Here is a 72,089-nt window from a genome sequence, read left to right as displayed (position 1 = left end):
TTGTGCTTCACCATCCATGGAAAACCCAAGATCACTCGGGAGGTAGATGGTGTTACATGGAACACTATCTCCTCCCTGTGATTCCCAGACACAACCAAGGTCACTGGTTGTGTCTGATGTGTGATTAATGGAAGCAGGGTGCCATCTAGCGCTCGCACCTGCACTGGTGCCGGCAGAGCCACCAGAGGGAGCCCTACTTCCTTTGCCCATCTGCTGTCCAGCAGATTCCCTTCTGACCCCGTGTCTATCAGTGCTGGGGCGTGAAGGGTTAACTCCTCACAAAGGATTGTTACTTGGATTCGTGCCGATCTGCGGGGTCTTTCCGCGTGTGTGTTATGGCCCACCCTTAGCCCAGTTTCTAAGGACGGGCGTTGTAGTTTGACCGTTCAGGGCAGTCCCTCTGCATGTGCTCACAAGAGCCGCAGACAAAACACTCCCCGCGGGCCAGTCTCCTTTGTCTGACATTTAATCTTACTTTGGCCCTGCTCGTGTCCATAGCCTCCTCAGCAGGGGGAGCTGTAGCCACACGGGGCTCTCTGGCAGTGAAGCGTGGGGACGACGTCACCTTGTCGGACCCGGAAGGGGGAGGGACGGCTCGTGCCCGGTCACGCCCCCCGACCTGCTCCCGACGATGCTCATTCAAACGGTTGTCTAAGCGTATAACCAAATCGACAAGCCCGTCAAAATCCCGCGGTTCCTCCTTAGCAAGTAGGTGCTCCTTGAGGACCGGTGACAGTCCATTTACAAAGGCGGCACGGAGCGCAACGTTATTCCAGCCGGACCTCGCTGCCGCGATGCGGAAGTCGACTGCATACTCGGCTGCGCTACGGCGCCCCTGTCTCATCGACAGCAGCACGTTTGAAGCGGTCTCGCCTCTGTTGGGATGATCAAACACTTGTTTGAACTCCCGTACAAACCCAGTATAAGACGTTAGGAGCCGTGAGTTCTGCTCCCAAAGCGCCGTAGCCCATGCGCGTGCCTCTCCTCGAAGCAGATTAATAACATAAGCTACCCGGCTAGCGTCTGATGCGTACATGACAGGGCGCTGTGAAAAGACGAGCGAACACTGCATGAGGAAGTCCGCGCACGTCTCGACACAGCCCCCGTACGGTTCCGGAGGGCTTATGTATGCTTCAGGGGATGGTGGGGGGGTTCGTTGAACGACCAGTGGTACCAGCCCTCTCGTGCTTGGAGCCCGCACTCCAAGCAGGGCGCTCTCTGGTGGTGGTGGGCCAGCAGTACCTCCTCTTCAACGGCCCACACAACACCTTCTGAACTGAAACCAAGCGCATTAACCACTTGGCCACCACCCCTGTATTCATCAGAAACATAACTCCCCTATAACTCACTGACGAATGTGAAGGATCCATCTGGACTGATTCCAACGAGGCGTCTGTCTGTTGTGGCTTTTGGAGGAGGATCACATTTAACCACAGGGTACAAATGTCTTCAATTAACTAGAAGCACTCAGAGAGTGCAAACCTCCGCCAAGGCCATGGGGTCACTGATGCCATAACATGTACATGCCGTGGAATCATTGAACCTAAAAAAGTCTAACAATGATGTTTGCTCAGTAGTAAAAAATTTAATTTATTTAGATTCAAGGTGGAAAAAGCGTTTAATTTCTGCTTCTGGAGCCAGTGAGCCGGTGTCACGGACTGAATGGTCCCCCCTAAAAATCGCTCTGCCCTGCCATCACTGCGCATGCGTCATTTTGGAGCGTCAGCAGCGATTCATCGATTATCACCTTGTTTCTGCTTCAAACATGCACTCCAGTTATCATCTATGTCAGTAACAGATATCTGAAGCTTTTGTACAACAATCATTTCCACATAAATTCAGCATTATTTCATAATAAAAGACGGGGGAAGCGATCAGAACACGACAGCAGCATGTCAGAGTCTCTGCCTACGTCATTTCAGAATGTCAGTAGCGAGTCACCAATTATCGCCTCGTTTTACTTTAACAGCATCTGATGGTTAATAATCACATTATTCCCTTTGATCGCTTTTGGTGAAGAGACTCAGTTTCAGAGTCAGACTCAGAGAGTCAGTCTCAGATGTGCTGCTGTGGTCCAAAATGACCCATGCACAGTGAAGGCAGGGCAGAACAATTTTTAGGGTGGAAGCTGAGCAGTTACCAAAAAACAGTACTGATAATTATATAAAAAGTAAACTGGAAGTATACTTGAAACATACTTGCATGTACTACTTTTTGGTAAGGGCGGGTCCAGGGCCGGCCCAAGCCTTTATGGGGCCTTAAGCAGAATTTCATTTGGGTGCCCCCCTACCATCACCTCAGCACCAGATGCCTCATTATTCCGTAGGCTACACTGTTATGTGTGTAACGTACCCACAATCATTAGCATTATTTGTAATTATCTTACATCATACAGGTGTCATTCTTGTTTTTAACCTTAAAGGGGTAGCAAACTCATAAATATGTTTTAATTAACTTCTACATACAGAGTGATGTATAAGTATGGCTCATTAATTTAACTATTTGAAAGTAACATCAGCAGGCAGGAGACTGCATTTATAGTAAACACGTTAAATAGTTTAATTTCTTTCAGATGTGCAATGGTGTGCAAAATGTTCAATATCCAAATACAAAATAGAATCAAATGACATTCACATTATCTTACAGAAAAATAAAGTTGTAATCAAAATTAAATACTTAAATAATAAATACAATACTTAAATAATCTCCAAAATGAACATAGAAATCCACAATGTAACAGCAATGTGTGTGCATAGCAATACACAAACATTGCACTGGGGGCTATTGCTTTAACTTTCGGCAAACCATTGAGAGCTGAGCTACTTTTCCCCACCTTTTGTACCAAATTAATCTGAGGAGTTGATCTGCCCTGCTGTTTAACTCTGTTTTTCTTCGTAAGGAAGACTGTCAAATGGCTTCGCCAAAATCCGGTCCACAACATTCAAATTGTCTGCCATTAAGTGCAGCTTGCTACCTAGCTAGCTTGCTAGCTGGGACTGGCGCGAGGCTAGTGTGAAGTGTGTCCGCCTGTGAGTGCTTTGTGACGGTGGAGGAGCTCAGCAGCACCCGCAGCAGAAACTGCGATAGAAGTCAGAAAGAGTGATAGAAGTCAGTCTCCAAACATAAGCAGCTACAAAAAAACAACCAGAAATAGAAGCTTGATTTGTCGCTAATCGTTTTAACAAAGAAAATGCCGCTAATGTTGTGTGGGCCGCTGAAGAGGAGGTACTGCTTGCCCACCACCACCAGATGGCGCCCTGCTTGGAGTGCGGGCTCCATGCACGAGAGGGCGTCGGAGCCGCTGGAGGTGACAGCTGTCATCCATCAACACCAGCTGTCACCCATCACCCACACTATAAAGACCAGACTGCAACTCCACCTCCTCGCTGAGAAATCTTCTACCATACAGGTACTTTTCTCTGCTGACTAAAATTCGAGTATTAGTCTGATCTCTTCTTGCAGCCGTTTTCCTGGGACGGATACCTGTCTGCGGAGTTGGCGTTTGGGTGTGACTTGCGACGGCTTCGCCTCACACCCCACCTAGATAAGTGGTTATCTCAGGAGCTGCACGAGTGTGGTGATTGGAGGTGGAGGTTCTCCCTCCTTACTGAAGCACAGACTGTGGGATTTCTGAGTGTGCGGACTCACACTCATCCAGAACGGTTTCTGTTTTCTGCCAGCAGTACCGGGTCTGACTGCTGAAGACAGTGGCCACCTGGGGGCCAGGGCTTGGCGGCTCCGGTGTTCTTCAGGTCCGTGGTGGTGAGGCTTGTATGGGTTCCGGCGTTTTCTCTCACCGGACGTCTCCTATCTTCGAGCCTGCCACACGTCACCTTTTGTCGGATTGAGTATAACACATATTTGTAATCTGTCTGTATTACGTTGTGCACCTTCACAACATTAAATTGTTACCTTTTGGCTATTCCATTGTCCCTTCATAACGCCCCCTGTTGTGGGTCCGTGTCACGACACTTCCCCAACAGGATTTCTCGGCAGCGTCATGGATCCCGAGGGTCGTCAACCACGCTTGAACAGCCAATGGAAGAGCGAGGTGCACAGGCGCCAGCAGGAGGCGTGTTGGGTGAGCTTGCAGCAACATCTTAACCGCCTTTACCGCTCGGTTGGACTTAGTTACCAAGCAGAGCAGTATTCTCAATCGCAGTGATGGAGCTCTCACCGCCCAGGTGGAAGCTGCGGTGCTCAGGGGCGCTTGCGCAGCACCTCCTGCTTGACCTGTGTGCCAGAAACAGACATTCCGCTGGTCGTTTAACGAACCCCCCACCTTCCCCCTGAAGCATACATAAGCCCTCCGGAGCCGTACGGAGACTGTGTGGAGACGTGCGCGGATTCTTGATGCGAGTGCTCGCTCGTCTTTTCACAGCGTCCCGTCATGTAAGCGCAGCAGACGCCAGCCAGGTGGCTTATGTGATCAATTTGCTTCGAGGATGAGGCACGCACCGCTTTGGGAGCAGAATTCACGGCTCCTAACGGTTTATACTGAGTTTGTGAGGGAGTTCCGACAGGTGTTTCGACCACCCTCATAGAGGCGAGACCGCTTCAAGTGTGCTGCTGTCGATACGGCAGGGGCGTCGGAGCGCAGCAAGTATGCAGTCGACTTCCGCATCGCGGCAGCGCGAGCTGGCTGGAATGCTGTTGCGCTCCGCGCCGCCTTGTAAACGGACTGTCTCTGGTCCTTAACTCACTCGCTGCCAAAGACGTATATATACGTCAATTGGCCGCCAACCGCTCGCTGCCAAGACGTATATATACGTCAATTACATGTTTTCGTGGTAACCGCCGGCGAACATCCTGGCGCAGCTTGTCTGTGGAGATCAAGCTTATACGTGATGTAATTGTGAAGTTAATCCAGTATGAGGCGGTAGTGTGCTCTGAAGGATCGTCAGTGAGGAGAAGAGAGGGAGGGCCAGGAGGGTGAGTAGAGGCAAGATGCGGAAAATGAATGGCAAAGGAAAACTAATGCAGCTCACGCTTCAGCAAGCTCTTTCCCTGAGTATGGGAGCGAGAGAGTGTCGGGATTGCCGGTGGTTTGGGTGGGGATCGCGGAGAGGAGGTGTCCCGAGAAACGGACGGACAGTTCAACCCGGCCAAGCCGCGTGCGGCGCACACAAACGGGTGGCCAGCTCAGAGGATGAATCCGATGGTTTTAGCGAACCTGTTGGAGTTATTCGGTAGATACACTGTTTTATTTTATCATGCATGTTTTGTGTTCTCTCTGCTCTGATAAAGTGTATTGTACTGATGTGATGGGTGAAGGTTACTTAAGATATGTGACATGACGTGTTTCTGCAAGTTGTCGTATTTCTGTGTGCACGCTAAGCTCTTTTTTAGGACATGTGAAGATGACTATGCAGGATGCAGCCGAAGCTGAGCAGTGAATAAAGAATAGAGAATTGAATGTTCCAACCGCAGTGTGATTGTGATACATCAGTCCTTTTGTCAGAAGAAGTGTGATTAATCGTCAGATGTCTTAAACACATCTTAACCGGGCCCAAGATTAAAAAGGTTCTGAACATCCTGAATGTATTGTGCAATCAGCAGTTCTGCGGCAACAGCTCACGCGCTATCACTCTTCCCCTCAGGAGCTGTACCGCCCATGTATGTAGGGAAGTCCTAAATAAAAAGAGCGGGAGCGCAGGCCAGACTTTAGTGTAGATTTGCTGTACAGCCTGACTGCACTCCTCGCGAGCTTAAATTGAATTCTATCTCTCACTTGTTTTATTGCCTGGTTGTCTCTTCCTCTTATCAAAGATACAGTATTCTAAACCCGACAAAGACTGGGGGCACGTCCGGGATCCCAACAGACCTGACGGTTCCAGCGAGTGTGATCGACACCAGAGAAATCCTTGGCCAAGGTAACTCAGACCCTTTGACGGGACTGGCTCAATCCGTTGGCTGGGATCTGAAAGGTTGACGGGATCACCGAGAGGGAAAGAGACCGACGGAGTGTGAGTATAGAATTTGATTCTGATAAAATTGTTGTTGTGAATGGTGGCAGTAGGCTGCGTAAAATAGAAATGTTGAAATAGTGACAGAAAGTCACGGTTCAACAGGGAAATAAGTGCACAGTGAAAAGGCAGTTAAACCTCGCAGGGATGGTGGAGTCCCCTAATGCAGGACATTAGTTAAATTCCACGGGAGGGCGAGCTCCCCTGGCCTAAGAATACGCGTACGGTTATTAAAAGTGTTTCTATGTATTTGTGTAAATAAAATAACTGTGTGTGAGTGTAATAAAGGTGACTGAGTGAGAGTGTGGAGTCACTTCGACTCCCCTCTATGAAAATCTCACAGGAAAGTAAGTAGTAAGTTTTGAGGAAGAAGCAAAGGCAAGGCCTTCCCGTGCCCTCCGGGGTGGCGAAAGGGAACGCACTTCTCAGAATAGTTGATTACTACCATGTGATTGTAACAACACCAGTGGATTAGGGACCCTGTAGGGGCAAAAACCATCACTGGTCTAAAACGTTCTGAAAACACAAAATGGGAAAATCTAACAGTAAAAATGAGAGACCTAAGTCCCGGGACGATCTAAAAACAAAAGATTGGATATACATGGATAAAATTGATCCAAATGCAACAAAACCCTTAGATAAGTGGATAAAAGATCATGGATTTGATGGACCGCCTGCAGAAAGAGTCATTAACTAAACTAAAGCAACAGTATTGAGAAGAAGTGTGGAACAAGTGAAAAAAAAAAAGAAAAAGAAGGTCAGGAATTGGAAGATCGATTGGCCGCACTACTGCTGAGAATTAAGCAGAAATACCAGCAGAAGTCAAATTACACAGAAATAAATCGCACAAAACAGAAAGATGATGAACCATTCGAAGACTATCGACATCGAATGGAAAAAGTTTTTAAAGTGCACAGTGGTCTTCTACCACTGAAAAATGATAGCGTGTATGAACAACAATTGAAAAATGCACTCCATGCCAACTCCAGATCAGATATCCGAGCATGGGTAGACAAACACATGATAACACTCCCAACAGCTGGGTTACAAGAGTATGTAGACCACGCCATACACGCAGAAAGAAATCTGAAAACAAAAAAGGCAGCCCCAAAAAGGAAACAGGTGACTACCTTCTATACTGATGAGTCTGAATGGCAGGAAGGAAGTCTTTTTTCAAGGCAGAAAATTCAGACCACCTCGTGGGCGGGGCCATTTTAGAGGCCCACCCCGAGGACGTTTTCAATCAAACCCACAGAGGCAATGGAAGCAGGACAGGCAAGGAAATTGGCAGGGCCAAGGCCAGTCAGTTCCTCCAAAGCCCTGGGCTGGAAGGTCAAATGAGTGTTGGGTTTGTGGCAAATTAGGACATTTCGCCAAGGACTGCCCACAAAGAACACAGAATCCGCAATGACTAACCGCCCGACAAGCAACATCAACGGGACCTTTAGTCCCTGAGGCAGATCTAAACCTTCAAGATTCTGCTGAGTGATGTACCTAAACCGGTAGTGACTTTAATGATGAATGGGACAGCCTCAGCAACACAGCCACTCAGTCCCAAATGCACGCCACCTGGGAGGACACAAAAGGCAAACAAACCAGCAGCCAGGCCCCCCCAGCCATACAACAATATGTCCTTGTCGACTGTGTGTGTTTCCTTGTTCTTTTAAACATGCTGTGGAACCACGGCTAAGAAAGCAGGATTGGACTCTATGGAACTGAAGAACTTTAGGCCAATATCAAAGACCCCCTTTTTGGCTAAAGTCTTGGAAAAGGTGGTCTGTGTCCAACTTAAATCATTTTTGCAGACTAACAGCATCTATGACACATTTCAGTCCGGGTACCGTGAGTTTCATTCCACTGAAACTGCCCTGTTGAAGGTGGCTAGTGACATTATGATGGCCGCTGATAGTGGTAAATGTTCTGTGCTGGTTTTATTGGATCTGTCATCTGCATTCGATACCGTTGACCATGGCATTTTGATTAATAGGTTGCGGGATACGGTTGGCATGTCAGGTCCTGTATTGGAGTGGTTTAGCTCTTACTTGGTTGGTAGAACTTTTAGTGTTTCTGTGAACAATGTGATGTCTGAATCTGCTGATCTTTTGTGGGGTGTCCCGCAGGGCTCAGTCCTGGGTCCGATTTTGTTCCTGCTGTATATCCTTCCTCTTGGTAAGCTGATCCAGCAGTTCTGCGATGTGTCCTACCATTTGTATGCCGATGACTTGCAGCTGTACTGTTCTTTTAAGACAACTGAAGCACAGAAAATTTGTTCTCTCATTAGTTGTCTCACTAAAATTACAGAATGGCTTACTGAAAACAGCCTGCAGTTGAATTCTAATAAGACTGAGACATTGTTGTAGCTCCAGATAGTGCTATGTCGTTATTAAGAATCACCTTGGTAATCTGAGCAGCTCTGTTAAAGGCAGCCTGCGTAACCTGGGTGTCATTTGGATGGAGGGATGTCTTTGGAACATCACACCAGGCAGCTCGTTAAGAACTGTTTTTTCCAAATTCGAAACATTTCCAAATTACGCAAAATGGTGGCTTTTAATGAGCTAGAGATGATTGTGCATGCATTTGTTTCTTCACGACTTGATTATTGTAACAGTCTCTTTACATGCCTCAATAAGAAAGAGCTGGCCCGCCTGCAGGTAGTGCAAATTCTGCTGCACGACTTCTTACCCGCACCCACAGGAGAATGCATATTACTCCTGTCCTCAAGTCCTTACATTGGCTCCCTGTTTTTTACAGGATAAATTACAAAATCCTCGTGCTGACCTTTAGAGCTCTACATGGGCAGGCACCAATACATTAAGGACCTGATCCAGCCTTATGTTTCCAGCAGGAGTTTGAGGTCTTCCAATCAGAACCTGCTGATGGTTCCCTGAACTTGTTTTAAAACTCGAGGGGACAGATCTTTTAAAGCTGTGGCACCTCGCCTCTGGAATGAGCTTCCCTGTTCTCTTCGCTCTCTAGATTCTGTGGGTTTTTAGACAGCAACTAAAGACACATTTTTTTAAAGTGGCATTTTAGTGTCAATTTATTTTATTGTTCTATATTTATATGTGTTGTTTTTATTGTCTATTATATCGTGTGAAGCACTTTGTGACCTTGGTCTGTGAAAAGTGCTATATAATAAAGCTTACTTACTTACTTACTTACAAACCACAAACAGCTGTCAAATATCACTCCCAAATTCTTGACAGCTGGTTTTACATAGTTAGCCAAAGCACCAATTTTAGTGTTACCACATTTGGTATGCCAGAGCGCTCAAACACCATGATCTCAGTTTTACCATCATTCAGGTAAAGGACGTTTTGGGACAGCCACTGCTTTACATCACGAATACAATTAAATAATGATGACAAAGCATCACTCCCATTAGTCCTCACAGGCAGATAGATTTGCAGATCATTTGCATAACAATGAAAGGACAGGTTGTTGCGGGGTTATAATTGACCCCAATGGCAGAATGTAAAAGAAAATAGAATCGGCCCAAGGACAGAACCCTGCGGCACTCCACAAGACAGATGAGCAGTTGATGAGGAGAGGTCCCCAATCATGACAGAAAAGCTCCTTTCAGCCAATATGATCTAAACCACTTAAGTGCAGTACCCTGAATGCCATAAAATGTTCTAACCGGGAGACAAGTACTGCGTGATCCACAGTATCAAAGGCTGCTGTGAGGTCCAACAGAACCACACAGCGGGATTCCCTGCATCCACCGACAGAGTAATGTCATTATGAACTTTTAAAAGTGCTGACTCAGTACTGTGTCGTGATCTAAACCAGATTTGAATTTTTCAAGGATGAGATTGTCTTCTAAAAATGATTGTAACTGTAAAAAAGACAACCTTTTCTAAAACCTTAGACAGAAATGGCAGATGAGACACAGGTCTAAAATTAGATAAAACTGACGAGTCCAGGTGAGGTTTTTTAAGAAGAGGTGGAACCACAGCATGTTTAAAAGCAGCTGGAACAGACCCTGATCTAAGACAAGCATTGATAAAAGTTAGGAGACCCGCCCCAACAGTATTAAAGACCTCCTTCATTCAGCACAGGGGTGGCAATCATGTGCCATGAAGGGCCGAAGCAATGCAGGTTTTCCTTGCTACCAATACCTCAGCAGGTGATTTCATTAATGTTCAGTGTTTCAGCAGGTGATTTCATTGACAACAAGGTGGTTTATGTTCAAGGGAGAAGCTCATCAGCAACCCACCTGCTGAGGTGATTGGTTGTAAGGAAAACCTGTAGTGACTCAGCCCACGTTGCCCACCCCTGATTCAGCACCTTAGATGGAACAACATCTGAAGGACAACTTGTAGATTATCACCTCGTTTCGGCTTAAAGCGCTTCGTTTCTGCTAAAAAACTGGACTTTTCGAGTGAGAGGTTTTACTTGGTCATCTAAATGGTTAATAATCACATTATTCCCTTTGATCACTTTAGGTGAAGAGACTCAGTTTCAGAGTCAGACTCAGAGAGTCAGTCCTCAGACGTGCTGCTGTGGTTCAAATGACCCATGGCACAGTGAAGGCAGGGTGGGACAATTTTTAGGGTGGACCAGTCGCTCGGTAACACCGCACTCACCATGTTGTTTATGCGCTGCTAGGATGTGAAAGCTGAGCAGTGATTGGGTCAGACAGATCGTGGGGTTCGGCTTCTCAGTCAAAATCCATTCAAATCCAATCCAATCCAAATCTTGCATTTATATCTCGCTGCTGTGCAGACTTTTTGAGTTGAACTATTGAAATGTACATTTGTATATTTTTAACTAAATTACTGCAGAAAGATTATTTAGGACCGATTTTTCCTGTAACAGAATATAAGAAGGATTTTTAATTCGATCAACTAGCAAGCAGACCAGACTCAAGGGGTGACCCACCGCTTAGGGCCATTCTACATGGGGGAAACTCTGAAAAGTCTCTCAGCATCCTGACTTTGTGGTGTATTCAATTTTATATAGGTTGAAGAGGATTTCCAAATCATTATATTCTGTTTTTATTTTACATTTACACAACGTCCCAACTTCATTGGAATTGGGGTTGAAAACATTTCTATTAAATAAAGTGTATTTGTGAAAAGGTAATCTCTGTGGGGCTGTGGCTCTCAAACCGTGGAAGTAAAATACACCTGAATTCAAGTCAAGTTTTTTTTGGGGGGGGGGGGGGGGGGGGGGGGGTTTGAAATGTCTGGTTATTCAAACTCTTTAAAATTTAAATCAGTGATTTCTTCCAATAACATTGTATTTAATGAAGGAAGAAAAAATACAGATATGTACAGCACAACATGAACAATGTGAAATAAAGAATTTAATGCATTGTTTGTTTGAAGACATTTGTTGATCTGTTATTTTACCACTTTTAGTCTTTGGGCAGCCCTAATCATGGCTGCAACATCAGTGATGTCACAAAGGAGTTTGTTTCTCCAAAGGTCATAAAATAATTGGTAAACATAACTCGACTTTGCGTTCGCCAGGTGATGGACTGGCTTCACGTCCAGGGTGAACCGCGCCTCTCGTCAGTGACCGCTGGGACTGGCTCCAGCCCCCGTGACCTTTAACAGGTGTAAAGACAACAACTCATCTGATTAGTACCAGATTTGCTTCAGAAGATGATTCACTGTTACAACACACTGGAAACACGGCCTGAAACATTTGTTTCAGAAAATGTTTAATTGCTTGCTGCATAGCACTGGAAAACCCCAAACTATTGAAAACACCACATGAAACATTTCCTTCGATAGAACTGCTACAAACTGCTGGACAGGAAGAAACTTTCCTCTCAAATAATAATTTTAAAAAGTATGATAGTGTTTCAAAACAACTGCATTCATTTCACTTGACTGCCCCTGCTGGGCCATGATTGTCAAACTGTGGTGGGAAATAACACCTGAATTCAAGATAAGAAGTTTAAAAAAAAATAAAAAATAATGATAATAATGTTATATGGTGGTGCAAACTTGTTAAATTCAAATGATTTCGTCCAGGAAGATGGTATTTAAAAAATCAATAAAAATGGACATATTAATGTATTAATGGTGATTAAGTGCACAGTGTCAGTGTCTCCCAGTGAAAAGACCTATTAATTTTTGTGCAGGGCTAAATCAAAAAATGTATTAAGTCTTTGTGTTTGCCCAAATCATGGCTGTACCCATCACTGACATCCTCAGGGAGTCATCTGGGGGTTTCCCCCTGTAAAGATCCTAAAATAATTTGCAAAAATGAACTTTGTCAGCCCTGGGGATTGACTAGTGACCTGTCCAGGATAAACCCTGCCTCTCACCCAGGGGTTACTGGGATAGGCTCCAGCCCTGTGACCCTGAACAGGACAAAGACGTTTCATCAATCAATCAATCAATCAATCAGTTTTATTTATATAGCGCCAAATCACAACAAACAGTTGCCCCAAGGTGCTTTATATGGTAAGGCAAGGCCATACAATAATTACGTAAAAACCCAACTGTCAAAACGACGCCCTGTGAGCAAGCACTTGGCGACAGTGGGAAGGAAAACTCCCTTTTAAACAGGAAGAAACCTCCAGCAGAACCAGGCTCAGGGAGGGGCAGTCTCTGCTGGGACTGGTTGGGCTGAGGGAGAGAACCAGGAAAAAGACATGCTGTGGAGGGGAGCAGAGATCAATCACTAATGATTAAATGCAGAGTGTGCATACAGAGCAAAAAGAGAAAGAAACAGTGCATCATGGGAACCCCCCAGCAGTCTACGTCTATAGCAGCATAACTAAGGGATGGTTCAGGTCACCTGATCCAGCCCTAGGAACTACAAGTAAGCCTGCAGTCTGAGAGCGAAGTGCTCTATTGGGGTGATATGGTACTATGAGGTCCCTAAGATAAGATGGGACCTGATTATTCAAAACCTTATAAGTAAGAAGAAGAATTTTAAATTATATTCTAGAATTAACAGGAAGCCAATGAAGAGAGGCCAATATGGGTGAGATATGCGCTCTCCTTCTAGTCCCCGTTAGTACTCTACCTGCAGCATTTGAATTAACTGAGGCTTTTCAGGAAACTTTTAGGACAACCTGATAATAATGAATTACAATAGTCCAGCCTAGAGGAAATAAAGGCTGAATTAGTTTTTTCAGCATCACTCTGAGACAAGACCTTTCTAATTTTAGAGATATTGCGCAATAATGCAAAAATCAGTCCTACATATTTGGTTAATATGCGCATTGAATGACATATCCGATCACAAATGAACTCCAAGATTTCTCACAGTATTACTAGAGGTCAGGTAATGCCATCCAGAGTAAGGATCTGGTTAGACCACCATGTTTCTAGGGAAATAGAGGTCATCCTGTCTTTACATCTGTAAAGACAATCCTGCAGTTTAGCTAATTGGTGTGTTTCTCTGGCTCAGGGATGGATAAAGCTGGGTATCATCTGCGTAACAATGAAAATTTAAGCAATGCTGTCTAATAATACTGCCTAAGGGAAGCATGTATAAAGTGAATAAATTGGTCCTAGCACAGAACCTTGTGGAACTCCATAAATAACCTTAGTCGTGAAGAAGATTCCCCATTTACATGAACAAATTGTAATCTATTAGATAAATATGATTCAAACCACCGCAGCACAGTGCCTTTAATACCTATGGCTGCTCTAATCTCTGTATAAAATTTTATGGTCAACAGTGTCAAAAGCAGCACTGAGGTCTAACAGAACAAGCACAGAGATGAGCCCACTGCATGAGGCCATAAGAAGATTAAAGCATTAAATAATGGTAGATGCTTCCTTGAGCAACCTGGTAGGAATGGGGTCTAATAGACATGTTGTTGGTTTGGATGAAGTAACTAATGAAATAACTCAGACAGAACAATCGGAGAGAAAGAGTCTAACCAAATACCGGCATCACTGAAAGCAGCCAAAGATAACGATACGTCTTGGGATGGTTATGAGTAATTTTTTCTCTAATAGTTAAAATTTTATTAGCAAAGAAAGTCATGAAGTCATTACTAGTTAAAGTTAAGAAATACTCGACTCAATAGAGCTCTGACTCTTTGTCAGCCTGGCTACAGTGCTGAAAAGAAACCTGGGGTTGTTCTTATTTTCTTCAATTAGTGATGAGTAGTAAGATGTCCTAGCTTACGGAGGGCTTTTTTATAGAGCATCAGACTCTTTTTCCAGGCTAAGTGAAGATCTTCTAAATTAGTGAGACGCCATTTCCTCTCCAACTTACGGGTTATCTGCTTTAAGCTGCGAGTTTGTGAGTTATACACGGAGTCAGGCACTTCTGATTTAAAGCTCTCTTTTTCAGAGGAGCTACAGCATCCAAAGTTGTCTTCAATGAGGATGTAAAACTATTGACGAGATACTCTATCTCACTTACAGAGTTTAGGTAGCTACTCTGCACTGTGTTGGTATATGGCATTAGAGAACATAAAGAAGGAATCATATCCTTAAACCTAGTTACAAGCGCTTTCTGAAAGACTTCTAGTGTAATGAAACTTATTCCCCACTGCTGGGTAGTCCATCAGAGTAAATGTAAATGTATTAGAAATGATCAGACAGAAGGGAGTTTTGCCAGGGAATACTGTTAAGTCGTCAATTTCCATACCATAAGTCAGAACAAGATTTAAGATATGATTAAAGTGGTGGGTGGACTCATTTACATTTTGAGCAAAGCCAATAGAGTCTAATAATAGATTAAATGCAGTGTTGAGGCTGTCATTCTCAGCATCTGTGTGGATGTTAAAATCGCCCACTATAATTATCTTATCTGAGCTAAGCACTAAGGTCAGACAAAAGGTCTGAAAATTCACAGAGAAACTCACAGTAACGACCAGGTGGACGATAGATAATAACAAATAAAACTGGTTTTTGGGACTTCCAATTTGGATGGACAAGACTAAGAGTCAAGCTTTCAAATTATTAAAGCTCTGTCTGGGTTTTTGATTAATTAATAAGCTGGAATGGAAGATTGCTGCTAATCCTCCGCCTCGGCCCGTGCTACGAGCATTCTGGCAGTTAGTGTGACTCGGGGTGTTGACTCATTTAAACTAACATATTCATCCTGCTGTAACCAGGTTTCTGTAAGGCAGAATAAATCAATATGTTGATCAATTATTATATCATTTACTAACAGGGACTTAGAAGAGAGAGACCTAATGTTTAATAGACCACATTTAACTGTTTTAGTCTGTGGTGCAGTTGAAGGTGCTATATTATTTTTTCTTTTTGAATTTTTATGCTTAATATGATATGACCGAATGAATGAATTACTGTTCTTTGGAAGTGTAAAGACGACATCAAATATCAAGACAGACCCATCTTTTCATCATCACATTTGTTTCAGAAAATGATGCACTGCTACAAACCACTGGAAAAAGACATGAAACACTGGCTTCAGAAATTGATTCATTGCTACATAACGCTGACAACGTGAAGTTTTGTCTCAGAAATGATTCACTCCTTCAAACCTCTGGAAACATTCACTTCAGAATGTCAAATTGCTACACACTGCTAGAAACAAATCACTTCAGAAAATTAGTCAGTGTTACAACCCATTGGAAACAAAACATTTGGATAACAATATGACACACTGCTACAATGTTCTTGTAACATGACATGAATCGCTTGCTTCAGGAAATGCTGATACGATGCTACAAACTGCTGGAAAAACTTCTTTAAAACATTTGTATCACAATATGAGACACTGCTAAAAACTCCTGGTAACATGATGATCAAATCTGAACAGACGGGTCCGTTCCCACAGACTCGTATGTCATTTAATTCAAACATTGTGTGCAGAGATCATTGTGTGCATAAAGTTACCCTGACAGGTTCTTTTTGTTTGGTGGGTCAATAAAGAGCAGGTAATTGGTAAAAATGAACCTCCACCCAGCCTCAGCTTCTTCTTTGAGGCCAGACAATACCAAGATCAAGATTGAGATATTATATAACGAGACAGAGACCAAGGCATCAAAAATGTGTGTTGAAGCCATGAGACCTCCAACACTGCTAACCATTAAGGCCCATGTTGAAAAATATGCCACATTATTGGTCTGATCATAACAATTCCAAAAAGGTATAGTTTGGACTATCTATGACTGAATGTTATTGAGTTATGGGGTAAAAACAGCAAAAAAATTGTGTCAAAGGTCAGTTTCAGTTTGTAAAGGGGTCAAAAGTTAAAGTTACTCCAATTTCAGTCAACATTTATGCAAATTATTGATTGAAATAAAATGATTAATATTTGGAATAGTTTTGTCCATGTCAAATGTTTGGTTTCCAGAGTAAAGGTCAAATAAGGTCAAGGTCCATTGGATTCTATGACATATGTTACCCTGGAACGTGATAACTAAGCATGACAAATAGTTTTTCCATTCATTTTTAAAACTCCATTAATTAAACCAATGATTTGCATCACTTGTTACACCAAACCCAAGCAAAAAACCATCAGACAAAACCACATTGATAAAAAGAGAACAAAAACAAAATCAAAACAATACATAATCAAGCCAAATACCTAACAAAACCCACAATCCTGACATCGATGCGATTTAGATTCATGGGGTCACCATTCGATTCAAAAATAAATTTTGATTCCAAATTAATTCAGTACATATAAGAGGTACTAATTTCAGGATCTACTCATGTGTGCTGCAGTGGGCTCAGAAAGGTCGAGTGACAAATGATGCCATTAAATCAAAGTGTATTAAAGATTATTTACCTTTATATTTGGAAAAGGCAACGTAAACAAAAAGTAAATCTATGAATAAAGGTATTCAATGAAGCTACAGGTGATGGTGGACAAGTGGTTCGTGCTTGTGACTTTGATGCAGAAGGCTCCTGGTTCAAACCCCGTTCCTGCCACATTTCCCCGTGTAATGTGGAGTTATGTCAGGAAGGGTTTCTTCTTCTTCTTTGTCTTTTGGCTGTTCCCGTTAGGGGTCGCCACAGCAGATCAATTGTTTCCATCTCACCCTGTCCTCTGTATCTTCCTCTGTCACACCAACCACCTGCATGTTGTCTCTCAGCACATCCATGAACCTCCTCTTTGGTCTCCCTCTTCTCCTCCTGCCTGGTGGCTCCATCCTCAGCATCCTTCTCCCTATATACCCTGGGTCCCTCCTCTGCACATGTCCAAACCATCTCAATCTCGCCTCTCTGACTTTGTCTCCAAATCGTCCCACCTGAGCTGTCCCTCTGATATGTTCATTCCTAATCTTGTCCATTCTTGTCACTCCCAAAGAGAATCTCAACATCTTCAGCTCTGCCACCTCCAGCTCTGCCTCCTGTCTTTTTGTTAGTGCCACTGTCTCTAAACCATACAACATAGCTGGTCTCACTGCTGTTTTGTAAACTTTCCCCTTCACTCTTGCTGATATTCTTCGGTCACAAATCACTCCTGCCACCTTTCTCCACCCACTCCACCCTGCCTGCACTCTCTTCTTCACCTCTCTACCACACTCTCGATTACTTTGAACAGTTGACCCCAAATATTTAAACTCATCTACTTTCACCACTTCTACTCCTTGTAACTGCACTATTCCACTGGGCTCCCTCTCATTCACACACATGTACTCAGTCTTGCTTCTACTGACTTTCATTCCCCTTCTCTCCAAAGCATATCTCCACTTCTCCAGACTAGACTCAACTTGCTCTCTACTCTCACTACAGATCACAATGTCATCTGCAAACATCATAGTCCATGGGGACTCCTGTCTGATCTCATCTGTCAACCTGTCCATGGTACTAGTTTTACACCGCATGCCCTTCCTGACATAAGGGCATGTGGTGTAAAACTGCTGTGGGGAAACAAGGGAGCAGCTGAAGGGTCTTCCTATTTTCTGTGGAGGTGCAGGTCTTTTGAAATGAAACAGACACTGGATCTATTTATTCTGTTTCCACAGCTGGTATTGACTGGAAATTTGTTAAAAGCAAAGCAGAATAAATAATTTAAGATTTGCAATTTTTTTTATCTATTGTAAGAGTCACAAATGGAGCCAAATTAATTTAAATATGATGCAAACTTCATTTTATTATTTTGTGTTATTTGATGTTACACATAGCTCATGAATAATGTTTAAAATGTTAAAAACACATGAATATTGGATGGATATAGTGTTTGCTGATGCGTTCAGGAACTTACATACACTATCTTTAATCTGTGAGCAGCAGAGAGCTGTCTCACTTTAACACAGTGAGACTGAGAATAAATGTAAACTTTTTTTTCACTAAATGTTTTTGAATTGGATTACAGCTCTTTTCATTTATGTTGGATTAATTTACCCTGGAGTGTTTTTTTTTTCTTCTTTTTAACTACTCACCTGATGTATCGCACCAGACCACCTTCAATATTTTGTCAATTTTATGTTTGACTTTTGTGAAAATTACAGCCTGTCATAAAGCATCACTCTGTACATATTAAAAACCATCGTAGGCAGCGTCGCTATTTGATGAACAGCCCATACGTGAAATCTTAATAAGAATTCATATAAAACATCAAATTTGTCATAAATGGTCTTTTTAAACTCAAACGCAGTGTGGTCTGAGTTCATACAGGGAGAGTGATTCAATGCACATGTGGATCGGTGCACTTTGGGCTTTAGGTTCCTATTTTAGCAGAATGAAGGTGTTGTTGGCCAACACAGATCCACTTTGGGATTTGGTGCAAGTTTTCGGCTGGCTTCCCTTCCTGACACAACTGCAGTATTACCTGGAGAAACATACACAGTCCCTGGTCTTCTGAAGACGTCTCCCATTTGGAAGGAATAAATAACAAATTCCATTTATTTTTCCAAACTTTTCAGATGGGGTGATACAGGCTGGTTCTCTGTTGTATGCTGTCCACTCTAAGCATCCCCCCCCGCCACACACACAGCAGGCTGACTCCGCCTCCTCGCAGAACGCAGAAGACAGAGGAACAGAAGCAGTGACAAACTGTTGAGACAGCAGAGAGGAGAAACAAACAAACAGAGACAAACAAAAATATTTTTTTTTTCATCACCCCTCTTTGTGTTGCGTCTTGTTTGCTGAAACTCTTTAACTGAGAATCTGTTTCTGCCATCAGCAGTCTTCCTGATGAAGGGCGGGTTTATCATCACACTCCAGAACGTCTTCAATGTGGAAACCTCTGCTGGCCATAACTGCACCACCTAAGTCAGGTCTTTGGAGAAACCCACTGTACCGTGTCAGATATTCATCAGAAACATAGTAAGTCCCTCCGGCTGCTCCCTTGTTTTTTTGCACTCGGGGTCGCCACAGCAAATCCAAGGTGGATCTGCATGTTGAATTGGCAGAAGTTTTACGCCGGATGTCCTTCCTGACGCAACTCCACATTACATGGAGAAATGTGGCAGGGGTGGGATTTGAACCGGGAACCTTCTGTTGGGAAGGTGTCGTAGCACGGACCCACAACAGGGGGCGCAAATGAACGGACAATGAGTAAGCCAAAAGGTAACAATTTAATGTTGTGACAATACACAACTGAATATACAGAAATTGCAAAGTCAATTAACACCAGGTGACGTGTGGGCAGGCTCGAAGATAGAAGACCCCGACGAGAGAGAGGCCGCGTCCCACACGGCCTCCACCACCAACGGTCTGAAGAACACCGGAGCCGCCAAGTCCCGAGTCCCCAGGTGACCTCTGTCTTCGGCTGTCGAACCTGGTACTGCTGGCAAAAAGCAGAGACAAGATGAATGAGTGTAAGTCCTTACACTCAGTGGTCTACAGTCTGTACACAGTCAGGAGGAGGACCTCCACCTCCGAATCACACACTCGTGCAGCTCCTTGTGTAACCACTTATCTGTAGCGCAGTCGTCGTCGTCACGCCACACGCCAATTCCCCAGATAAGGGCGAACACCACAGGATACCGGCTGCAACAGAAGTTCAGAAATACTCAACGATATGAGTCAGCAGAGAAGTTACCTCTCGGTAGTCGATTTCTCGGCGGGGAGGTGGAGTTGCAGTCCGGCTTAAGTACTGGTGTAGATGAGTGACAGCTGGTGTGATGAGTGACAGCTGTCACTTCCTCTGGGTCTGGCGCCCTCTCGTGCTTGGAGCCCGCACTCCAAGCAGGGCGCCCTCTGGTGGTGGTGGGCCAGCAGTACCTCCTCTTCAGCGGCCCACACAACAGGACCCCCCCCTCAACGGGCGCCTCCTGGCGCCCGACCGGGCTTGTCCGGGTGACGTCTGTAGAAATCGGCCAGGAGGGCCGGGTCCAGGATAAAGCTCCTCTTCACCCAGGAGCGTTCTTCAGGTCCATACCCCTCCCAGTCTACCAGATATTGGAACCCCCGGCCCTTACGACGGGCGTCCAGGAGCCTGCGGACCGTCCAAGCAGGTTCCCCGTCGATGAGCCGGGCAGGAGGCGGCGTGGGTCCAGGTGTACAGAGGGGCGAGGTGTGGTGCGGTTTGAGACGGGACACGTGGAAGACAGGGTGGATCCGCAGCGAAGCCGGGAGACGGAGCTTCACTGCGGCCGGGTTGATGATCTTGAGGATAGGGAATGGTCCGATGTATCTGTCCTTCAACTTGGTTGAGTCCACACAGAGGGGGATATCCTTTGTTGACAGCCACACCTCCTGCCCGGGCTGGTACGTGGGGGCCGGGGACCGTCGGCGGTCCGCATGGGACTTGGCCCTCGTCCGGGCCTTCAACAGGGCAGAGCGGGCGGTCCGCCACACCCAGCGACATCTCCTGAGGTGGGCCTGGACCGAGGGCACACCGACCTCTCCCTCCACCAGCGGGAACAATGGGGGCTGGTACCCCAAACACACCTCAAAAGGGGAGAGGCCGGTAGCAGACGAAACTTGGCTGTTGTGGGCATACTTGATCCAGGCCAGATGGTGACTCCAGGCCGCCGGATGTGCGGAGGTGACACACCGAAGGGCCTGCTCCAACTCCTGGTTGGCCCGCTCTGCCTGGCCGTTGGTCTGGGGGTGGTACCCGGACGAGAGACTCACGGTGGCCCCCAGCTCCTTGCAGAAACTCTTCCACACCTGTGAAGAGAACTGGGGACCACGATCTGAGACGATGTCCGAAGGTATCCCATGCAGCTGCAAGACGTGGTGAACCAGGAGGTCTGCTGTCTCCTGGGCCGTCGGGAGCTTCGGGAGGGCCACGAAGTGGGCCGCCTTGGAGAACCGGTCCACTATCGTGAGGATTACGGTGTTGCCCTGGGACGGCGGGAGGCCCGTGATGAAATCCAGGCCGATGTGAGACCAGGGGTGATGAGGCACTGGCAGGGTTGGAGGAGGCCCGTCGTCCTCCGATGGTCTGCCTTGCCCCTGGCGCAGATGGTACAGGCCTGGATGTAGTCCCGGACGTCGGTTTCCAGGGACGCCCACCAGAAGCGCTGCTGGACTACTGCCACGGTCCTACGCACTCCGGGATGACAGGAGAGCTTGGACCCGTGACAGAAGTCCAATACGGCAGCTCTTGCCTCTGGTGGGACGTACAGTCTGTCCTTGGGGCCAGTCCCCGGGTCTGGGCTCCTGGTCAGGGCCTCCCGGACAGTCTTCTCCACGTCCCAGGTAAGGGTGGCCATGACAGTGGACTCGGGGATGATGGTCTCGGTGGGGTTCGACAGCCCCGCTTTGGCTTCTTCTTCGTGCACCCGGGACAATGCATCTGATTTTTGGTTCTTGGTCCCGGGGCGATATGTAATCCGGAAGTCAAAGCGCCCGAAGAACAGAGACCAGCGGGCTTGCCTGGGGTTCAGCCGCTTGGCGGTCCGGATGTACTCCAGGTTCCGATGGTCAGTGAAAACCGTGAAGGGCAACGACGCCCCCTCCAGCAGGTGTCTCCACTCTTCAAGAGCCTCCTTCACCGCAAGAAGTTCCCGGTTGCCAACGTCATAGTTCCGTTCAGCTGGGGTCAACCTGCGGGAATAAAAGGCACAAGGATGGAGAACTTTATCAGCCTCCACGCTCTGGGACAGCACGGCTCCTATCCCTGAGTCAGAGGCGTCCACTTCTACTACGTACTGGCGATCAGGATCAGGCTGCACCAGAACTGGTGCAGTCGAGAACCGGCGTTTCAACTCCTGGAACGCGGCTTCGCACCGATCCGACCAGGTGAAGGGGACCTTGGTGGAGGTCAGGGCAGTCAGGGGGCTAACTACCTGACTGTAACCTTTGATGAACCTCCTGTAAAAATTTGTAAAGCCGAGGAACTGCTGTAGTTTCCTGCGGCTTGTTGGTTGGGGCCAATCTCTCACCGCCGCAACCTTAGCCGGATCAGGGGCGACGGAGTTGGAGGAGATGATGAACCCCAGGAAGGACAAAGAAGTGCGGTGGAACTCGCACTTCTCGCCCTTCACAAACAGCCGGTTCTCCAACAACCGCTGTAGGACCTGACGTACATGCTGGACATGGGTCTCAGGGTCCGGGGAAAAGATGAGTATATCGTCCAGATATACGAAGACGAACCGATGCAGGAAGTCCCGCAAGACGTCATTTACCAAAGCTTGGAACGTCGCGGGGGCGTTAGTGAGGCCGAACGGCATGACCAGGTACTCGAAATGACCTAACGGGGTGTTGAATGCCGTCTTCCATTCGTCTCCCTTCCGGATCCGAACCAGGTGGTACGCATTTCTAAGATCCAATTTCGTAAAGATTTGGGCTCCATGCAGGGGCGTGAACACTGAATCCAACAGAGGTAACGGGTATCGGTTACGAACCGTGATCTCGTTCAGCCCTCTGTAATCAATGCATGGACGGAGTCCGCCGTCCTTCTTGCCCACAAAAAAGAAACCAGCACCCATTGGGGAGGTGGAGTTCCGGATCAGCCCGGCAGCTAAGGAGTCCCGGATGTAGGTCTCCATTGATTCGCGTTCCGGACGTGAGAGGTTGTACAACCTACTGGACGGGTACTCAACTCCCGGGACTAAATCGATGGCACAATCATACGGTCGGTGCGGAGGAAGAGTGAGCGCCAGATCTTTGCTGAAAACGTCAGCAAGATCATGGTACTCCTCTGGCACCGCCGATAGATTGGGAGGGACTTTGACCTCCTCATTAGCTGTAGTGCCGGGGGGAACCGAGGATCCTAAACACTCCCGGTGGCAGGTTTCGCTCACTGCGTCACAACCCCGGACGGCCAATTGACCCGGGGATTGTGCTTCACCATCCATGGAAAACCCAAGATCACTCGGGAGGTAGATGGTGTTACATGGAACACTATCTCCTCCCTGTGATTCCCAGACACAACCAAGGTCACTGGTTGTGTCTGATGTGTGATTAATGGAAGCAGGGTGCCATCTAGCGCTCGCACCTGCACTGGTGCCGGCAGAGCCACCAGAGGGAGCCCTACTTCCTTTGCCCATCTGCTGTCCAGCAGATTCCCTTCTGACCCCGTGTCTATCAGTGCTGGGGCGTGAAGGGTTAACTCCTCACAAAGGATTGTTACTTGGATTCGTGCCGATCTGCGGGGTCTTTCCGCGTGTGTGTTATGGCCCACCCTTAGCCCAGTTTCTAAGGACGGGCGTTGTAGTTTGACCGTTCAGGGCAGTCCCTCTGCATGTGCTCACAAGAGCCGCAGACAAAACACTCCCCGCGGGCCAGTCTCCTTTGTCTGACATTTAATCTTACTTTGGCCCTGCTCGTGTCCATAGCCTCCTCAGCAGGGGGAGCTGTAGCCACACGGGGCTCTCTGGCAGTGAAGCGTGGGGACGACGTCACCTTGTCGGACCCGGAAGGGGGAGGGACGGCTCGTGCCCGGTCACGCCCCCCGACCTGCTCCCGACGATGCTCATTCAAACGGTTGTCTAAGCGTATAACCAAATCGACAAGCCCGTCAAAATCCCGCGGTTCCTCCTTAGCAAGTAGGTGCTCCTTGAGGACCGGTGACAGTCCATTTACAAAGGCGGCACGGAGCGCAACGTTATTCCAGCCGGACCTCGCTGCCGCGATGCGGAAGTCGACTGCATACTCGGCTGCGCTACGGCGCCCCTGTCTCATCGACAGCAGCACGTTTGAAGCGGTCTCGCCTCTGTTGGGATGATCAAACACTTGTTTGAACTCCCGTACAAACCCAGTATAAGACGTTAGGAGCCGTGAGTTCTGCTCCCAAAGCGCCGTAGCCCATGCGCGTGCCTCTCCTCGAAGCAGATTAATAACATAAGCTACCCGGCTAGCGTCTGATGCGTACATGACAGGGCGCTGTGAAAGACGAGCGAACACTGCATGAGGAAGTCCGCGCACGTCTCGACACAGCCCCCGTACGGTTCCGGAGGGCTTATGTATGCTTCAGGGGATGGTGGGGGGGTTCGTTGAACGACCAGTGGTACCAGCCCTCTCGTGCTTGGAGCCCGCACTCCAAGCAGGGCGCTCTCTGGTGGTGGTGGGCCAGCAGTACCTCCTCTTCAACGGCCCACACAACACCTTCTGAACTGAAACCAAGCGCATTAACCACTTGGCCACCACCCCTGTATTCATCAGAAACATAACTCCCCTATAACTCACTGACGAATGTGAAGGATCCATCTGGACTGATTCCAACGAGGCGTCTGTCTGTTGTGGCTTTGGAGGAGGATCACATTTAACCACAGGGTACAAATGTCTTCAATTAACTAGAAGCACTCAGAGAGTGCAAACCTCCGCCAAGGCCATGGGGTCACTGACGCCATAACATGTACATGCCGTGGAATCATTGAACCTAAAAAAGTCTAACAATGATGTTTGCTCAGTAGTAAAAAATTTAATTTATTTAGATTCAAGGTGGAAAAAGCGTTTAATTTCTGCTTCTGGAGCCAGTGAGCCGGTGTCACGGACTGAATGGTCCCCCCCTAAAAATCGCTCTGCCCTGCCATCACTGCGCATGCGTCATTTTGGAGCGTCAGCAGCGATTCATCGATTATCACCTTGTTTCTGCTTCAAAATGCACTCCAGTTATCATCTATCTCAGTAACAGATATCTGAAGCTTTTGTACAACAATAATTTCCACATAAATTCAGCGTTATTTCATAATAAAAGACGGGGGAAGCGATCAGAGCACGACAGCAGCATGTCAGAGTCTCTGCCTACGTCATTTCAGAATGTCAGTAGCGAGTCACCAATTATCGCCTCATTTTACTTTGGCATCTGATGGTTAATAATCACATTATTCCCTTTGATCGCTTTCGGTGAAGAGACTCAGTTTCAGAGTGAGACTCAGAGAGTCAGTCTCAGATGTGCTGCTGTGGTCCAAAATGACCCATGCACAGTGAAGGCAGGGCAGAACAATTTTTAGGGTGGAAGCTGAGCAGTTACCAAAAAATAGTACTGATAAGTATATAAAAAGTAAACTGGAAGTATACTTGAAACATACTTGCATGTACTACTTTTTGGTAAGGGTGGGTCCAGGGCCGGCCCAAGCCTTTATGGGGCCTTAAGCAGAATTTCATTTGGGTGCCCCCCTACCATCACCTCAGCACCAGATGCCTCATTATTCCGTAGGCTACACTGTTATGTGTGTAACGTACCCACAATCATTAGCATTATTTGTAATTATCTTACATCATACAGGTGTCATTCTTGTTTTTAACCTTAAAGGGGTAGCAAACTCATGAATATGTTTTAATTAACTTCTACATACAGAGTGATGTATAAGTATGGTTCAGTAATTTAACTATTTGAAAGTAACATCAGCAGGCAGGAGACTGCATTTATAGTAAACACGTTAAATAGTTTAATTTCTTTCAGATGTGCGATGTGTGCAAAATGTTCAATATCCAAATACAAAATAGAATCAAATGACATTCACATTATCTTATGGAAAAATAAAGTTGTAATCAAAATTAAATACTTAAATAATAAATACAATACTTAAATAATCTCCAAAATGAACATAGAAATCCACAACATAACAGCAATGTGTGTGCATAGCAATGCACAAACATTGCACTGGGGGCTATTGCTTTAACTTTCGGCAAACCATTGAGAGCTGAGCTACTTTTCCCCACCTTTTGTACCAAATTAATCTGAGGAGTTGATCTGCCCTGCTGTTTAACTCTGTTTTTCTTCGTAAGGAAGACTGTCAAATGGCTTCGCCAAAATCCGGTCCACAACATTCAAATTGTCTGCCATTATGTGCAGCTTGCTACCTAGCTAGCTTGCTAGCTGGGACTGGCGCGAGGCTAGTGTGAAGTGTGTCCGCCTGTGAGTGCTTTGTGACGGTGGAGGAGCTCAGCAGCACCCGCAGCAGAAACTGCGATAGAAGTCAGAAAGAGTGATAGAAGTCAGTCTCCAAACATAAGCAGCTACAAAAAAACAACCAGAAATAGAAGCTTGATTTGTCGCTAATCATTTTTAACAAAGAAAATGCCGCTAATGTTGTGTGGGCCGCTGAAGAGGAGGTACTGCTTGCCCACCACCACCAGATGGCGCCCTGCTTGGAGTGCGGGCTCCATGCACGAGAGGGCGTCGGAGCCGCTGGAGGTGACAGCTGTCATCCATCAACACCAGCTGTCACCCATCACCACCACTATAAAGACCAGACTGCAACTCCACCTCCTCGCTGAGAAATCTTCTACCATACAGGTACTTTTCTCTGCTGACTAAAATTCGAGTATTAGTCTGATCTCTTCTTGCAGCCGTTTTCCTGGGACGGATACCCTGTCTGCGGAGTTGGCGTTTGGTGTGGACTGCGACGGCTTCGCCTCACACCCCACCTAGATAAGTGGTTATCTCAGGAGCTGCACGAGTGTGTGATTGGAGGTGGAGGTTCTCCCTCCTTAACTGAACACAGACTGTGGGATTTCTGAGTGTGCGGACTCACACTCATCCAGAACTGTTTCTGTTTTCTGCCAGCAGTACCGGGTCTGACTGCTGAAGACAGTGGCCACCTGGGGCGCAGGGCTTGGCGGCTCCGGTGTTCTTCAGGTCCGTTGGTGGTGAGGCTTGTATGGGTTCCGGCTTTTCTCTCACCGGACGTCTCCTATCTTCGAGCCTGCCACACGTCACCTTTTGTCGGATTGATATAACACATATTTGTATCTGTCTGTATTACGTTGTGCACCTTCACAACATTAAATTGTTACCTTTTGGCTATTCCATTGTCCCTTCATTAACGCCCCCTGTTGTGGGTCCGTGTCACGACACTTCCCCAACAGGATTTCTCGGCCAGCGTCATGGATCCCGAGGGGCGTCAACCATCGCTTGAACAGCCAATGGAAGAGCGAGGTGCACAGGCGCCAGCAGGAGGCGTGTTGGGTGAGCTGCAGCACATCTTAACCGCCTTTACCGCTCGGTTGGACTTAGTTACCAAGCAGAGCAGTATTCTCAATCGCAGGATGGAGGCTCTCACCGCCCAGGTGGAAGCGCGTGCTCAGGGCGCTGCTGCAGCACCTCCTCCTGCTGACCGTGTGCCAGAAACAGACATTCCGCTGGTCGTTTAACGAACCCCCCCACCTTCCCCTGAAGCATACATAAGCCCTCCGGAGCCGTACGGAGACTGTGTGGAGACGTGCGCGGACTTCTTGATGCAGTGCTCGCTCGTCTTTTCACAGCGTCCCGTCATGTACGCAGCAGACGCCAGCCAGGTGGCTTATGTGATCAATTTGCTTCGAGGAGAGGCACGCACGCTTTGGGAGCAGAATTCACGGCTCCTAACGGTTTATACTGAGTTTGTGAGGGAGTTCCGACAGGTGTTCGACCACCCTCATAGAGGCGAGACCGCTTCAAGTGTGCTGCTGTCGATACGGCAGGGGCGTCGGAGCGCAGCAAAGTATGCAGTCGACTTCCGCATCGCGGCAGCGCGAGCTGGCTGGAATGCTGTTGCGCTCCGCGCCGCCTTTGTAAACGGACTGTCTCTGGTCCTTAACTCACTCGCTGCCAAAGACGTATATATACGTCAATTGGCCGCCAACCGCTCGCTGCCAAAGACGTATATATACGTCAATTACATGTTTTCGTGGTAACCGCCGGCGAACATCCTGGCGCAGCTTGTCTGTGGAGATCAAGCTTATACGTGATGTAATTGTGAAGTTAATCCAGTATGAGGCGGTAGTGTGCTCTGAAGGATCGTCAGTGAGAGAAGAAGAGGAGGGCCAGGAGGGTGAGTAGAGGCAAGATGGCGAAAATGAATGGCAAAGGAAAGCTAATGCAGCTCACGCTTCAGCAAGCTCTTTCCCGGAGTATGGAGCGAGAGAGTGTCGGGATTGCCGGTGGTTTGGGTGGGGATCGCGGAGAGGAGGTGTCCCGAGAAACGGACGAAGTTCAACCCGGGCCAAGCCGCGTGCGGCGCACACAAACGGTGGCCAGCTCAGAGGATGAATCCGATGGTTTTAGCGAACCTGTTGGAGTTATTCGGTAGATACACTGTTTTATTTTATCATGCATGTTTTGTGTTCTCTCTGCTCTGATAAAGTGTATTGTACTGATGTGATGGGTGAAGGTTACTTAAGATATGTGACATGACGTGTTTCTGCAAGTTGTCGTATTTCTGTGTGCACGCTAAGCTCTTTTTTAGGACATGTGAAGATGACTTATGCAGGATGCAGCCGAAGCTGAGCAGTGAGATAAAGAATAGAGAATTGAATGTTCCAACCGCAGTGTGATTGTGATACATCAGTCCTTTTGTCAGAAGAAGTGTGATTAATCGTCAGATGTCTTAAACACATCTTAACCGGGCCCAAGATTAAAAAGGTTCTGAACATCCTGAATGTATTGTGCAATCAGCAGTTCTGCGGCAACAGCTCACGCGCTATCACTCTTCCCCTCAGGAGCTGTACCGCCCATGTATGTAGGGAAGTCCTAAATAAAAAGAGCGGGAGCGCAGGCCAGACTTTAGTGTAGATTTGCTGTACAGCCTGACTGCACTCCTCGCGAGCTTAAATTGAATTCTATCTCTCACTTGTTTTATTGCCTGGTTGTCTCTTCCTCTTATCAAAGATACAGTATTCTAAACCCGACAAAGACTGGGGGCACGTCCGGGATCCCAACAGACCTGACGGTTCCAGCGAGCGTGATCGACACCAGAGAAATCCTTGGCCAAGGTAACTCAGACCCTTTGACGGGACTGGCTCAATCCGTTGGCTGGGATCTGAAAGGTTGACGGGATCACCGAGAGGGAAAGAGACCGACGGAGTGTGAGTATAGAATTTGATTCTGATAAAATTGTTGTTGTGAATGGTGGCAGTAGGCTGCGTAAAATAGAAATGTTGAAATAGTGACAGAAAGTCACGGTTCAACAGGGAAATAAGTGCACAGTGAAAAGGCAGTTAAACCTCGCAGGGATGGTGGAGTCCCCTAATGCAGGACATTAGTTAAATTCCACGGGAGGGCGAGCTCCCCTGGCCTAAGAATACGCGTACGGTTATTAAAAGTGTTTCTATGTATTTGTGTAAATAAAATAACTGTGTGTGAGTGTAATAAAGGTGACTGAGTGAGAGTGTGGAGTCACTTCGACTCCCCTCTATGAAAATCTCACAGGAAAGTAAGTAGTAAGTTTTGAGAAGAAGCAAAGGCAAGGCCTTCCCGTGCCCTCCGGGGTGGCGAAAGGGAACGCACTTCTCAGAATAGTTGATTACTACCATGTGATTGTAACAACACCAGTGGATTAGGACCCTGTAGGGGCAAAACCATCACTGGTCTAAAACGTTCTGAAAACACAAAATGGGAAAATCTAACAGTAAAAATGAGAGACCTAAGTCCCGGGATGATCTAAAAACAAAAGATTGGATATACATGAATAAAATTGATCCAAATTCAACAAAACACTTAGATAAGTGGATAAAAGATCATGGATTTGATGGACGCCTGCAGAAAGAGTCATTAACTAAACTAAAGAACAGTATTGAGAAGAAGTGTGGAACAAGTGAGAAAAAAAAAAGAAAAAGAAGGTCAGGAATTGGAAGATCGATTGGCCGCACTACTGCTGAGAATTAAGCAGAAATACCAGCAGAAGTCAAATTACACAGAAATAAATCGCACAAAACAGAAAGATGATGAACCATTCGAAGACTATCGACATCGAATGGAAAAAGTTTTTAAAGTGCACAGTGGTCTTCTACCACTGAAAAATGATAGCGTGTATGAACAACAATTGAAAAATGCACTCCATGCCAACTCCAGATCAGATATCCGAGCATGGGTAGACAAACACATGATAACACTCCCAACAGCTGGGTTACAAGAGTATGTAGACCACGCCATACACGCAGAAAGAAATCTGAAAACAAAAAAGGCAGCCCCAAAAAGGAAACAGGTGACTACCTTCTATACTGATGAGTCTGAATGGCAGGAAGGAAGTCTTTTTTCAAGGCAGAAAATTCAGACCACCTCGTGGGCGGGGCCATTTTAGAGGCCCACCCCGAGGACGTTTTCAATCAAACCCACAGAGGCAATGGAAGCAGGACAGGCAAGGAAATTGGCAGGGCCAAGGCCAGTCAGTTCCTCCAAAGCCCTGGGCTGGAAGGTCAAATGAGTGTTGGGTTTGTGGCAAATTAGGACATTTCGCCAAGGACTGCCCACAAAGAACACAGAATCCGCAATGACTAACCGCCCGACAAGCAACATCAACGGGACCTTTAGTCCCTGAGGCAGATCTAAACCTTCAAGATCTGCTGATGAGTGATGTACCTAAACCGGTAGTGACTTTAATGATGAATGGGAAGCATGTTGTTTTCCTATGCGATTCGGGCGCATGTAAAACAACATGTTGCTCATGGCCGGTAGGGTTACAGCCCAGTGATGAAACATTTTGGGTAAGAGCAGCCAATGGGAAGACATGTGCTGTCCCTGTGTCCCAACCCATGTGGATTCGGGACCCAGAAGGGAAGTCATGTTGCATCTCTGTATTGATGATGCCCCAATGTCCGGTTAATCTTCTCGGACGAGATGGTCTAACTGCATTGGGACTGTCTCTAGTGTCGGACAATGGACTGTTGGGAGTAAAACGACAACATCAACTGCAGGTCTTTACTTTAGGCTCAAATTACGCCCTAAACTGCTACTATTATTATTTTCTGAAGCTACGAGATGCTAGCCCCACCTCTTTTGGTGCATCTGTTCTGTCGTTTGCTAAAACATTGTTGTCTCATCCTGAACAAACACATGAACCGGAAGATCTCCATGTCACATTGTGGTTCAAGGGTACTCCAGGACCGGACGGTAACTATGAGAGCCTCTAGGAGGAAGTAACCCCAACATCTGCAGTAGCAGACTGTATTTACCATGATGGGAAAAATAGAGCTGCAATTGCGGTCTCTCATGTTCCTCCAGAAATTCAGAGATTACATAGGACTGGGACTCCCTTCCATGTGTCCCTCTTCAAACCATATCTCGTGACTTGGCAAAGCCTAGGGTTTATGGTCAAAGAGGGCATAAATGCAACCGATTGGGTTGAATCCCGTCCAGGGAGTGGAGAATTTTTCAGTCCTTCCACCGGTCTATTCCGTGTACTCCTTCTCCATAGAACGGATTTGGAAGCAGGGAGTAGTGTTGACCATTGCGATAATCCTCAACAGACAGCATGATCATATTTATTGAATCCAGAGGATGAGCAGAGGTTGGTGGAAGTTCCACCTACCCTCTGGTCCCAAGGACCCTCTGATGTAGGGCTAGTAAAAGGAGCCCTACCAGTGCAAATTAGACCAAAAACGGAATATCGCCCATGTGTCCGGCAGTACCCTTTGAAACCCGATGCGACGGAAGGGATCCGACCGGTAATACAAGATCTGTTGAAGGCAGGAGTCTTGATCCCCTGCCCCGATTCACCATGTAACACACCTATCTTTCCGGTAAAAAAGGCTCCTCCCTCCGTAGGTTGGAGAATGGTGCAAGACCTACAAGCTGTCAACAATGCTGTTGTTCAAAGAGCTCCTTGTGTCCCGGATCCGTACACGTTGTTAAATTTGTTGCGACCAGATGCTAAAGTATTTACTGTCGTTGATAAGAACAACCCCAGGTTTCTTTTCAGCAGTGTAGCCAGGCTGACAAAGAGTCAGAGCTCTATTGAGCTGAGTATTCCATTAACTTTAACTAGCAATGACTTCATGACTTTCTTTGCTAACAAAATTTTGACTATTAGAGAAAAAATTACTCATAACCATCCCAAAGATGTATCGTTATCTTTGGCTGCTTTCAGTGATGCCAGTATTTGGTTAGACTCTTTCTCTCCGATTGTTCTGTCTGAGTTATTTTCATTAGTTACTTCATCCAAACCATCAACATGTTTATTAGACCCCATTCCTGCCAGGCTGCTCAAGGAAGTCCTACCATTATTCAATGCTTCAATCTTAAATATGATCAATCTATCTTTGTTAGTTGGTTATGTACCACAGGCCTTTAAGGTGGCAGTAATTAAACCATTACTTAAAAAGCCATCACTTGACCCAGCTATCTTAGCTAATTATAGGCCAATCTCCAACCTTCCTTTTCTCTCAAAGATTCTTGAGAGGGTAGTTGTAAAACAGCTAACTGATCACCTGCAGAGGAATGGTCTATTTGAAGAGTTTCAGTCAGGTTTTAGAATTCATCATAGTACAGAAACAGCATTAGTGAAGGTTACAAATGATCTTCTTATGGCTTCGGACAGTGGACTTATCTCTGTGCTTGTTTTGTTGGACCTCAGTGCTGCTTTTGATACTGTTGACCATAAAATTTTATTACAGAGATTACAGCATGTCATAGGTATTAAAGGCACTGCGCTGCAGTGGTTTGAATCATATTTGTCTAATAGATTACAATTTGTTCATGTAAATGGGGAATCTTCTTCACAGACTAAAGTTAATTATGGAGTTCCACAAGGTTCTGTGCTAGGACCAATTTTATTCACTTTATACATGCTTCCCTTAGGCAGTATTATTAGACGGTATTGCTTAAATTTTCATTGTTACGCAGATGATACCCAGCTTTATCTATCCATGAAGCCAGAGGATACACACCAATTAGCTAAACTGCAGGATTGTCTTACAGACATAAAGACATGGATGACCTCTAATTTCCTGCTTTTAAACTCAGATAAAACTGAAGTTATTGTACTTGGCCCCACAAATCTTAGAAGCATGGTGTCTAACCAGATCCTTACTCTGGATGGCATTTCCCTGATCTCTAGTAATACTGTGAGAAATCTTGGAGTCATTTTTGATCAGGATATGTCATTCAAAGCGCATATTAAACAAATATGTAGGACTGCCTTTTTGCATTTACGCAATATCTCTAAAATCAGAAAGGTCTTGTCTCAGAGTGATGCTGAAAAATTAATTCATGCAAAAATTAATTCATGCATTTATTTCCTCTAGGCTGGACTATTGTAATTCATTATTATCAGGTTGTCCTAAAAGTTCCCTAAAAAGCCTTCAGTTGGTTCAGAATGCTGCAGCTAGAGTACTGACGGGGACTAGCAGGAGAGAGCATATATCACCCGTGTTGGCCTCTCTTCATTGGCTTCCTGTTAATTCTAGAATATAATTTAAAATTCTTCTTCTTACTTATAAGGTTTTGAATAATCAGGTCCCATCTTATCTTAGGGACCTCGTAGTACCATATTACCCCATTAGAGCGCTTCGCTCTCAGACTGCAGGCTTACTTGTAGTTCCTAGGGTTTGTAAGAGTAGAATGGGAGGCAGAGCCTTCAGCTTTCAGGCCCCTCTCCTGTGGAACCAGCTCCCAATTCAGATCAGGGAGACAGATACCCTCTCTACTTTTAAGATTAGGCTTAAAACTTTCCTTTTCGCTAAGGCTTATAGTTAGGGCTGGATTAGGTGACCCTGGACCATCCCTTGGTTATGCTGCTTTAGACGTAGACTGTGGGGGGGTTCCCATGATGCACTGTTTCTTTCTCTTTTTGCTCCGTATGCATCACTGCATTTAATCATTAGTGATCGATCTCTGCCCCCCTTCACAGCATGTCTTTTTCCTGGTTCTTTCCCTCAGCCCCAACCAGTCTCAGCAGAAGACTGCCCCTCCCTGAGCCTGGTTCTGCTGGAGGTTTCTTCCTGTTAAAAGGGAGTTTTTCCTTCCCACTGTAGCCAAGTGCTTGCTCATAGGGGGTCATTTTGACAGTTGGGGTTTTTCATAATTATTGTATGGCCTTGCCTTACAATATAGAGCACCTTGGGGCAACTGTTTGTTGTGATTTGGCGCTATATAAGAAAAAAGTTGATTGATTGATTGATATTAGTAATGCTTTCTTTTCTGTCCCGGTTGATCCAGACAGCCAGTTCTGGTTCGCTTTCACATACGCAGGACAAAGGTATACATACACACGATTGCCACAAGGATATGCTGAAAGCCCAACCATTTATTCACAAGTAATGTCAGCTAGTATGGCCAAATTTGTACCACCAGGTGGTAGCCAGATTTTCTGGTACGTAGACGACATTCTGATAGCCTCTCATGACAAAGATACCTGCATCACAGACACTTTGGCCACCTTACATCACCTAGCCAGGGAAGGACATAAGGTCAGCAAGAACAAATTACAGTTGTGGTCCCCGACAGTAAAGTATTTGGGACATGAATTGAGTGCACAAGGACGCACTATTGTTCAAGACAGGAAGACGGCTATTCTCCAGGCACCCAAGCCGTTGACAAAAAAGCAGATGATGTCCTTTTTAGGCATCACTGGCTACTGCCGTAGCTGGATTCCAGATTATGCGCAAATTACGTCTCCTCTCTTGAAATTAATGTATGACGAAAGTATATCCATGTCAACAGCATTGAAGTGGACCCCAGAGGCGGAAGCGGCATTTGTGCAAATCAAACAAAGTCTGGTGTCTAGCTCGGCTCTAGCCCTACCAAATTACGACAAACCATTTGTTCAAACTGTCGATTGCAAAGGTCATTTTATGACTTCTGTATTGACGCAGCAATATGGAGAAAGGCTTCGCCTGGTTGCCTACTATTCTTCCAAATTAGACAGTGTTGCTTGTGCACTTCCTCCATGCGTACGTGCAGTAATAGCAGCCTCTATGGCTATAGAGAGTTCTGCCGGAGTTGTGCTTTTCCATTCATTAATACTAAAAGTACCCCATGCAGTATCAGCATTGCTGCTACAAACAAATATGACATTTCTGTCTCCAGCACGTCATCTTTCTTGTATGGCTACGCTCCTATCTCAACTCCATTTGACTATTGAACGCTGCACAACATTAAATCCTGCCACACTCTTGGAGAACCACATGACTGTGTGGAGGAAGCCCAACGAGTATCTAAATGTAGACCCGATTTAAAAGATACATCTCTTTCAGAGGGCACAGTGGTATTTGTGGACGGCTCCTCAAAGAAAAATCATCTAGGAGAAACGATGACTGGGTACGCGGTAGTGACACATGATAGTGTCCTACAAGCTGTCAAGCTACCTGCTAACATGTCGGCACAAGCGGCCGAACTGGTAGCTCTCACAGTAGCCTGCCAAATTTTCAGAGATCAATCTGTCACAATCTATACTGATAGCCAATATGCATTTTCCACGGTGCATGTGTTCGCTCAACAGTGGAAAAATCGTGGAATGGTCACTTCAACAGGGAAGCCTGTCACACATGCCACTCTGCTCACCAAATTATTAGAAGCAGTCCAGCTACCCAGTCAATTGGCTATTTGTAAATGTGCAGCGCATACAAAAGGGATTGATCTTATTTCCTAAGGTAATGCGTTCGCTGATGAATCTGCAAAAGCTGCTGCTGAAGGCCATCTTCATGTGGTTGCTGATCCTAACACACTTACAATTGATAAAGCAACTGAAGTAACACCTGATCTCTTGGTAGAAATGCAAAATCAAAGCCCGGACAGTGAGAGGAAATTATGGGAAAAACATGGAGCTGTCAAAAACAAGGACGGTCTCTACATGTGACCCCTTAACAAACCTGTGTTGCCCAAAAATTTGTATAAATGGGCAGCTATTTCGAGCCATGGTGTTTCCCATGTCTCGACAGGGGGGATGATTAAACAAATCGAAACAGTGTATACAACATTTGGATTTAATAATTTTTCAAAACAATTTTGTAAAGCATGCATGATATGTGCAAAACACAACGTGCAAGGGAATTTGAGACCTCTACGAGGAAAGTTCCCTGAACCACAATATCCATTTCAGACCATACACATGGATTATATTCAATTGAACAAAAGTGAAGGTAAAGAATTTTGTTTGGTCATTATTGATGCATTTTCAAAATGGGTCGAGATCTTCCCCACAAAACATGCAGATGCATTAACAGTGGCAAAAGCACTGTGCAAAGACATAGTACCTAGGTATGGTATACCAGAAAAAATATATAGTGACAATGGACCGCATTTTGTAAACCAAGTTGTGAGAAACATTGGACAACTGTTTTGCATAAACCTAAAAAACCACTGTGCATATCACCCGCAAAGCGCAGGACTAGTGGAAAGAATGAATGGGACAATTAAAAATAGGCTAAAGAAGGCGATGGAAGAAACAAACAGACCATGGACACAGTGCGTGGACTTAGTCAAAATGTATATAAACATCACAAGTACAGCAGGATTAACACCATATGAGACCCTTTTTGGCCGACCGTACAGATTACCTCAGTTCAGAAATCCATGGGAAATACCAGAAGAAGCAAACCTAGCTGATTATATGAGAAAGATGCTGGAAAAGCAAAAGGACAGGACCTCAAACATTGATGATCCCATCTCTCCACAGGACGACCCTAAAGTGGTACCTGGAGACTGGGTACTGATAAGAAGCATCAAGAGGAAACACTGGCACTCACCTAAGTGGGAAGGTCCATTCCAAGTACTGCTCACTACACCCACAGCCTTAAAAATAGGAGAAAGACAAACGTGGATACATTTAACACATTGTAAGAAAGTGATCTCTGTAAACCCAGTGTAAGTACGGAAAGTGAGCACGTCTGATAATAGTGTGTGGCTCTGGTGTTAAGATCCAGGGCAGACATGAAAATCAGCAGAAGAAATTACAAGCCACTGACCAGAAACTTAGGACACTGACTTTAGGGAGATCCTGACTATGTCGCGCCATACACCATTATGGATGAAAACAGCATTGTGCTGCTGGGCATTAGTGTTAGGAGCCATAACAGTCACTATATGGGGAATGCACGTGTGGACACCATTAATGAAAAAGGGAATTGACTTTGGGGAAGTAGAGAACATCACAACCAGAACAGACGAAACTACAAGTGGAAATTCAATCCGCCGCGTTAAACGATACGTGGTTACCTCAAAGGGAGTAACCTGCTACAATCATGGGAGGCAGATACTATGCGGACTAAATCCTTGTGAAGACCAGGAAACATCCTACCAATGGTTTTATGCCTGTTACACCACGCCCAGGATCTATTATGTTGTACAGATACCCTTTTTGGCCCTCAGACAAGATAGCTGGATTGGTGATCCTGGACAATGGCTGGCTTATGATTTCTACATGACTACGGGTTTTCCCCGTGCCAGTCATTGGTGGGGAAATACCTTTCTGACGAATGGCTACCCGTCCGCCTGGCCACAAAATTCCTATGGGTGGACAGACGAAGCGTATAGTTGGAAAAATATCATATCAAACCTAACAGTCAGCGGCCGAACCAAAACAGTGACATTCACAATAAACTCGTTAAAGTTCCCGATAAGCAGACCAATCAAATGGATATGTCACACGTTTGCACTGTGTGCATACAAAGCGGGGTATGATCCTTGCTGGAAGATTGTGCTATGCCCAAAGACACCAAATACAAATGCCTCAAGAGACACCACGAATCAAACAATACTGGGTGACCTTCTCCCCGGACCGGGGTCTGTAAGAGCCAAGCAGGCCCGCTTGCATAAAGGGCCTCTGTCAGCAGATGATTGGTTTTTGGTAACTACGGGAATTAGCGGACAAAATAACAATTGGCTCCTGATGGCGGAGCAAGCAGTAAAATCCACAAAACAGGATTGCGTAGTATGTATGGGGCCCCGACCAATTTTACAGGTGATTCCAGCAGCGATATCGGACGACTGCCTATTGGTGGTAATGAAAAATACAACCATACACCGAAACCACAATTGTTCAGTATGGGACCACATTTACCCCGTTGCAGCTGCGGTAAAAAACAAACCAATATTCTCAGAAAAGGTAGCTTTGGGAAATTTGTCCTGTATCAAACTGCCCGGAACAGGGAAACCACTGGGAAATCTGAACGAGACTAAGTGGTGTAGTCGAATAATACAGATAAACGGTTAATTTGTACCAGTCAGCCGAAGTGACGTGTGGTGGTGGTGTGGAGATAATAGAATTTTTGACAGATTGCCTAGGAATGTGTCAGGCTACTGTGCTTTAGTGTCCCTACTCCTCCCAGTAAAAGCCATTCCCATTTTAGCCAAGGACTTGCTGACGCACCTAAAGTCTGTGGTGCCTGAAAATTGGCATAGAGTAAAAAGAGATTGGAAAGGAGAGGGAGATCCAACATATATTGACGCAATAGGAGTCTCCAGAGGAGTGCCTGATGAGTACAAACTGGCTGATCAGATAGCAGCTGGATTTGAATCCTCCATCTGTTGGTGGTGCTCAATTAATAAGAACGTAGACAGAATAAACTACATCCACTACAACGTGCAGAAATTGGGAAATTGGACAGAGGAAGGTTTTAAAGCGGTACATTCCCAACTGGCAGCCACCTCACTGATGGCCTTCCAGAACCGCATAGCCCTGGACATGCTACTCACTGAGAAAGGAGGAGTCTGCGCAATGTTTGGAGAACAGTGTTGCACATTCATACCAAACAACACAGCAGCCAATGGAAGCCTGACCCAGGCCATTGAGGGCCTGCGGACACTGAACAAGAAGATGAAGGATCACAGCGGCGTTAATGCCGAATTCTGGGACTCGTGGCTGGACGTGTTTGGGAAGTATCGCACTTTGGTCTCCTCTGCGCTTATATCTATAGCAGTTTTTGCTGCAATTCTGACCTTGTGTGGATGCTGTTGTATTCCTTGTCTACGTGGTCTAGTCAATAGAATAATAACCACTGCTATCTCACCAGCCAGACAAGATTCAGCTCAGGCATACCCCCTTCTGGGTAACCATCCAGGCGATGACGATAATGAGACTGATGAAGAAGACGACTACGACCACTATCTTCCAGATCTGTTCCCTGATCCAGGTGATTATGGTGAACCTGACGATGACCTCAACACCAACGATAAGACCTCCCGAGTGTAAATGTATTCTTACCATTGTTTAATGACCCTGCAGCTGAAAATCTGAATAAGAAGTGGTTGCTTAGCAACAACTGTTTACTTTTAGGTGAAGATGTAATACCGTTGGAATGCATGATAAACAGGGGGGAAATGTTGGAGTTATTCAGTAGATACACTGTTTTATTTTATCATGCATGTTTTGTGTTCTCTCTGCTCTGATAAAGTGTATTGTACTGATGTGATGGGTGAAGGTTACTTAAGATATGTGACATGACGTGTTTCTGCAAGTTGTGGTATTTCTGTGTGCACGCTAAGCTCTTTTTTAGGACATGTGAAGATGACTCATGCAGGATGCAGCCGAAGCTGAGCAGTGAGATAAAGAATAGAGAATTGAATGTTCCAACCGCAGTGTGATTGTGATACATCAGTCCTTTTGTCAGAAGAAGTGTGATTAATCGTCAGATGTCTTAAACACATCTTAACCAGGCCCAAGATTAAAAAGGTTCTGAACATCCTGAATGTATTGTGCAATCAGCAGTTCTGCGGCAACAGCTCACGCGCTATCACTCTTCCCCTCAGGAGCTGTACCACCCATGTATGTAGGGAAGTCCTAAATAAAAAGAGCAGGAGCGCAGGCCAGACTTTAGTGTAGCTTTGGTGTACAGCCTGACTGCACTCCTCGCGAGCTTAAATTGAATTCTATCTCTCACTTGTTTTATTGCCTGGTTGTCTCTTCCTCTTATCAAAGATACAGTATTCTAAACCCGACAGAACCTGACCCGGATTCTTCAGACGAGTGGTTACCGTCTGGATCAGGGAGGAGCAGCAGAGACTCGTCCCCAGACGCTCCGGTCACACACAAAAGAGGTACAGTACAATACATACTTATATATAGCATATATAGCTAACTAACCTTTACTGATCAGATAAAATGAAGAGGATTTTCTCACATAGCAGCAATTGTACATAAATAGATAGCTAACTTTTTACTGATCAAAGGAGAGTAGGATTTTTCTCACATAGCAGCATTTGTTATGGTATTTTCTATCTATTTCCATAATTTACAGGTAGTGCAACCAGCACAGCTGCCAGTGCCAATGATGGCAGTGAAAAGAAGAGAGGTAAGAATATACATCCAAAATCTGCACATCACATAGTAGCAATAAAAATTGTTTATTTTATAGTAATGGCATGTATTTCCATAATTTACAGGTCGTGTATCGAGCAGCAGTCATGGAGCAGATTCTGGGTGGCATACAGGTGACTGGACACCAAACGTGTTCCCCTTCACTGCGACCCCTGGACCCCGAAGAGCTGCTGCGGAGCTGGATTCCGACAAACCAGCAGACTTCCTGGAGCTCTTCCTGACTGACGAACTACTTCAACATATTGTTGACCAGACCAACCTTTACGCCACACAGTACCTCAGTGCACACCCAGAAAGTCTGCCACACAGCAGAGGTTCCTCTTGGAAACCGGTGTCAGTCCCAGAACTGAAAAGTTTCTTCGGCCTCACTTTTCTCACTGGCTTTGTCAAAAAGCCACGCCTTGACATGTACTGGAGTGTTGATGAGGTGGACTCTACACCTCATTTCAGTCACACCATGCCAAGGAACAGGTTCCAGCTCATATGGCATTTCCTTCATTTCAATGACAATGCTTCACATGATGCAGCTGACAGACTGTACAAAGTCCGTCCAGTGTTAGACTATGTTCTTGACAAGTTCAAGGAGCTGTATCAGCCAGGGCAAAACATTTGCATTGATGAGGGTATGATGCAGTGGAGGGGCCGCCTGTCTTTTGTAAGTCCTGTGGTGTCCCCTTGCATGCCGGCGAGTGTTTCACTGCTTTCCATACACAAAGACATTATGCTGATGGGTGAACACATGCACAAACACACACACGTGCACATATGCACAACAGCTGCAACACACCAAAAAAGTTATTTTGTAAATAGTTGTAATAGTAGGGATAGTAGTAGGGAAATTGTAAATAGTTATATACAGTGTCATTTGTTTTAGTTGATATAATTGTAAATAAATGATTATTTTTTTTGGCATCAAAAGCCTTTTTTCCAGTGTTTTTGTTGTTTTTATAGCAGCAAACAATGTTCACATGTTTGAGGTGTCACTAAAGTAAAAAATATTCACATTAAAGTCACTGTTCTGGTCGACATGCGTCATTTCACAAAAAGCTGTTTTTCTCACCTTTTTAGTTGGAAACTGGTGTTTTTGGTGAAACCACCCTATGTTCTCCTGCCAATTACTCAAGAATGGAAAAAGGTAGAGACAAACCTTTTTTTTTTGATGAAAGATAAGACTCTAATCTTTCTGATGGTGGTTTTGTTTTTTTCATAGTCATAGCAGACAATATTCTGTGGGTCTTGAAACATAGATCAAAATTCCCCAAAACAGCTGGCAGCGAGGGGTTGGCTGCTCAGAAAATGGCTGGCAGCCAATGAGTTAAGGAGCACCTGGTGGCGAAGGACGAGCCGCGAGATTTAGATGGGCTTATCGACCTGGTTATACGGTTAGACAACTGATTAACGGAACACCGACGGGAGCGAGACGAGGGGCGTGGTCAAGTACAAGCCGTCCCTCTTCCTCCCGGGTCTGAAAGGAAGCCGACTTCCCCACGCTCCACTGCCAGGGCTCTCCACGTGACAACAGCTCCCCCTGCTGACGTTGCTATGGAAACGAGCAGGGCCAAAAAACGATCAGATCAGAGACAAAGGAGGCTGATCCGTGGAGAGTGTTTTCTCTGCAGCTCTACCGAGCACACACAGAGAGAATGCCCCAAACGGTCAAAACAGCAGCACTCGCCCTTAGAGACTGGGCTAAGGGTGGGTCACAACACCCACGTGGGGAAACCCCGACGATCTGCACGAATCCCAGTCACGATCCTGAGTGGGGATCTAACCCTTCACGCCCCAGCACTGGTGGACACGGGGTCGGAGGGGAATCTGCTAGATAGCAGATGGGCAAAGGAGGTTGGGCTCCCTCTAGTGGCCTTACCGTCACCATTGTCGGTGCGGGCGCTAGATGGCACCCTTCTTCCACTAATCACACACCAGACACAGCCAGTGACGTTGGTGGTGTCTGGGAATCACAGGGAGGAGATTGTGTTTTATGTAACACCTTCTACCTCCCGAGTGATTTTGGGTTTTCCATGGGTGTTAAAACACAATCCCCGGATTGATTGGCCGTCTGGGGTTGTGGTTCAGTGGAGCGAAACCTGCCACCGGGAGTGTTTAGGATCCTTGGTTCCACCCGGTGTGACAGCTAAGGAGGAGGATTTAGTCCCCCCCAATCTGGCGGCGGTGCCGGCCGAGTACCACGACCTTGCAGACGTCTTCAGCAAGGATCTGGCACTCACGCTGCCCCCGCACCATCCGTACGATTGTGCCATTGATTTGATACCGGGCGCTGAGTACCCGTCCAGCAGGCTGTACAACCTCTCACGTCCGGAACGCGAATCAATGGAGACCTACATCTGGGACCCGTTAGCTGCCCGGTTGATCCGGAACTCCACCTCCCCGATGGGTGCTGGTTTCTTTTTTGTGGGCAAGAAGGACGGCGGACTCCGTCCATGCATTGATTACAGAGGGCTGAATGAGATCACGGTTCGCAACCGATACCCGTTACCTCTGTTGGATTCAGTGTTCATGCCCCTGCATGGAGCCCAAATTTTCACAAAATTGGATCTTAGGAATGCTTATCACCTGGTTCGGATCCGGGAGGGAGATGAGTGGAAGACGGCATTTAACACCCCGTTAGGTCACTTTGAGTACCTGGTCATGCCGTTCGGCCTCACCAATGCGCCCGCGACGTTCCAAGCATTGGTTAATGACGTCTTGCGGGACTTCCTGCATTGGTTCGATATACTCATCTTTTCTCCGGATCCTGAGACCCATGTCAAGCATGTACGTCAGGTCCTACAGCGGTTGTTGGAGAACCGGCTGTTTGTGAAGGGCGAGAAGTGTGAGTTCCACCGCACTTCTTTGTCCTTCTTGGGGTTCATAATCTCCTCCAACTCAGTCGCCCCTGATCCGGCCAAGGTTGCGGCGGTGAGAGATTGGCCCCAACCAACGAACCGTAGGAAACTACAACAGTTCCTCGGTTTTGCAAATTTCTACCGGAGGTTCATCAAGGGCTACAGTCAGGTAGTTAGCCCCCTGACAGCCCTGACCTCCACAAAAGTCCCCTTCACCTGGTCGGATCGGTGCGAAGCCGCGTTTAGGGAGTTGAAATGCCGGTTCTCGACTGAGCCAGTTCTGGTGCAGCCCGATCCTACTAGCCAGTTCACAGTGGAAGTGGATGCCTCTGACTCAGGGATAGGAGCCGTGCTGTCCCAGAGCGGGGAGTCCGATAAGGTCCTCCACCCTTGTGCCTATTTTTCCCGCAGGTTGACCCCGGCTGAGCGGAATTATGACGTCGGCAATCGAGAACTCTTGGCGGTGAAGGAGGCTCTTGAAGAGTGGAGACATCTGTTGGAGGGAGCGACGGTGCCCTTCACGGTTTTCACGGACCATCGGAACCTGGAGTACATCCGGACCGCCAAGCGGTTGAACCCCAGGCAAGCCCGCTGGTCACTGTTCTTCGGGCGCTTTGACTTCCAGATTGCGTACCGCCCCAGGACCAAGAACCAACGGTCGGATGCACTGTCCCGGGTGCATGAAGAGGAAGCCAGGGCCGAGCTGTCAGACCCCCCAGAAACCATCATCCCCGAGTCCACTGTCGTGGCCACCCTCACCTGGGACGTGGAGAAGACCGTCCGGGAGGCCCTGGCACGAAGGAGTAGGGACACTGAAGCACAGTAGCCTGACACATACCTAGGCAATCTGTCAAAAAATCTATTATCTCCATACCACCAACACACATCACTTTGGCTGACTGGTACAAATGAACCGTTTATCTGTATTATTCGACTACACCACTTAGTCTCGTTCAGATTTCCCAGTGGTTTCCCTATTCCGGGCAGTTTGATACAGGAGAAATTTCCCAAAGCTACCTTTTCTGAGAATATTGGTTTGTTTTTTACCGCAGCCGCAACGGGGTAAATGTGGTCCCATACTGAACAATTGTGGTTTCGGTGTATTGTTGTATTTTTCATTACCACCAATAGGCAGTCGTCTGATATCGCTGCTGGAATCACCTGTAAAATTGGTCGGGGCCCCATACATACTACGCAATCCTGTTTTGTGGATTTTACTGCTTGCGCCGCCATCAGGAGCCAATTGTTATTTTGTCCGCTAATTCCCGTAGTTACCAAAAACCAATCATCTGCTGACAGAGGCCCTTTATGCAAGCGGGCCTGCTTGGCTCTTACAGACTCCGGTCCGGGGAGAAGGTCACCCAGTATTGTTTGATTCGTGGTGTCTCTTGAGGCATTTGTATTTGGTGTCTTTGGGCATAGCACAATCTTCCAGCAAGGATCATACCCCGCTTTGTATGCACACAGTGCAAACGTGTGACATATCCATTCGATTGGTCTGCTTATCGGGAACTTTAACGAGTTTATTGTGAATGTCACTGTTTTGGTTCGGCCGCTGACTGTTAGGTTTGATATGATATTTTTCCAACTATACGCTTCGTCTGTCCACCCATAGGAATTTTGTGGCCAGGCGGACGGGTAGCCATTCGTCAGAAAGGATTTCCCCACCAATGACTGGCACGGGGAACACCCGTAGTCATGTAGAAATCATAAGCCAGCCATTGTCCAGGATCACCAATCCAGCTATCTTGTCTGAGGGCCAAAAAGGGTATCTGTACAACATAATAGATCCTGGGCGTGGTGTAACAGGCATAAAACCATTGGTAGGATGTTTCCTGGTCTTCACAAGGATTTAGTCCGCATAGTATCTGCCTCCCATGATTGTAGCAGGTTACTCCCTTTGAGGTAACCACGTATCGTTTAACGTGGCGGATTGAATTTCCACTTGTAGTTTCGTCTGTTCTGGTTGTGATGTTCTCTACTTCCCCAAAGTCAATTCCCTTTTTCATTAATGGTGTCCACACGTGCATTCCCCATATAGTGACTGTTATGGCTCCTAACACTAATGCCCAGCAGCACAATGCTGTTTTCATCCATAATGGTGTATGGCGCGACATAGTCAGGATCTCCCTAAAGTCAGTGTCCTAAGTTTCTGGTCAGTGGCTTGTAATTTCTTCTGCTGATTTTCGTGTCTGCCCTGGATCTTAACACCAGAGCCACACACTATTATCAGACTTGCTCACTTTCCGTACTTACACTGGGTTTACAGAGATCACTTTCTTACAATGTGTTAAATGTATCCACGTTTGTCTTTCTCCTATTTTTAAGGCTGTGGGTGTAGTGAGCAGTACTTGGAATGGACCTTCCCACTTAGGTGAGTGCCAGTGTTTCCTCTTGATGCTTCTTATCAGTACCCAGTCTCCAGGTACCACTTTAGGGTCGTCCTGTGGAGAGATGGGATCATCAATGTTTGAGGTCCTGTCCTTTTGCTTTTCCAGCATCTTTCTCATATAATCAGCTAGGTTTGCTTCTTCTGGTATTTCCCATGGATTTCTGAACTGAGGTAATCTGTACGGTCGGCCAAATATGGTGTTAATCCTGCTGTACTTGTGATGTTTATATACATTTTGACTAAGTCCATGCACTGTGTCCATGGTCTGTTTGTTTCTTCCATCGCCTTCTTTAGCCTATTTTTAATTGTCCCATTCATTCTTTCCACTAGTCCTGCGCTTTGCGGGTGATATGCACAGTGGTTTTTTAGGTTTATGCAAAACAGTTGTCCAATGTTTCTCACAACTCCACTGTGCTCTTTCATCTTCCTGTTCAACGTCCTCAGACCGTCGATGGCTTGAGTGAGGCTGCCATCTGCAGCTGTGTTGTTGGGAATGAATGTGCAGCATTGTTCTCCGAACATGGCACAAACACCTCCTTTCTCTGCCAACAACATATCCAGAGCAATCCGGTTCTGGAAGGCCATAAGGGATGTGGCTGCTAACTGTGAATGGACAGCCTTAAATCCTTCCTCAGTCCAATTTCCCAATTTCTGTACATTGTAGTGGATGTAGTTTATTCTGTCCACGTTCTTATTAATTGAACACCACCAACAGATGGAGGATTCGAATCCAGCTGCTATCTGATCAGCCAGTTTATACTCATCAGGCACTCCTCTGGGGACTCCTATCGCATCAATATATGTTGGATCTCCCACTCCTTTCCAATCTCTTTTTACTCTATGCCTGGTTATGCCTTTCTGCCAGTCTTCAGGAATGAGAGAGGCTGTATATGTCATGACTTCTTCAGGTGTCATGGGTATGGCTTTAACTGGTAACAATAATGATATTAATGCACAATAACCTGACACATTTCTTGGCAATCTGTCAAAGATTCTGTTATCACCACACCACCACCATACATCACTCCTACTGACAGGTTTGAATGTGGAATTACTATGGACCACATCCTTACACCAGGCAGTGTGGTTTAAGCTACCCAAAGTCTTACTTGTCCCTGTCAAGTTTACACATGTATGGTTAGCATGCCCAACTTTGCTTGAAAATAAAGGTTTAATCTTAGTCAATTTGGTCAATGGATAGATCTTGTCCCACTTAGAACAATTGTTGTTTGCTGCAATGTATGTCTGTGTCATTACAGTCAACAGACAGTCTGTGGTTAATGTTGCCGGTATTACCTGTAATATAGGTCTGGGTCCCATACATACAACACAGTCCCTCTTTGTAGCTAGTCCTGCTTGTTCTGCCATTAAAAGCCAATTATTATTCTGCCCACTAATTCCTGTAGTTACTAGGAACCAGTCATCTGTTTTCATTCCTTTTGTACTCGTAATCGAAACTCCTTTCGTTTTTGTTAATGCGGTTAGTATTGGTTCCGGTATTTGATCATGCTCATAAACAAAGAAGAAGAAATAGGGATCCTGGCCTGACTTTTCTACCCAGAGGAGGAACAACCAGCAATCACCCGTCTGCCCTGGTGGAAAAATACTCCCTGTTGCCGTTGTATTTATTGCAATGAATAAATTGTCGTCAGTCTGATACATTTTCTTTCTTTTTAAGTCTGATACATTTTCTTTCTTTTTAGACGTCTTTCCCCCCATTTTTATTATTCTTTGTTATAATTTGGACTTCAGACGGGGGCACACCTAGGGTGTTCTAAATCTGAAGTTTTCACTTTCTTTGGACGTGACAATTAACAGTCCGTCGTGTGGTTGATTCCTTTCACCTCCCCGTAGGAAGCGGAATCACTTGCCTCTGCTTCCACACACGGTTGTCACTTACTTTGTCCAAAGAATTACACTTTCACACTTTTATTCCCTACCGGTACACGTATATAAACAGAGGAGTCCGCACCCTCCTTCGGAATTTAACTACGTGCGTTCCTCGCCATCGTAGAGGAGTCCGACCTCCTCGCAGAATTTAACTGTGTTTCATTAACAGACGATTCTACGTCATCGCTTGCGGAATTTAACTGTTTATGTGATCTGATCACCACTCACTCAGTACTGTTACAAAGAAATTCTACTCACTGACTCGACCTCCTGTCTGTCTTCTTCGGGAAAACCTCGTCAACCAGATGATGCCAACGGCGGTCGACAATTGCAGACACGATCAATCGATCGGACCTTGGCCAAGGATTTTCGTCTGGACTTGACGACCTCCGCCGGACACCTCCGGTGTTGTTGAGATCCCGGACGAGCCCCCAGTCAATGTTGGGTATTTTCTCCTCCAAACATTCTTAAAACCTTTAGCAAGACAAACAGAGTCAAGAACACCAGTGAGACAGAATATCAATTGAAGCTCGCGAGGAGTGCAGACAGTCCGTACACGTAGTACCACTGAGAGCACTGAGGACTGCTGCGCATGCTCACTCTTTTTATTAGGAGAAGCCCTACCCACATTGTGAAACTTGTCCTAAAGGTGTGGGGAACATCGCATGACAAGTTTCCTCCCGTAATACAAAACATCTCATGGCACGTATGCCAATGGTTGCAGCTGTGTGGAGAAACGGTTCCTTTTGTTTAATCTTATCATTGAAGGTCAGCACATCCCGTTCTTGCAGGCTCCTCTGTTTGCACTTATCATCTGTTCTGCAAAAGCTTGGAGTGTCCTGTGTTGTACAGCATTTGTACAGCATAAGGTCAAAATAACCTCCAGCTCTTCACTCCCAGTCGTTAGTGGCTACAAAAACAAAGTTGTGCTATCAGTGTAATAATAACAAGTACATTCTCAGGGTTACGTTAAGACAGGTGCAAAACAGCTCAATAACATTTCATCAGAACAAAGACAAAGGAACAAATGTTTAACAGTGATAAAAATATATACAAAATCTTTAACAGTTTCTCCTAGATGATTTTTCTTTGAGGAGCCGTCCACAAATACCACTGTGCCCTCTGAAAGAGATGTATCTTTTAAATCGGGTCTACATTTAGATACTCGTTGGGCTTCCTCCACACAGTCATGTGGTTCTCCATCCACTGGGATGGGCAAGAGTGTGGCAGGATTTAATGTTGTGCAGCGTTCAATAGTCAAATGGGGTTGAGACAGGAGCGTAGCCATACAAGAAAGATGACGTGCTGGAGACAGAAATGTCATATTTGTTTGTAGCAGCAATGCTGACACTGCATGGGGTACTTTTAGTATTAATGAATGGAAAAGCACAACTCCGGCAGAACTCTCTATAGCCACAGAGGCTGCTATTACTGCACGTACGCACGGAGGAAGTGCACAAGCAACACTGTCTAATTTGGAAGAATAGTAGGCAACCGGGCGAAGCCTTTCTCCATATTGCTGCGTCAATACAGAAGTCATAAAATGACCTTTGCAATCGACAGTTTGAACAAATGGTTTGTCATAATTTGGTAGGGCTAGAGCCGAGCTAGACACCAGACTTTGTTTGATTTGCACAACTGCCGCTTCCGCCTCTGGGGTCCACTTCAATGCTGTTGACATGGATATACTTTCGTCATACATTAATTTCAAGACAGGAGACGTAATTTGCGCATAATCTGGAATCCAGCTACGGCAGTAGCCAGTGATGCCTAAAAAGGACATCATCTGCTTTTTTGTCAACGGCTTGGGTGCCTGGAGAATAGCCGTCTTCCTGTCTTGAACAATAGTGCGTCCTTGTGCACTCAATTCATGTCCCAAATACTTTACTGTCGGGGACCACAACTGTAATTTGTTCTTGCTGACCTTATGTCCTTCCCTGGCTAGGTGATGTAAGGTGACCAAAGTGTCTGTGATGCAGGTATCTTTGTCATGAGAGGCTATCAGAATGTCGTCTACGTACAAGAAAATCTGGCTTCCACCTGGTGTACAAATTTGGCCATACTAGCTGACATTACTTGCGAATAAATGGTTGGGCTTTCAGCATATCCTTGTGGCAATCGTGTGTATGTATACCTTTGTCCTGCGTATGTGAAAGCGAACCAGAACTGGCTGTCTGGATCAACCGGGACAGAAAAGAAAGCATTACTAATATCAACGACAGTAAATACTTTAGCATCTGGTCGCAACGAATTTAACAACGTGTACGGATCCGGGACACAAGGAGCTCTTTGAACAACAGCATTGTTGACAGCTTGTAGGTCTTGCACCATTCTCCAACCTACGGAGGGAGGAGCCTTTTTTACCGGAAAGATAGGTGTGTTACATGGTGAATCGGGGCAGGGGATCAAGACTCCTGCCTTCAACAGATCTTGTATTACCGGTCGGATCCCTTCCGTCGCATCGGGTTTCAAAGGGTACTGCCGGACACATGGGCGATATTCCGTTTTTGGTCTAATTTGCACTGGTAGGGCTCCTTTTACTAGCCCTACATCAGAGGGTCCTTGGGACCAGAGGGTAGGTGGAACTTCCACCAACCTCTGCTCATCCTCTGGATTCAATAAATATGATCATGCTGTCTGTTGAGGATTATCGCAATGGTCAACACTACTCCCTGCTTCCAAATCCGTTCTATGGAGAAGGAGTACACGGAATAGACCGGTGGAAGGACTGAAAAATTCTCCACTCCCTGGATGGGATTCAACCCAATCGGTTGCATTTATGCCCTCTTTGACCATAAACCCTAGGCTTTGCCAAGTCACGAGATATGGTTTGAAGAGGGACACATGGGAGGGAGTCCCAGTCCTATGTAATCTCTGAATTTCTGGAGGAACATGAGAGACCGCAATTGCAGCTCTATTTTTCCCATCATGGTAAATACAGTCTGCTACTGCAGATGTTGGGGTTACTTCCTCCAAGAGGCTCTCATAGTTACCGTCCGGTCCTGGAGTACCCTTGAACCACAATGTGACATGGAGATCTTCCGGTTCATGTGTTTGTTCAGGATGAGACAACAATGTTTTAGCAAACGACAGAACAGATGCACCAAAAGAGGTGGGGCTAGCATCTCGTAGCTTCAGAAAATAATAATAGTAGCAGTTTAGGGCGTAATTTGAGCCTAAAGTAAAGACCTGCAGTTGATGTTGTCGTTTTACTCGCAACAGTCCATTGTCCGACACTAGAGACAGTCCCAATGCAGTTAGACCATCTCGTCCGAGAAGATTAACCGGACATTGGGGCATCATCAATACAGAGATGCAACATGACTTCCCTTCTGGGTCCCGAATCCACACGGGTTGGGACACAGGGACAGCACATGTCTTCCCATTGGCTGCTCTTACCCAAAATGTTTCATCACTGGGCTGTAACCCTACCGGCCATGAGCAACATGTTGTTTTACATGCGCCCGAATCGCATAGGAAAACAACATGCTTCCCATTCATCATTAAAGTCACTTCCGGTTTAGGTACATCACTCATCAGCAGATCTTTAAGGTTTAGATCTGCCTCAGGGACTAAAGGTCCCGTTGATGTTGCTTGTCGGGCGGTTAGTCATTGCGGATTCTGTGTTCTTTGTGGGCAGTCCTTGGCGAAATGTCCTAATTTGCCGCAAACCCAACACTCATTTGACCTTCCAGCCCAGGGCTTTGGAGGAACTGACTGGCCTTGGCCCTGCCAATTTCCTTGCCTGTCCTGCTTCCATTGCCTCTGTGGGTTTGATTGAAAACGTCCTCGGGGTGGGCCTCTAAAACGGCCCCGCCCACGAGGTGGTCCGAATTTTCTGCCTTGAAAAAAGACTTGGCCTTCCTGCCATTCAGACTCATCAGTATAGAAGGTAGTCACCTGTTTCCTTTTTGGGGCTGCCTTTTTTGTTTTCAGATTTCTTTCTGCGTGTATGGCATGGTCTACATACTCTTGTAACCCAGCTGTTGGGAGCGTTATCATGTGTTTGTCTACCCATGCTCGGATATCTGATCTGGAGTTGGCATGGAGTGCATTTTTCAATTGTTGTTCATACACGCTATCATTTTTCAGTGGTAGAAGACCACTGTGCACTTTAAAAACTTTTTCCATTCGATGTCGATAGTCTTCGAATGGTTCATCATCTTTCTGTTTTGTGCGATTTATTTCTGTGTAATTTGACTTCTGCTGGTATTTCTGCTTAATTCTCAGCAGTAGTGCGGCCAATCGATCTTCCAATTCCTGACTATCATGGGCTAATGGAGTGTGGTCTGCCTCTGCAGGATCCCAATCTCCTTTTACATCAGCCCAATCCTTTGTCACAGTTGCCATTATGACTTGTTGAACTTCATCCCCTCTAAGATTGTAGGATTTAACCAAAGCGGTTATGTCAATAATGTACTGGGCTACATCTTCTCGTGGGGGAGTTACACCTTCCACAGCTGCCTTAACGTCTGCTTGTGTCCAAGTTCGGTACACAAGAATAGTTTTTGGTCCTGACGTATGTGGATTTGCCACATGAATCATTGGATAGACTCCTGATCCACCTGGTTCCTGATCAGCCGGTGGGGCTGATGGTCCAGGTTGTTTTTCTTCATCTTTTGGTGTTTTGGATCGTCTTCTCATGACGTGTTGTGTAGGGTCTACATATGATGGGGGTTGTCCCTGTGGTAAATCTGGATAGAGTTTATTCTCCTTTATTTCAGCTTCTGGCTGACTGTGTTTTGTAGTATCCAATTTTACTACCATTTCTACTTTTGGAGCCGCAGGCCCTGTCTCATTATCTTCTTGTCTGTGAAACATCACGTTCCCCTGCTCCTTCTTATCATTTACTGTTTCTTTGTCTTTCCTTTGCTTCTCTAAGGCCCTTCTTTCGTTTCTCAACTTCTCTTTCCCATGCTACAATTTCACCTTGACCTTCTTTTTCTTTTCTTTTTTTCTCACTTGTTCCACACTTCTTCTCAATACTGTTCTTTAGTTTAGTTAATGACTCTTTCTGCAGGCGTCCATCAAATCCATGATCTTTTATCCACTTATCTAAGTGTTTTGTTGAATTTGGATCGATTTTATTCATGTATATCCAATCTTTTGTTTTTAGATCGTCCCGGGACTTAGGTCTCTCATTTTTACTGTTAGATTTTCCCATTTTGTGTTTTCAGAACGTTTTAGACCAGTGATGGTTTTGCCCCTACAGGGTCCTAATCCACTGGTGTTGTTACAATCACAGGGTAGTAATCAACTATTCTGAGAAGTGCGTTCCCTTTCGCCACCCCAGAGGGCACGGGAAGGCCTTGCCTTTGCTTCTTCTCAAAACTTACTACTTACTTTCCTGTGAGATTTTCATAGAGGGGAGTCGAAGTGACTCCACACTCTCACTCAGTCACCTTTATTACACTCACACACAGTTATTTTATTTACACAAATACATAGAAACACTTTTAATAACCGTACGCGTATTCTTAGGCCAGGGGAGCTCGCCCTCCCGTGGAATTTAACTAATGTCCTGCATTAGGGGACTCCACCATCCCTGCGAGGTTTAACTGCCTTTTCACTGTGCACTTATTTCCCTGTTTAACCATGACTTTCTGTCACTATTTCACTATTTCAACATTTCTATTTTACGTAGCCTACTGCCACCATTCACAACAACAATTTTATCAGAATCAAATTCTATACTCACACTCCGTCGGTCTCTTTCCCTCTCGGTGATCCCGTCAACCTTTCAGATCCCAGCCAACGGATTGAGCCAGTCCCGTCAAAGGATCTGAGTTACCTTGGCCAAGGATTTCTCTGGTGTCGATCACGCTCGCTGGAACCGTCAGGTCTGTTGGGATCCCGGACGTGCCCCCAGTCTTTGTCGGGTTTAGAATACTGTATCTTTGATAAGAGGAAGAGACAACCAGGCAATAAAACAAGTGAGAGATAGAATTCAATTTAAGCTCGCGAGGAGTGCAGTCAGGCTGTACACCAAAGCTACACTAAAGTCTGGCCTGCGCTCCCGCTCTTTTTATTTAGGACTTCCCTACATACATGGGCGGTACAGCTCCTGAGGGGAAGAGTGATAGCGCGTGAGCTGTTGCCGCAGAACTGCTGATTGCACAATACATTCAGGATGTTCAGAACCTTTTTAATCTTGGGCTCGATTAAGATGTGTTTAAGACATCTAACGATTAATCACACTTCTTCTGACAAAAGGACTGATGTATCACAATCACACTGTGGTTGGAACATTCAATTCTCTATTCTTTATCTCACTGCTCAGCTTCGGCTGCATCCTGCATGAGTCATCTTCACATGTCCTAAAAAAGAGCTTAGCGTGCACACAGAAATACCACAACTTGCAGAAACACGTCATGTCACATATCTTAAGTAACCTTCACCCATCACATCAGTACAATACACTTTATCAGAGCAGAGAGAACACAAAACATGCATGATAAAATAAAACAGTGTATCCACAGAATAACTCCAACAGGTGGCAGCAGCCAACAGGAGGCATCAGTTAACCTAGTAATGGTATTTTGTCAAAATGAATGTGAATTTGGGTGTAATACAATTTTGTCTAAATTATTCAATATTATTTTAATTTCATGTATATATTTACTTTTTATCACAACGTCTCAGTGCTCTAGGAGCCCCCTGGTGGCGTGGAGGCCCTAAGCAACCGTGTAGTTGGCGTATGCCTTGGGCCGGCTCTGGGTGGGTCAGACAGATCGTGGGGTTTCGCTTCTCAGTGAAAATCCATTTTTTCATGCATTTATATCTCTCTGCTGTGCAGACTTTTTGAGTTGAACTCTGTGAAATGTACTTTTGTATATTTTTAACTAAATTATTGCAGAAAGATTATTTAGACCGATTTTCCTGGAACAGAATGTAAAGAAGGATTTTTAATCCGATCAACTATCAAGCAGACCAGACTCAAAGGGGTGACCCACTGCTTAGGCCATTCTACCTTTGGGGGAAACTTTGAAAAGTCTCTCAGCTTCCTCGGCCTGAAGATAACTTGGCATGGTCAATGAACGAGAGCTGGGTAGAGGGTCTGATGAAGGGATGTGATCCATGTGATGGTGATTTCAGCTGTACTGATGAGCTCCTTTCCACAACTTGAAGTCCTGGTTGTCTCTGAAATCACCTGCTGAGGTGATTATTTGGAAGGAAAACCTGCACCCAGGATTTTCTTAAAAAGATGTGAAATTTCAGCTGCACTTTGCCAGAAGCTACATGAAATTGAAGGTTCCATTTTTGTCATTTACATGTTTCACATGCAAATGAAATTTGTCCTCAGAACCAGTGGCATTATGTCCTAAATAAATAGAAAATACCATCAATAAATAATAATATCTGCAAAAAAACAAAAAAAACAAAAATGTGACTGATGCATGATGATGCTTGTAAGCTTACAGTGCATTTAGAAAGTATTCACACCACCTTCACTTTTTCTACATTCTATGTCCCAGTCTAATTCCAAAATGTTGTATGTTAATTTTTCCCCTCAAAATTCTACTCCTACACCTCATAATGACAACATTATAAGTTTTTAATATTTCTGAAAATTTATTAAAAATACGACTAAGCAATCACATGTACATAAGTATTTTAAGTCTGTTTGTTCTGGCCTTAAGTGCCCTGTATCATCTGCCTGATGGCAGCAATTCAAACAAATAGTGTCCAGGATGGGAGGGGTCTCCGATTATAGTCCTTGCCTTCCTGAGACAACAACGTGTATACAGTTCCTCTAATGAAGGCAAGAGACAACCAGTGATCTTCTGGGCTGTGGTGACGACCCTCTGGAGAGCTTTCCTGTCTGTGAGTGTGCAGCTGGACAACCACACACACAGACAGTAGGTCAAAATGCTCTCTATGGAGCAGCAATAAAAGGACACCAGCAGTCTCTGTGGCAGATGGTTATTCCTGAGAACCCTCAGGAAATAGAGTCTCTGCTGTGCCTTCTTGATGGTAGCCATAGTGTTTGTGCTCCAAGTCAGGTCGTCTCTCAAATACACACCCAGAAAACGAAATTCAGAGACCCACTCCACACAGTCCACATCGATGACCAGTGGCTGGAGGACTGTTTTCCTCCTTCTATAGTCCACCACCATCTCCTTTGTCTTTGAGGTGTTGAGGATCAAATTGTTCTCCCTACACCAGACCGACAACTGCTCCACCTCCTCTCTATAGGCGGACTCATCCTCACCAGAAATGAGTCCCACCACATCAGTGTCATCAGCAAACTTAATGATATTGTTGCTGAAGTGAAAGGGGGTGCAGTCATAGGTGTAGAGGGTGTAGAGCAACGGACTCTGCACACAGCCCAGAGGGGAGCCGGTGCTGAGGCTAATGGCTGAAGAGATGTGAGGGCCAACTCCCACCCTCTGAGAGCAGTCTGTGAGGAAGTCCAAGATCCACCGGCAAATGGAGTGGGACACCCCCAGGTCCAACAACTTAATCACCAGTCTGCTTGGAAGGATGGTATTAAATGCTGAGCTAAAGTCCACAAAGAGCAGCCTCACATAGCTCCCCTGCTGCTCCAGATGGGACAGAGCAGCATGAAGAGCCATAATGATGGCATCCTCCGTGGATCTGCTCGCACAATAAGCAAACTGGTGAGCGGGCGGTAGTCATTCAGATAACAGATCCTGGTCTTCTTAGGGAGGGGGACAATAATAGAGGACTTCAAGCAGGGGAGGACAGCAGCCTGGCTCAGGGACTGGTTGAAAATGTTTGTAAACACACCAGCTAACTGAGCTGCACATTCCCTCAACACCCGTCCCGAGACGCCATCCGGACCCGCAGCTTTCCTTGAATTCACCCCCCTCAACACCCACCTCACCTCCTGTTCCTCCAGCGTGAGGGCGTTATTGCTGTTGAGAGCAGGCAAGGGGACGACGGCTGTCTCTGGTGGCTGCACCTCAAAACGGGCAAAGAAGCTATTAAGGTTCTCTGCCAGTAAGGCATCACTGTAGTCTGCCAACAGGGTGCTGGGTCGGTGGTTCGTGATGTGCTGAACACACTGCCACACCCACCGAGAGTCCTAACTCTGAAAGCAGTCCTCTATTCACCTCCTATAAGTTGTCTTGGCACATCTGATCCCCTTCTTCAGATTGGCTTTGGCGGCGCTATACAGCTCACCATTACCACACCTGAAGGTGGAGTTCCTCTCCTGGAGCAGGTTCTGCACCTCCCAAGTCATCCAAGGCTTCATGTTGGGATAAACACGGATGTACTTATCCACAGTGACCATGTCAGTGCAGAACCTGATGTACCCAAGACAGCTGCTGTATACTGCTCCAAGTCCTCATGTTCAAAAACAGACCAGTTTGTGGACTCAAAGCAGTCCTGGAGTTGTTGAATAGCACCATCAGGCCAGATTTTAACAGTTCTGGATATCACAGGAGCACGTTTCCTGAGGGGGATGTATGCTGGCCTCACAAGCAGGGACATGTGATCTGACTGGCCAAGGTGGAGTGGTTTCACTCCGAAGCCCTTTTTGATGTTAGAAAACACCTTGTCCAGTATGTTTTCTCCCCTCGTTGGACACTTAACATGCTGATGGAATTTGGGGAGAACAATCTTTAAATCAACATGATTAAAATCACCTGCTATGATGTGGACAGCCTCAGGATATGTGGTTTGTTGTTTGCTGATTGTGTCATGTAGCCGCCCAAGGGCGGAGCCAGAGTCAGCACTAGGTGGAATGTAAACAGCCATAATCATGACAGCTGTGAATTCACGGGGCAAGTAAAAGGGTATGCATTTAACAGACATGAACTCCAAATCTGCAGAACAGTGACTGCTCGCAGTCTTTGAGTCGGTACACCAGGTGTTATTGATAAAAATGCACACCCCTCCTCCTCTGATCTTACCCGAGGCCTGTGTTCTGTCATGACGATGTGCTGTGTAGCCTGCTAGCTCGATAGCTTCGTCCGGGATGGATGAGTGGAGCCAGGTCTCGGTGAGAACCAGCATACAGCACTCCCTCATGAGTCTGTTCTTACACACAAGCATCCTCAACTCATCCATCTTATTCCCCAGTGATCTCACGTTGGCAAGAAATACACTGAGGAGCGGCGGTTTGTACGGCCATTTCCGTAGCCTCACCAGAACTCCAGCTCGACAGCCGCATTTTTGCCTCCTCTCCCGACATTTTTTTTTTTCCAGCCTGATCAGGATTTGAACCAAGAACCCTCTGATCACAAGCACCTCTCTAAGACTGAGACAATAAAACCCAGTATTGCAAGTACTGTTTTATACATGACCTGAAGAAACGTGCTTCTTTTAGCTACAAGTCTGAGCCACGAAAAGTATAGTTGTTAGTTTACCCAAATATGCTTACTTTTTACTGTATACAGTCAGTATAACCCAAGAAAACTGGGTATAGAGGTTTTTGAATATTTGTCATTGTAACCAAAGAATATTTAAAGTGTAATACGTTAAGTATATTATGTGTAAGTATATAGCAAATAAACTGAAAGTTTTAAAAGATTTCCTGAATGTCTTTCGTACATGTTTGATCCATATCAGTTCACGGTTGGCTTGTTTCCGCTTGGGGCTACACCACGCCATAGCACACAGCGACACCCACTCACCCCCACAGAATGGAGCGTGTTTTCAACAGTGCCTGGAACCTGGATTAAAGACATGGTCAGCATCAAAACCAAACGCCTGAAAAGAATCACCATGGGGTAACATACAGAGGGACCTTTCAGCGTGGAGGTTCTGAGACCGGGTCGGAGGGTCAAAAATTGTGGCAGTCAGTGACCAAGCAGAGGGAAAAAAAATATGGAATCACTCAATTCTGAGGAATAAATTATGGAATCATGAAAAACAAAAGAACGCTCCAACACATCACTAGTATTTTGTTGCACCATCTCTGGCTTTTATAACAGCTTGCAGTCTCTGAGGCATGGACTTAATGAGTGACAAACAGTACTCTTCATCAATCTGGCTCCAACTTTCTCTGATTACTGTTGCCAGATCAGCTTTGCAGGTTGGAGCCTTGTCATGGACCATTTTCTTCAACTTCCAAAGATTTTCAACTGGATTAAGATCCGGACTATTTGCAGGCCATGACATTGACCCTATGTGTCTTTTTGCAAGGAATGTTTTCACAGTTTTTGCTCTATGGCAAGATGCATTATCATCTTGAAAAATTATTTCATCATCCCCAAACATCCTTTCAATTGATGGGATAAGAAAAGTGTCCAAAATATCAATGTAAACTTGTGCATTTATTGATGATGTAATGACATGCAGCCCCATATCATCAGTGACTGTGGAAATTTACATGTTCTCTTCAGGCAGTCATCTTTATAAATCTCATTGGAACGGCACCAAACAAAAGTTCCAGCATCATCACCTTGCCCAATGCAGATTCATCACTGAATATGACTTTCATCCAGTCATCCACAGTCCACGATTGATTTTCCTTAGCCCATTGTAACCTTGTTTTTTCTGTTTAGGTGTTAATGATGGCTTTCGTTTAGCTTGTCTGTATGTAAATCCCATTTCCTTTAGGCGGTTTCTTACAGTGCGGTCACAGACGTTAACTCCAGTTTCCTCCCATTCATTCCTCATTTGTTTTGTTGTGCATTTTCGATTTTTGAGACATATTGCTTTAAGTTTTCTGTCTTGACGCTTTGATGTCTTCCTTGGTCTACCAGTATGTTTGCCTTTAACAACCTTCCCATGTTGTTTGTATTTGGTCCAGAGTTTAAACACAGCTGACTGTGAACAACCAACATCTTTTGCAACATTGCGTGATGATTTACCCTCTTTTAAGAATTTGATAATCCTCTCCTTTGTTTCAATTGACATCTCTCGTGTTGGAGCCATAATTCATGTCAGTCCACTTGGTGCAACAGCTCTCCAAGGTGTGTTCACTCCTTTTTAGATGCAGACTAACAAGCAGATCTGATTTGATGCAGGTGTTAGTTTTGGGGATGAAAATTTACAGGGTGATTCCATACCACAATTATTTGGTATAATTGCTCCATGCCACAATTATTTTTCCTGATTTCTTAGTGTTTCTTAAAGCCAGAAAGTTGCCATTTGAAATGACTTTAGTTTTGTGTCATGTCTGTGATCTGCTTTTTTTCGACAAAATTAAACAACTGAATGAACTCCTTCACCGTTTGACCCCGACGTCTGCTGTAATTGCAGTTGCGGGGATGTCCCTGAAACTGACTCACGGTTTTTAAGACTGTCAATCTTTCTGGTGCTGTGGTTCAACCATGGTCCAATCCTTGCTATCTTTCATCTGCTGATGGGAAGCCTGTGCGGGGCGTGACTTCACAGGTAGGTGTGGGCAGTCTGCCTGCTGTGGTGGAGGAGTGGGGTCAGGAGCAGCACGAGGGTTCATGGGACCGTGCAGGATTCGATCACCACTGTTCCACCCCCTCAAACCTGGCTGGACGGGTCTCCTTCCTCACCAGCTTCTGCACTTGAAGAAGACAAGTGGCTCCTTCCCACTGTAATGACAGCCGGGTCATCGAGCAAGGTACAAGACTCTGTGCGGGGTGAGAAGTACGCCACATCCTTCATTGGAGACCAGCCAGACGGCTTCTTGTTGGAAGAATTTCTGAAGACAATTAAAGTCACCGTGGCTCATTGACGACTGACGGTGATCAAAACTTACTAACAGAAACTCTGTTATGGCTGTCAGACCGATCAGCGTAGCCAAAAAAAAAATCATGACTGTCTCGACCCATTAAGTGGATACTTTTATACCGGACACTTTGACCGACTCATGAGAAAACTCTGGAGCCCACAGTTCATCCCAGTGGTCTTAAAACTCCTGGCGCAGCTCTTCATCAATCGTTCAGCACAGAGTGGCAGGGCGTGGCAGAGAACATTCTTACCGAGCTGAAATATTGTGATAATTTCTGTGAAAAGGTCACCGAATTTTACATGTTTTGGTGAAGACACCCAGTTGGGTGTGCAGGAGTTGGAAGCTGTCTGGAATTCTGAGGACTGAAAACCTACTTTTTTTTTTTTTTTTAAATAACATTATGATATTGTTTTCTGTCATGGGTAATTATGTGACGAAATTGTTTCAAAGCATGAGGGAAGTGTATGTTATTCACAGTCTGTCGTATCTGCTGGAAAAAAATTCTCATCCGCAAACTCGAAAATCCTGACAGCCCGCCTTGAAGCGTAATGGAGCACGTTTTTGATATCATCAGACGCTGCAGTGAGCCGGGTGTCTGGGGGAACATGTCCGCACCACAACTCTGCAATCCCCTGAAAAGTCTCTGGATGATGTTCTACTCAGAGTCACAGTTTTGACTACTGACTATTTTAAAAGGTTTAAGCTGCAGCATGTCATTACATTATACACTCTGTGGATGTGATGGTCTGGCGTGTGAAACATCAACAGCAACTGAGGATTAACATTTTCCCCACACTGCTAAAGCTGAATACTGAGATAAACCGTAAATGCGAGGACCACGTATTACTGAGTGTCCATCAAGTAGGAACATGAACAAATGCTTTTTTCTTCATGTTTTTCAATATGTAAGTGTGGCTTTAATGAATGTAATAAACCATGTATTCTAAACTCATACAGCGTGTGTTCTTTCCAATAATGCTGCTGAAAAGGGGAAGCTGTTTTTTTGAAAGAAAGTTTGTTTTTTGTGGAAAAAATGTTACGGATATCTTGAGCGGTCGCCTCATCATATCTTTGAAGTTTTCACACTTTAAAACAATGTTATTAAAGGAAAAGTGCTGATCTGTGAGCGCTGTCCAGAATTGGGGATCAATTGAAAAATAACGCGTTTTTTAATAAAGTGGTTATTTAAAATGAAATAAAGAATTAATTTCTCAAGGGCCCAATTTAAAACAAGTAAAAGATGAATATTTATTTTCAGTAAACAAAAATTCAAAAGGGGTGCTGGTTTTATCATTCTGAAAACATCTGTGTCAAAGGAAGGATAACGAAAATTTGAGGATTTGTATTATAACCCGTCAAATCCGGGTAGTTATGGAGGTGCTGAGCATTTACACGGCTAAAATTCATATGAAACATATCACAGATTTCCTGTCGGGCGAAGATGCGTACACGTTACACAAACCGGCCAGTACACATTTTCCAGTAGTTTTTGTCACACACCCGCTTAACCAGTTCCAGGTGGATTTATGTGACATGCAGGCCTTATCAGATTTTAACGACGAGTACAAGTACCTGCTGACTGTCATTGATCTCTTCTCAAAAAAAGCGTATGCCAGGACCCCAAAGTCAAAACAAGGCTGCGAGGAGTCACAGGCCTTTGCCTCGGTCTTAAATCACAACGAGGTGCCTCTGAAGCTGCAGATTGATGCAGGAAAGGAGTTTTTTAACAAAGCAGATCTAATGAAAAAACACGGGATTATACATTTTGCCACAGCCAGTGATCTGAAAGCCTCAGTTGTTGAGAGGTTTAATCGCACACTGAAGACAAAGATGTGGAGATATTTTACTGCTACAAACACACAAAGATACATCGACGTCTTACCATCTTTACTTACAGCTTATAACAACAGTTATCATAAAAGCATTAACCCTCTGGGGCCGACGCCGTCGTATACGATGGCTAAGACCAAGCTTTACTAAATTATAAACAGGTTTTGAATGATATGAGATAGAAACTTACTTTTTGTTATGCCAGTCGAGTGAACTGTCCAAAAAATGCCCTCGGACCCGAGGGTTAAGCTGACCTCGAAACAGGTTACAGAGCAGAACGTTGGAGAAGTTTTCAAGAACCTTTCTGGCACCATGCCAACCCGACCCCAGTGTGAGAAGATGGAATTTAAGATGGGTGATGTCGTGAGGGGTGTGTTTGATTTAAAAAAAGAGTAGAGTTACACCGACGAAGTGTTCACGCTTTCAGATTGAAAGCGTTCACATTTATAAATTGAATGATTATGACGGTGATCTTAATCGTGGCTCATTTTATGCAGGAATTACAAAAGTAAAATAAGCAATGACAAAACCTTATCAGGTGCAAGACATTCTGGACGAGCGGAAGAAGAGGGGGAGGAAATATTTCCTGGTCAGGTGGAAGAAATGGCCAGGAAAGTTCAACTCCTGGGTGCCTGCAAATCAATTGATTTCAGTATAAATACACACACTGTCAATTCTCTACCGCAGTTTGAAAAGGGTCAGGAACTGAGACACGGGTTTTATGTGACCCTGCCATCAAATTCCAGCCTGGATGTGTTTAAAGACAACACAATTTCATGCTATCAGGTTAACTTAGCTCAGCATCTCTATTTAGAAGGGGAATAACAGGTGGCCTTAAGCGAGATCTCGTACCCTCACACCTGGTTAAATATTCCAGACAAGCAGCACCCCGTGTTTCACTGGATGAAAAATGTACCCCCAGTTCAGGACAACTATTTCGAGTCGGGATATTATGATGACTTTGAAGTGATTACGTGTCAAATAAATTCTCACTTGAAGATGTTCAAGCTCAGTCTAAAATATAGCATTACAAAAATTTCCAGTGGGTCGGGGATGGGAACGATTACCTCCGTTTTCAGCCACCGATGGTCTATATGCTGGGTTTAAATCTGAATGAATGGTTCAGGTGCAGACCGGGAGCCGTGAACTCCCCCATCACCCAGATATAAAAGCAGGCATGTATCATCTCTTTTGCTACACAGACATCGTGCAACACAAAGCGGTCGATAACGCCTTTGCCCCTCTTCTCTGCGCTTTTGAAATTGAAGGTCGTTTTGGTCAAATATTACAAAGAAATTCAATCCTGCTTATCCTGCAATCCTGCTAAAAGACATATTGAAATCAGAAGTGATCAAGACCAGCCCGTTAATTTCACACACGGTAAAGTGATTGTAATGTTACATTTTAAACCGGCGGGTTAAAAAAATGTCTGGAGCAACGCACAAAGCTGACATTTATAGATTTGTGCCTTACCATGAAACCAAGTCGGTAACGGTCTACAGGGGTTTCATGGTGCTCCCATTATGTACAGACGCAGCCTTGGGGACGTATTTTCAAAACTATTTAAATTTGTAATGCCACTGTGCAAACAAGGACACATGATCGCCAAACCTCACCTGAAAAATGCCGCTTGAAGCATCGCTTCCAACGTAGTGAGCCGCATTGTTGAGAGGGTCAGACAGGAACAGGAACCTGAACAGCAGCGGGGGTCCAGGGTCATGGTGCTCTCAAGAAGGCCACAGAAACACCCCCCAGGGAAACGCGTGAAAATGGTTAAAAAAAGTAAGATCCCCAGGAAAAGCAAAAAGTTCAAAGAAACCATAAGAAGAGGTTGTCCAGAGATATTTTCTCTTAAACGATGTCTCTTTTACGATATAATTCCCCCGAATGCGCCATGAGCGAATTGGATTTATTCGCCGTCCCCAGGACCCAGCTATCCATCAAACAAAGCCAATACGTTGAGGTCACCACATTATCCACGCTGACGGACACGGGCCCTATCTAATTTTTTATCCCTGGAGATGGTGAAAGGTATTTAGACCTCAATAATACGCTACTTTATCTGCGTTTGAAAATTATGAACGCTGATGGGAAGAACATGGCCGATGATGCCCGCATGGGGGTAACACGATTTTTTCGCAAGTCGACGTTACTCTGGGGGACAGGTTAATTTCCCAGTCCAGTGCGACCCACCCCTACAGAGCTATGAACAAGCCTAGAGATGGGTATCGAGAACAGGTTCCTTTCGGGTATCGTTAAGAAATTATTCGATCCACCGACATCAATAAGCTTTTTGCTTAACGATTCCCTTATTGGTCCTTCAGAGTGGCTGTTGTTTTGGGGGGTGTTTGTCAGGAAAATGATGATTTCTCTACATTGATTACAGACCTGCAGCGGGTCTGTAATCAACTTTTCTGCAGCGCAGCTTTGCTTTGAACCTTGATCCAATCGAAGCAGTGATTCGCAGATCGACGCAGTGCTTCGATCTACTGATTCGTGGATTCATTGTTTTATTTTGCTTTATCCTAATTTTTCACCGCTAAAACCCTGAATAGCATATGTCTGAGTAATATTTAGTATTTTTATGTTAAACCGACCTGTTATGGTCTTCTGAAACCGTTGGACTATTTTATAACTTAAAAACGGAATCGATGCTAACGCATTAGCATGTCTATGGCATTTTCAATATTAAAGTTAGCATTAAACTGTTCGCATCAGCACGTTCGTGTTGATTTGTGTTCTGTATAATTAATGGCTCAGTGTTCGTTGTTGTAAAAGAGTCAAATTGTAATTTTTTAAATTTATTTTTATTCATGTATTAATAATAACAGCAACAATAATAGTCTACATAATAGACAATAACAGTCAATAATAATAGACTAATAATGTTACAATACAATTTTAGAGAAAGAGACAAAAAGAACCTACTGAAATAAACACAACAGAAAAGATAAAACCATCTAACAATGAAAATAAAAAATACATATAGAAATAAATAAATGTTTCCTGTGAACACCTCCACTTCATCCCTGTTTAATGACAATTTGTTTCTGTCAAACCATATTTTCAATGTGTTAATTTCTTCAAGCAGAATACTACTGGAATGAATTTGAATGAGGAAAGCTGGGTTGTTTTCTCACCTAAATGGATGCTGCTCTCACTGCAGTTTATTGTCTGGAATAGTCCCAGATTGCATTTCAGAGCTTCTGGAATTCAAACATTTCTGTGCGGGTGGTGTTGGGGGTAATTTTGGGTTTCAGCTTTTTTTGTTTTTCACCACTTTCAACCCTGAATGTCAATTGTGAGTCACTCCTCCGTTCTGTTCACACAGCTCCAAACGCTGTGCGGCTCTCTGCTGAGTCAAGTTAGAATGACAGAGTTCAGTCGGAATTAATAAATCGCTGGAGTTACGTTCTAAAAGTAGCCCGCGATAGGCGAAATCCGCGAAGTAGTCAGCGTTAGTTTTTACAATTATTATTATAGACGTTTTAAGGCTGTAAAACCCCTCACTACACACCTCATACACTTTTCTCAAACAGACATTAACATTTTCTCACTTTTCTCTCCTGTGTAAACACTCTCAAAGTTCCAACCTTAGTAGAAAAATAAGTCCAGTATTATAGAATGAAACCAAAGATCAAAACCTGTTTTCAGGCCCAAACATTTGTTTGAGAAATAAAAATAGAATGTTTTCCTATAAATAATTATGATGGCTTTTAGAACTAACGAATTTAATTTTAACGATCAACCTACAAGGTTGGACACATAAGAAATTATTAATAGTGACTGACCAGTATTTCACAGTTCCTCTGACCGCGCCTCTTCGTCCTGGCGTCTTTTCCACTGAGTCAAACCTCGGTGCAGGTGTCTTTTTCCGAGTGAAGAACACAGTTATGGGTAATTGTTGGCGCTCTTTTTTCTTCTGTTCATATCCGTTTATCATTCTGGAAATAAACCACAGGCCACTCATGCGGAAGTAAGCCCGACCTCAGTCTGAGCTGATCTGGACACGCCTGAGTACAATCCAGTCATAAATACCCATAATGTACACTTGTAACATCATCAAGAGCCTCCAAAAATATTGCTTTCTGCTGGGAAACATTTGCTGAGCCACAATGTTCATCTGGAACTTGTTTCTGGGGTTTTTAAACAGCACCATATAATTACAATTCAAGCTGATGGTTCGACTGTATTTCCCTTTCTGAAATACATTCTGTGTGATCATTATAACACTCATATTCCAATCATGTCTGTATTGGATAAAAATTCTTACAACATCACGATGAACCATTGCTTGAAAGTTGAGATTGTCTAAAGTCATCAGATGAGTATGACCTTCAGGAAAAAGACTTTCATCTTAAAAGGAATCAGACAAACCTTATAAAAATGTAATATTTTTATTCTTCACCCTCAGTTCAGAATACAGAGACTGTTCAGATGTATACACCCATACAATGTTGTCTGGCACATATCTCATGGTGTGGTTACAATTTTCCAGCAATGTTTTCATAGTCTTTCCCGACCCACTCGGTCCAATGAAAAGACAGGAGAATGGGAGCTGAACTCTGGGGTTAAAATCTACTGTGGTGGTAGAGTGAGACATGTTTCAAGATCCAAAGGGCTTGGCCCCCCTTCATTTAAAAGGCACCGCTTGTCATAAACCACCCTGAAGGTTTTTTGAAATGATATGTTCGTCAGACTGAAACCGCTTTTATGACGTTTAATTCCCTGCTGGGGCGTTTTGACAGATGCTGCGAGGGTGGGGTCTTTTATATAACCCTCGACGAGATCTTTGACGCTGTCAAAGTTTATTTTCTGACAACTCTCACGCGTTTGACTGATCCCCTTCACCCGCATAACGGTTTTACCTCTGACTGTTTTATAAGAGTAACTTGTGGGTCCCGCTGTGGCGAATTTGATGATGGTGTCACCATCCAACTCATCGGTAAGCTGACCCAAATAATTACTGGTAGGCAGCGGGGTTGTCAGCGGGCCCTGTCAGATATGTGAAATTTACGTTGAAGTAAGGGTAGAGAGAGGTTACACTGACGTGATGGACCTGCTTGCTTGCTCAGCCGTGTACCTCAACAGCGAGATGCAAGCTCGCCCTCCGTAGAAGGCATCGCGAGGTTCGAGGGGAGTTGGTAACCCCCTGCAGGTGAGGAATTGCTAAATGCTGTCTTCACTCTGTTTCATATCAGCCCATTCATGCTCCCAGATTACAGCAACGCTGACGCCTGGCATCGCACGCAGAGCGGCTATTTTTTCCTGACACTCAGCGTGCAGCTCTTCAAATGAGGTGTTAGAGGATTTATCTCATGCTGTGTAAAATAAGGACAGCTGTGGTAAAAACATCTGAGAAACTCCCAGACTTTTATGCTTCTATTGATCTGAGCATAGCCATTCACATCATCACCCCCCTATTTTTTTTTCTCATCCCTATTTAGAGCGTGATCGATCACTGTTTCGTGTCTCAGCAACCTATTCAAACCACTGCACCGCGATATCGAATATTTTTTATGCCTTGCTCTATAATTGTCACTGGATGGGAGCGCCAGCGATTTTGGGGCGAGGAAGTTGGTTTTAAAGACTTTCATGCAGGCCGAGGGAATTGAAACGCATGTGAAAGGATCCACGTGTGATTCAGAGATGAATTTTGACATAAACTTTGAGCACGCTGCAGCCAGGATCTTTTTATCGTCGCAATAAATTATGGTATTGGCTTTAAAATAAAAAAAAAGCGTGTTTTTTTGGTCTCGTACCATGCATTAAATTCCTGTCTTTCCCCCTCTGACATATTGGCAAGCCTGTAAGCTTCAGAGTCAGGGTATGGACTGACATAGTTCAAATTTTTTTTTTTTCTGAACTGAACAGGTGCGGAAAGTAACCTTTGTGGAGGAATCCTTCTTTCAGCCAGATTCCCATGTCTTTCGGCATTTGTGCCAGACGCATTGCGAGAAATGATAAGGAATATATCAAATCAAATCAAATCAATTTTATTTATATAGCGCCAAATCACAACAAACAGTTGCCCCAACGCGCCTTATATTGTAAGGCAAGGCCATACAATAATTACGGAAAAACCCCAACGGTCAAAACGACCCCCTGTGAGCAAGCACTTGGCAACAGTGGGAAGGAAAAACTCCCTTTTAACAGGAAGAAACCTCCAGCAGAACCAGGCTCAGGGAGGGGCAATCTTCTGCTGGGACTGGTTGGAGCTGAGGGAGAGAACCAGGAAAAAGACATGCTGTGGAGGGGAGCAGAGATCAATCACTAATGATTAAATGCAGAGTGGTGCATACAGAGCAAAAAGAGAAAGAAACACTCAGTGCATCATGGGAACCCCCCAGCAGTCTAAGTCTATAGCAGCATAACTAAGGGATGGTTCAGGGTCACCTGATCCAGCCCTAACTATAAGCTTTAGCAAAAAGGAAAGTTTTAAGCCTAATCTTAAAAGTAGAGAGGGTGTCTGTCTCCCTGATCTGAATTGGGAGCTGGTTCCAGAGGAGAGGAGCCTGAAAGCTGAAGGCTCTGCCTCCCATTCTACTCTTACAAACCCTAGGAACTACAAGTAAGCCTGCAGTCTGAGAGCGAAGCGCTCTATTGGGGTGATATGGTACTATGAGGTCCCTAAGATAAGATGGGACCTGATTATTCAAAACCTTATAAGTAAGAAGAAGAATTTTAAATTCTATTCTAGAATTAACAGGAAGCCAATGAAGAGAGGCCAATATGGGTGAGATATGCTCTCTCCTTCTAGTCCCCGTTAGTACTCTAGCTGCAGCATTTTGAATTAACTGAAGGCTTTTCAGGGAACCTTTAGGACAACCTGATAATAATGAATTACAATAGTCCAGCCTAGAGGAAATAAATGCATGAATTAGTTTTTCAGCATCACTCTGAGACAAGAACATTCTAATTTTAGAGATATTGCGCAAATGAAAAAAAGCAGTCCTACATATTTGTTTAATATGTGCATTGAATGACATATCCTGATCAAAAATGACTCCAAGATTTCTCACAGTATTACTAGAGGTCAGGGTAATGCCATCCAGAGTAAGGATCTGGTTAGACACCATGTTTCTAAGATTTGTGGGGCCAAGTACAATAACTTCAGTTTTATCTGAGTTTAAAAGCAGGAAATTAGAGGTCATCCATGTCTTTATGTCTGTAAGACAATCCTGCAGTTTAGCTAATTGGTGTGTGTCCTCTGGCTTCATGGTTTGTTAAAGCTGGGTATCATCTGCGTAACAATGAAAATTTAAGCAATGCCGTCTAATAATACTGCCTAAGGGAAACATGTATAAAGTGAATAAAATTGGTCCTAGCACAGAACCTTGTGGAACTCCATAATTAACCTTAGTCTGTGCAGAAGATTCCCCATTTACATGAACAAATTGTAATCTATAAGATAAATATGATTCAAACCACCGCAGCGCAGTGCCTTTAATACCTATGGCATGCTCTAATTGTTGGGAAGGTGTCGTAGCACGGACCCACAACAGGGGGCGCAAATGAACGGACAATGAGTAAGCCAAAAGGTAACAATTTAATGTTGTGACAATACACAACTAAATATACAGAAATTGCAAAGTCAATTAACACCAGGTGACGTGTGGGCAGGCTCGAAGATAGAAGACCCCGACGAGAGAGAGGCCGCGTCCCACATGGCCTCCACCACCAACGGTCTGAAGAACACCGGAGCCGCCAAGTCCCGAGTCCCCAGGTGACCTCTGTCTTCGGCTGTCGAACCTGGTACTGCTGGCAAAAGCAGAGACAAGATGAATGAGTGTAAGTCCTTACACTCAGTGGTCTATAGTCTGTACACAGTCAGGAGGAGGACCTCCACCTCCGAATCACACACTCGTGCAGCTCCTTGTGTAACCACTTATCTGTAGCGCAGTCGTCGTCGTCACGCCACACGCCAATTCCCCAGATAAGGGCGAACACCACAGGATACCGGCTGCAACAGAAGTTCAGAATCCACTCAATGATATGAGTCAGCAGAGAAGTTACCTCTCGGTAGTCGATTTCTCGGCGGGGAGGTGGAGTTGCAGTCCGGCTTAAGTATTGGTGTAGATGAGTGACAGCTGGTGTGATGAGTGACAGCTGTCACTTCCTCTGGGTCTGGCGCCCTCTCGTGCTTGGAGCCCGCACTCCAAGCAGGGCGCCCTCTGGTGGTGGTGGGCCAGCAGTACCTCCTCTTCAGCGGCCCACACAACAGGACCCCCCCCTCAACGGGCGCCTCCTGGCGCCCGACCGGACTTGTCCGGGTGACGTCTGTAGAAATCGGCCAGGAGGGCCGGGTCCAGGATGAAGCTCCTCTTCACCCAGGAGCGTTCTTCAGGGCCATACCCCTCCCAGTCCACCAGATATTGGAACCCCCGGCCCTTACGACAGACGTCCAGGAGCCTGCGGACCGTCCAAGCAGGCTCCCCGTCGATGAGCCGGGCAGGAGGCGGTGTGGGTCCAGGTGTACAGAGGGGCGAGGTGTGGTGCGGTTTGAGACGGGACACGTGGAAGACAGGGTGGATCCGCAGCGAAGCCGGGAGACGGAGCTTCACTGCGGCCGGGTTGATGATCTTGAGGATAGGGAATGGTCCGATGTATCTGTCCTTCAACTTGGTTGAGTCCACACAGAGGGGGATATCCTTTGTCGACAGCCACACCTCCTGCCCGGGCTGGTACGTGGGGGCCGGGGACCGTCGGCGGTCCGCATGGGACTTGGCCCTCGTCCGGGCCTTCAACAGGGCAGAGCGGGCGGTCCGCCACACCCGGCGACATCTCCTGAGGTGGGCCTGGACCGAGGGCACACCGACCTCTCCCTCCACCAGCGGGAACAATGGGGGCTGGTACCCCAAACACACCTCAAAAGGGGAGAGGCCGGTAGCAGACGAAACTTGGCTGTTGTGGGCATACTCGATCCAGGCCAGATGGTGACTCCAGGCCGCCGGATGTGCAGAGGTGACACACCGAAGGGCCTGCTCCAACTCCTGGTTGGCCCGCTCTGCCTGGCCGTTGGTCTGGGGGTGGTACCCGGACGAGAGACTCACGGTGGCCCCCAGCTCCTTGCAGAAACTCTTCCACACCTGTGAAGAGAACTGGGGACCACGATCTGAGACGATGTCCGAAGGTATCCCATGCAGCCGCAAGACGTGGTGGACCAGGAGGTCTGCTGTCTCCTGGGCCGTCGGGAGCTTCGGGAGGGCCACGAAGTGGGCCGCCTTGGAGAACCGGTCCACTATCGTGAGGATTACGGTGTTGCCCTGGGACGGCGGGAGGCCCGTGATGAAATCCAGGCCGATGTGAGACCAGGGGCGATGAGGCACTGGCAGGGGTTGGAGGAGGCCCGTCGTCCTCCGATGGTCTGCCTTGCCCCTGGCGCAGATGGTACAGGCCTGGATGTAGTCCCGGACGTCGGTTTCCAGGGACGCCCACCAGAAGCGCTGCTGGACTACTGCCACGGTCCTACGCACTCCGGGATGACAGGAGAGCTTGGACCCGTGACAGAAGTCCAATACGGCAGCTCTTGCCTCTGGTGGGACGTACAGTCTGTCCTTGGGGCCAGTCCCCGGGTCCGGGCTCCTGGTCAGGGCCTCCCGGACGGTCTTCTCCACGTCCCAGGTAAGGGCGGCCACGACAGTGGACTCGGGGATGATGGTCTCGGTGGGGTTCGACAGCCCCGCTTTGGCTTCTTCTTCGTGCACCCGGGACAATGCATCTGATTTTTGGTTCTTGGTCCCGGGGCGATATGTAATCCGGAAGTCAAAGCGCCCGAAGAACAGAGACCAGCGGGCTTGCCTGGGGTTCAGCCGCTTGGCGGTCCGGATGTACTCCAGGTTCCGATGGTCAGTGAAAACCGTGAAGGGCAACGACGCCCCCTCCAGCAGGTGTCTCCACTCTTCAAGAGCCCCCTTCACCGCAAGAAGTTCCCGATTGCCAACGTCATAGTTCCGTTCAGCTGGGGTCAACCTGCGGGAATAAAAGGCACAAGGATGGAGAACTTTATCAGCCTCCACGCTCTGGGACAGCACGGCTCCTATCCCTGAGTCAGAGGCGTCCACTTCTACTACGTACTGGCGATCAGGATCAGGCTGCACCAGAACTGGTGCAGTCGAGAACCGGCGTTTCAACTCCTGGAACGCGGCTTCGCACCGATCCGACCAGGTGAAGGGGACCTTGGTGGAGGTCAGGGCAGTCAGGGGGCTAACTACCTGACTGTAACCTTTGATGAACCTCCTGTAAAAATTTGCAAAGCCGAGGAACTGCTGTAGTTTCCTGCGGCTTGTTGGTTGGGGCCAATCTCTCACCGCCGCAACCTTAGCCGGATCAGGGGCGA

At 45.7% G+C, this 72,089-nt stretch overlaps 1 protein-coding gene across 1 annotated transcript; it reads left to right on the top strand.

Moving 5' to 3' along the window:
• Positions 1-27,984: 27,984 nt before the first annotated feature.
• Positions 27,985-54,105, top strand: LOC117521183 (piggyBac transposable element-derived protein 4-like). The gene is made up of 5 exons (XM_034182533.1): positions 27,985-28,223; positions 39,769-39,887; positions 40,088-40,141; positions 40,233-40,790; positions 54,092-54,105. The coding sequence occupies exons 1-5, from the start codon at positions 27,985-27,987 to the stop codon at positions 54,103-54,105; spliced, it is 984 nt and encodes a 327-aa protein (XP_034038424.1).
• Positions 54,106-72,089: the final 17,984 nt, after the last annotated feature.

Source organism: Thalassophryne amazonica, chromosome 12 (assembly GCF_902500255.1).
Source record: "Thalassophryne amazonica chromosome 12, fThaAma1.1, whole genome shotgun sequence".
In the NCBI taxonomy this organism is placed as follows: Eukaryota; Metazoa; Chordata; class Actinopteri; order Batrachoidiformes; family Batrachoididae; genus Thalassophryne; species Thalassophryne amazonica.
Note: the sequence above shows the minus strand (reverse complement) of the source record. Positions and strands in the feature narration are given on the sequence as shown.

Bases quoted from the DNA above. Each gene is read 5' to 3' on its own strand.
- LOC117521183 (XM_034182533.1), top strand. From the start codon at position 27,985: ATGGCGAAAATGAATGGCAAAGGAAAGCTAATGCAGCTCACGCTTCAG. The intron at 28,224-39,768 runs GTAGATACACTG...CTCTTATCAAAG, and splicing joins GAACCTGTTGGAGTTATTCG to ATACAGTATTCTAAACCCGA. The intron at 40,142-40,232 runs GTAAGAATATAC...CATAATTTACAG, and splicing joins TGGCAGTGAAAAGAAGAGAG to GTCGTGTATCGAGCAGCAGT.